This window comes from Arachis hypogaea, chromosome 5, assembly GCF_003086295.3.
Source record: "Arachis hypogaea cultivar Tifrunner chromosome 5, arahy.Tifrunner.gnm2.J5K5, whole genome shotgun sequence".
In the NCBI taxonomy this organism is placed as follows: Eukaryota; Viridiplantae; Streptophyta; class Magnoliopsida; order Fabales; family Fabaceae; genus Arachis; species Arachis hypogaea.
In genome coordinates, this window is record NC_092040.1 from 92,300,136 (window position 1) to 92,372,224 (window position 72,089).

The following is a 72,089-nucleotide window of genomic DNA, read 5'->3' on the forward strand; positions in this document are numbered from 1 at the left end:
CATTTTCATGAGATTTTGCGCTATAATTGTCATATATTATGAAAGAGAAACAATCTCATGATTTTGAGCATAGCTTTGATGCTTTTGATTGATTGATGATAGGTGAAAAAGCTTTGAAGAAGGTTGAAGAAAAGAAGATGGCAAGGGCAAAAAGGAAGACTCACGTTTGAGCTAAAGTTTGCCTCAAACTTAAGCTCAAACGTGAGGAGAAGCATCATTTCACCCAGAGAGGCCAAAAGCTTGCGCCAACGTTTGCCTCAAACTTGAGATCAAACGTTGGCTTGCAAAATTTCATCCTGGCGCCATCAAAAGCTTGCGCCAACGTTTGCCTCAAACTTGAGGTCAAACGTTGGCCACAAGCAGCAAGGAAAACCAACCCTGGAGCAAGCAAAAGCTTGCGCCAACATTTGCCTCAAGTTTGAGGTCAAACATTGGCGCCATATTAGCAAGGAAGAGCACTCTGTTTGAAGCCTTGGATAAGCCAACGTTTGCGCCAACGTTTGCCTCAAACGTTGGGCCAAACGTTGGCCAAAAGAGAAGCAATGGAGGAACCACGTTTGAGCTCACGTTTGACCTCAAACGTTGAGCCAAACATGGATGGCAGCACAAAGGGGCAATTTGCTAAAAAAGCTTGAGTCAAAGTTTGCCTCAAACTTTGACTCGAGTTTAAATGGTTCATAGCCCGGTTCACAAGTGGGTTTCTTCCCAACACCAAGAGCAATCAACAGAGGCTTTTGTCAACCCAATTCCATCAAGAGCAAGGGCCCAATTCAAGGCTTGAAGTCATTTGAAGAGAGTGTATAAATAGCTTAGAATTTAAGTTTTCCGGGAGCTTTTTTCGGGGAGATCTTTTTTTGGAGAATTTTTAGAGAGCTTTCCTTTTAGTTTTGCTGGGTAGTTTTGGAGAGCTTTTGGTTTTGAGTTATTTTGAGCTTCTGAGTCTTGGGGAAGGAGAATTGAATTCTCTTCCTCTTAGTTTTCTTGTTTTCAATTTCATTTACACTTGTCTTGAATCTTGGGTTGAGATTTGAAGAAATTCTGTTTCAATCTCACCTCACTGTTTGATTTACCGAACCATTTTGAGAAATTGAACTTTGGATTTACTTTTCTACATTGCTCTCTTCTTTAATTTTGTAATCGCTCTCTAAATTTGGATCTAGGAAGGCATTGAGATCTAGACTTAATTATCTAGTCTCTTGGGTCCTGAGATCTGCCAGTTTCCATTTTAATTTCTTTGATTGAATGCTTCTCCAAGTTTATTTTCATTTTCGTTTGAGATCCGGTTAATTTGAGTCCATCTCCTACTCTTTTGCTGTTTGATTTTACTTTTCTCTGTTTAATTTCTGCAAACCCAATTCCCAATTCCTTTTATAATTCAAGTAATTTACATTTCTTGCACTTTAAGTTTCAGTCATTTACATTTCTTGCAATCTAAGTTTCTGCAATTTATATTACTTGCACTTTAAGATTCAGCCTCTTTACCTCCTGTTCTCTTTAAATTACTGCAATTATCCCTCTCCCTTTTAAATTTCATGCAATTTAGCTTCTGCCGGATACAAATCACTCAAATAAACTCTTGTTTGCTTGACTAAATCAACCACTAAGTTAAAATTGCTCAATCCTTCAATCCCTGTGGGATCGACCTCACTCCCATGAGTTTTATTACTTGATGCGACTCGGTGCACTTGCCGGGGAGTTTTGTGTCGGATTGTTTTCCGCACATCAAGTTTTTGGCGCCGTTGTCGGGGATTGAAATAGATTGACAATGATTAAGTGAGGTGGTAGTTTAGATCAAGCACTTTTTCTTTATTTTTTGACTAACCTACTAACTGTTTGAAGATTTGCCTCTATCAACACGCTAACTATTTGAAGTTTTGTCTCAACTAACTACACTCAATTTTCAAAAGCACCACTGTGTATTCCTTGTATTGATTTGTATGTCACAGGAAAGAATAGAAACCAGAGGTAAGGCTATCATTGAATCCTAACCACTGCCCCTAAAATCTCTCAACCACTTCCAGGAGTCAAATCCTAACCTCTCTAAGATAAAGGGACGGTTATCCCCCTTAAAAGGTGGAACCACTCCAACGGTGGTCATGAGTTCACCACTATAAGTACACTGACGACTCTCAGGTATTGCTAAGTTCCAATACATTCTAAACCTGCTTAACCCCATGCTGACTTAGGCATCGGAGTGTCTTTGCAGGTACCACCCCCCATCTTCTCACATACATAACTCGGAGGCAGCTCCCAGACATAAACCAAGTCGGAGACCACCCTCCTCCAGCGCTTGGGCCTCACAAACAAGCCCAACCACCGTCCGATTCTAGGTAATCCCCGGAACATTGTTCATACCCTGGCCCAACGCTAAAGGCCCAGGATCCAATAAGACAAAAAGGCCCAATCCAAAGATAGGCCCCCGCTCGCGACCAACTTCCACCAAAGAGGTCGGTTTCTACACAAAATAAAGTCGGGATTCAGACTAGTTGGCAGATAGCACTTATTCAATTAAGTAACTGCCCCTAAAATCTCTCAACCCACTTCCAGGAGTCAAATCCTAACCTCTCTAAGATAAAGGGACGGTTATCCTCATTAAAAGGTGGAACCACTCCAACGGTGGTCATGGGTTCACCACTATAAGTACACTGACAACTTTCAGGTATTTCTAAGTTCCAATACATTCTAAACCTGCTTAACCCCATGCTGACTTAGGCATCGGAGTGTCTTTGCAAGTACCACCCCTCATCCTTTCACATACACAACTCGGAGGCGGCTCCCAGACGTTAACCAAGTCAGAGACCACCCTCCTCCAGCGCTTGGGCCTCACAAACAAGCCCAACCACCGTCCGGTTCTAGGTAAGCCCCGGAACATTGGCGCCGTTGCCGGGGATCCGAGAGATCATCAGTTGATGGCGGACAACTCACCCGAAGATGGCCACGCCACGACCGATTCAGAACAAGAAAATCTGAACACAAAAAACAATGAGGCGGACATGACTTTCCACTAGGAAGAGAATGACCAACACAAAGAGGGTACCTCTGGGGTAAAAAACCCAAAGGTAAATTCCTCTGAAGGGCATGAACCAGGAAAGGAAGGACTGCCCCATGCAGCTGAACTAATGGGATTGGAAATTCAAGACCTGCCCCATGTAGCTGAACAAAGTGTGCTTGGAAATTCAAGACCTGCCCACGGAGGCAGTAATTATGGGCCTAGTAAATGGACTCAGGGAAGGCTCCTTCTCCCAGTCCATATCAAAAAGTCACCTTACCTCCCTGAACGATGTACAGGAAAGAGTTGAAGAGTACATCAACATGAAGGAAAATGCTATACTACGAGAGCCGAATTGGTGGCCTGGACACTCTCACCTGTCGAAAGAAAAAGAGAGAGAATCCAATAAGAAAGAGGAGATTGGCATGAAAAAGTTGAGGAGATATCACTCTTACACTCCTCTGAAAGTTTCCCTAGTCGATGTGTATAGGAAAATTTGCCACACTAAAAGGCTGCCACCCCCTAGGTCCATCAAGAACAAAAAGGGGGGAAGTCGTAGCGACTACTGCGAATACCACAAGATGTATGACCATCCTACAAATGACTGTTACAACCTCAAAAACGTGATAGAAAAGCTGGCTAGAGAAGGTCGGCTCGACAGATATCTCGTAGAAAGGTCGGACAATCATGGGAAAAGGAAGCGAGATGACAGCGATCGAAGAAACCCACCACCACAGACCCCAGAGAGACATGTACACATGATCTCAGGAGGATTTGGAGGAGGAGGACTCACCAAGTCATCTCGCAAGAGACATCTAAAGCGGGTCTACCAAGTCGGGAACGAGACTCCCGATCTCCTAACCATCTCATTCACCAAAGAGGATGGGCAAGGTATCATTCCCGGGCATGATGACCCGGTGGTGATAACCATAATCTTGGCAAATGCCAATCTCCACAGAACCTTGGTGGACTGACAAACCCCATTTTGAGGGTTTATCTTGTGCTAATTTCAAAGGGGTTTATCAATGATTTCACACACTTTCTGCATGAAAATACGAGGAATTGCATTCTTTTCCTAGTTTTGCTTCATGAATGAAAACATGCTTATTCTGCACTAAAATAGATACATTTCTATTTTTCTCTTGATGCCATTCGATGCCGTGACTCGTGTGCTAAGTGGATTCAGGATATAGAGTAGGAATGGACAGGAAAAGAGAAGGAAGACGGGTGCAAAGGAAGGAAGCATGAGAATTGAGCTTTGGAGATTTCCGCATGGGCGCGTGCGCGCACCTGACGCGCCTGCGCGGATGAGAGCAACGTGGAGCCGAGACTAAGAGCCAAGCCACGAGCCGGCTTGAGTAGCGGCTAAGCCAGGATCCTCATGGACGCGCACGCGTACGTTCCGCCTCCGCGCACACTCCAAAATCGCATCCATGGCGCGCACGCGTACCTTGCGCGTACGCGCCGATGATCGAATATGATTTTTTTAGAAGTCACGTGACTCAGGCGTGGAGTTGGTTAGAGATCCTAACTTTTGAGGAGTGCTTTGGCGGGAAAAGGCTTAAGAGGACCAAGGGGGCAAGGGTAGAAGACACTTAGTTCATTTTTCTAGTTTTTGAGATATTTTTGGGGGAGAGAGGAGAGAGAACTCAAGTTCTTACTAGGTTTCTTCTTCATCAAAATTCTGGATTTTTACCCATTCCTTGGTGAGATCCATTGCAACTTTCATTTCACTTTGTTCATGTAATAGGTTTTCTCTTCCAATTTCAAGTTGTAGTTGTAATTGCTAAAATTCCTTGGATCTAGGATTCAACTCTATGATTTTTGGATTCCATTGATATTTTGAGATTTTGATCCTCATTGTTGCTCCTTGATAATTGTTGCTAATTCCTTGTGTTGCAATATCTTTACTTCTACTTTTCTCTTCATTTTACTATGACTTTCCTTTTTGCTCATTACATGTTTGATAAAATGTCAATACTAGCTATGGAGTAGAATTTTTACACTTGGCATAGGGTTTGGTCATTGGAATAAGTTGAATAGTTGTATCAATGGTTGATTTGGAGTTAGGGATTGCCAATTGACTTGGAGTGCACTAAAGCTAGATCCCCATGAGGTGAAGCTAGAACTTGTGACTCAAGTTGATCGTTTTCATTTGATTTTCCTCTACACTTGAGGGATAACTAAATGGAGCAAGACCTAATTGTTGTCAACATTGAGTGGACTATAATGATAAGATTTCTAATGCCAACCCTAAGTCAAGTCCTTTTGATAATTGATTGTTTGTTTCTCATTACTTGCTAAGACCTTCAAAGAACTCAAACAAGGCTTACTAAATCAATAAGATGCATACTTTGGCAATTCCAAGGGAGAACGACTCGGGAGACTAGTACTCTCGGATATAGATTGTAGATTTGTTTGATGATGGATTTTGCGTTGGTTTAGACTATACTACGATTGATCACTTGATAAATTCTATACCGACAAAAATTCATTTGTCATGGACCAAGGGAGCTCGATTGACATCCTCTTCAAGCCCGCATTCGACAAGTTAGGGTTGGATGAAAGGGAGCTAAAAGCTTATCCAGATACCCTGTATGGACTAGGAGACATGCCAATAAAGCCACTAGGATACATCACCCTCCACACGACCTTTGAAAAGGGGGAAAATTCCAAAACTCTTAGCATCGACTTTATAGTCGTCGATGTCGAGTCAGCGTATAATGCCTTAATTGGCAGGACTACCCTAAATCGGCTCAGAACAGTGGTATCAACCCCTCATCTTTGCATGAAATTCTCAATACATACGGGAATAGCGACGGTGCGGGGAGACCAGAAATTGGCAAGAAAGTGCTACAATGAAAGTTTGAACCTCCGAGGAAAAGGCAAGGAAGTCCACACCATAGAACTTGGGGGGGTAAAAGCTAAAGAAGAGTTACGGCCGCAACCGGGGGAAAAAACTGAAGAAGTTCAAATCGGAAAAGAGGATGGGAAAAATACCAACATAGGAGCCAGTCTAGATGGAGATTTAAGACAGAGGCTGATAAAGCTCCTGCGAGACAATTCTGACCTCTTCGCCTGGAAAGCTTCTGACATGCCAGGGATAGACCCTCAACTCATGTCCCACAAGCTTTAAGTACATCCCAGATCATGACCAGTATAACAGCACAGGCGTAAGCTCGGGCCAGAATGAGCTCAGGTGGTGAAGGAGCAAGTACAAGCTCTCTTGGAAGCCGACTTCATCAAAGAGGTCAAGTATCCAGTATGGCTAGCAAATGTAGTTCTGGTCAAAAAACATCACGGCAAGTGGAGGATGTGCGTTGATTACACTGACCTGAACAAGGCATGCCCCAAAGACCTAGATCCACTTTCCAGTATTGATACCTTGGTAGATGCGAGCTCAGGGTATCAGTACTTGTCGTTTATGGATGCTTAGTCGGGATACAACCAAATTCCGATGTATAATTCGGATGAAGAAAAAACCTCATTCATCACGCCTAGAGCAAACTACTGCTATGTGATAATGCCTTTTGGATTAAAAAATGCTGGGGCCACGTACCAAAGATTGATGAATAAAGTGTTTGCTCCCCACATCGGGAACTTAATGGAGGTCTACGTGGATGACATGCTGGTGAAAACCAAGGAGGAGACCGACCTCTTGACAGATCTCTCGCAAGTTTTCGACACCGTAAGGTTACATGGGATGAGACTAAATCTCACAAAATGTACCTTCCCGGTGGAGGCCAGAAAATTTCTAGGATTCATGCTAACACAAAGGGGGATCAAAGCAAATCCCGACAAGTGCAAAGCTATTCTAGAAATGAAAAGCCCGACTTGCCTAAGAGAGGTTCAACAATTGAACGGCCGACTCGCTGCCCTTTCCAGGTTCTTGGTGGGATCAGCACTAAGATCCCTTCCACTATTCTCCCTACTAAGAAAAGGATGCCAGTTCGAATGGACTCTGGAATGCGAAAAAGCATTCCAAGAGTTCAAAAGATTTTTGAGCCAGCCTCCAATTCTGACCCGACCCATAGTCGAGGAAGAACTCGTCTTATATCTGTCGGTAGCAGACAAAGCTGTGGCGCATCAGCTCTAATACGGGAAGATGAGGTCGGGCAGCATCCTATGTACTTCACCAGCAAAGTTTTACAAGGCCCTGAACTAAAGTATTAAAAACTTGAAAAGTTTGCATACTCCTTAGTAGTAGCCTCACGCCGATTACGGCCTTATTTCCAAGCACACACAATAAAGGTGCGAACGAACTAGCCCATGAAGCAGATCCTCTAGAAGACGAACATTGCAGGCAGAATGGTTCAATGGGCAATAGAGCTTTCCGAGTTTGACCTGAAATACGAAACTCGGACGGTAATAAAAGCCCATTGCCTCACCGACTTCATAGCAAAATACGCAGGAGATCAAGAGGAAAAATCCACTACATAGGAGTTATATGTAGATGGATCTTCCAACAAGGTTGGAAGCGGTGCAAGCATAATACTAGTCAGCAAAGAGGGAACGCAAATAGAAGTCTCCCTCAAGTTCGAGTTCCCAGCTTCCAACAATCAGGCAGAATATGAAGCCTTGATTGCAGGGTTAAAGCTGGCAGAAGAAGTTGGTGCAAGCAAAGTAATGGTATTCAGCGATTCTTAGGTGGTGACTTCCCAAATAAATGGAGAATATCAGGCCAAAGATCCCAACATGAAAAGGTACTTGGACAAAACCTTGGAGCATCTTAGGTGCTTTGAAGAGACTGAGGTCAAGCATATAACTCGGGACCTCAACAGCAGGGCAGACGCCCTCTCCAAGCTTGCAAGTACCAAACCAGGAGGGAACAACAGAAGCCTAATCCAAGAAACTCTCCCTGAACCCTCTGTGGTCAAAATAGAGGCTGTTCAAGATGTCGTTGAAGTCGCCGGGTTAGACCTCGGGTGGATAAAGCCCTTAGTCGAATACCTGAAATTCGACATCCTCCCCAAAGAGGAAAAAGAGGCGAAAAAGATCCGGAGGGAAGCACAAAACTACACACTGGTGAAAAATATCCTCTATAAAAGGGGAATATCAACACCACTACTAAAGTGCGTCCCGACCTCAAGAACAACCGAGGTGTTAGAGGAGGTTCACAATGGAATTTGCGAGAACCATCTTGGGGCTAGGTCGTTAGCCAGAAAAGTAATTCGAGCGGGGTTCTACTGGCCGACCTTACAAAAAGATTCCACAGAATTTGTGAAGAAGTGCCAACCATGCCAAATGCATTCAAACTTCCATGTAGCTCCCCCCGAGGAGCTCATTAGTATAACTTCCCCATGGCCTTTCGCAAAATGGGGGTTGGACTTGCTAGGACCATTCCCCCAAGCGCCGGGGGAAGTAAAGTATCTAATAGTGGGAGTGGATTATTTCATAAAGTAGATAGAAGCAGAACCATTGGCCACCATCACCGCTCAAAGAAGTCGAAAGTTCCTCTACAAGAACATTATCACCAGGTATGGAGTACCTCACTCTATCACTACCGATAATGGCACTCAGTTCACCGACTCAACCTTCAAAAACCTGGTATCCAGTATGAAGATCAAACATCAGTTTACATCGGTGGAACATCCACAAGCAAATGGACAAGCCGAGGCAGCAAACAAGGTCATACTGGCAGGGTTAAAGAAAAAGGTTGCAGGACGCAAAGGGGGCTTGGGCCGAGGAGCTCCAACAAGTGCTTTAAGCTTATCGGACCACACCTCAGTCTGTCACAGGGCAAACACCCTTCCAACTTTCTTATGGCATAGAAGCCATGATAACAGTCGAGATCAACGAGCAAAGTCCAAGGGTGAGCTTCTACGACGAGGTTGGAAATATACAGGGGCATAAAGAAGAACTTGAGCTACTCCCCGAAGTCCGAGAACAAGCCCAAATTAAAGAAGCAGCATTGAAACAAAGGATGACAAACAGATATAACAAAAAGGTCATTCGAAGAAGCTTCGCCCCAGACGATTTGGTTTTGATCAAAAACGACACAGGAGTCAACAAGTCTGGGGAAGGAAAGCTTGCCGCCAATTGGAAGGGACCATACAAAATTAAAAAGGTCTTAGGAAAATACTATTATAAAGTGACCGACTTAAACGGTACCGAGCTACCTAGGTCGTGGCATGCTTGTAACATGAAAATGTACTGTAGTTAAAAACGAACTCCACTCCCTGATGTACTATTTTCCCAACTTCATGGTTTTTTCCCAAAGAAAGGGTTTTCCTGAAGGGGGTTTTTAACGAGGCATCAAAGTGGGGACTAAGGGGCAACAAAATTGTCAAAACCCTTAGTAGCAAAAAAGTACCTTTACAAATAAATAAAGATCTTTTTCCATATCTCTTTGCAAATTCCTTTAAATATTTTCATTCTCTCCACGAAACGCGCCGACTTAACCTCGACAAAACGTGAAAATCCCATGAATTGACCTAGATGGTCGTCAGGATAAAACGACGAGGTACAAGTCAGTGCAAAGAGGTTATAAAAGCTGATCATGTAATAACTCACAGGCCAACCAACTTATGAGTCGGAGAACCCGAGAAGAAACGAAATGCGTCGCAAGAATAACCTAATTTACAAAAACTCAATAAAAAATAATTGAGTACGAGGAATATCAAAAAGAGATAAGAAAATCCATCGAAAAATCAAAGGTAAAAACTGTCCCCAAGTCTTAAGAAAAACTTAGACAAAGGACGGCCGGCCGAGGTAGAAAATTTTCCAAAAAAATAATGGGTTTTTTTTTTCAACGAAAAGAAAAAGATCAAAACAAGGTTTTTCAAAACCTAAAGAGAAATCATGTAGAGCAACATAAATATAACCTAAAACCCTTATCCAAAAAAGGGTATTTTTAATTTTGTTTACGACCACAAAGGGTCAAGAAGTGTTAGAAAACAACCACCACAATAAAACATAAAAATTGTTTAAAAAACGAGGGACCCACGGGCCGGGCCCCATATAGCCATCATAAATTAATTGGAAGAAGGAAGGTCACCACCATCAAGAGGAAGATCATCGCCAGGAGGAGCAATCGGAGCGCCATCAGGGCCGGGGGAGAAGTCAGAGCAGCACCAACAGGGGACGGGGCACGAGGATCAGAACCCTTCTCCGAAGCCTTCGAGGAACTCGGGACGTCTCCTAGTCGGGGAGGGGACTCTATTATCCTCTGACCCCGAGTTTTTAGCTCGAATTCAGACACAGGTCGGGGGGAAAAACAATAGCCCCATCAATCACGACCTTATCAGAATCCAAAGGAGAGAGATCCAGGTCGGCAGCAATAACCCCGACCTGTTCCTTAAAGATCCTCCACACCTCCTCGGCTCCCTCAGCGATGGAGTCCTCCAGTTCCACATAGGCATCCCGAGCTCTCACCAAATCCTTTTTCACCTCCACAAGGTCCTGGAACAAACTCGAATAGCTCTGTTCCGCTTTCTCCCTCAGACCCTCTGCCATGGCACACCGGTCCATCAATTTCTTCTCCTCCTCTCGGAGACTATCCCTCTCCTCCTTCAACCCGGTGACCTCCTTCTTCAACCTCTTCTCAGCTTCTTGATATAAAAGAATCCTCCCCTCTAGCCCCTCAACCCTCAGGGATGAGCCCAAAGAGTTGAGGGGAGTCTTCTCAAAAATATCCAAAAGCTTAGTGCACACCCCCGCCGCCCTAACACTCCCCTGAACCAGAAGATTAAGGTGGTTTCGAACGGAAGCATCATCCATACTTATACGAATATGGGGATAGATGTAATTTCGAATAAATTGAGGCGCATCAGACTTTGCCTCACCTTCAAAAGAAGAGCTAGACCCTGAAGTCTTGCGCTTCTTCAGCTCTGGCTCAGGGAAAGATCAATGAGGAGAGGAAGGAAGAGAAAAGGTGGAAGAGGATATGATAATAGGTCGGGAGGGGGTTCCCAGGTTGTGAGGGGGAGGAGGAGGAGGGCCAGCAGCCCTAGCGCGGGACCTCGCCTTGGCCTCCTGGACTCTCTAGTAAGATTCTCTGAAATTCTTCTTCGCCATCTCTGCAAGAACCATTGGATAAAAAAATCAGTAAACAAGTCGGAGATAAACAACTCAGACAATCACTCGACAAAAAACATAAACAAATAGGATGCTACCTAATTGGGCCTGGACAAAGGTCGGAGACCCCTAAAAAAACTTTTTCGTATCCAAATAGGGGGCCCTCCCCCATACTTCTCGGAAGAACCCCACAATGGCCACCTCCACCTCGTCCAAATCATCCAAATTATATTTTTCACAAGGAAAGGCCTCCAGCCAGTATAAGGGAAAGCGGGGAGAAAAATTTTGGTCCGAAAAAAAAGGGTGGTGACCCTCAACAGATCGCACTTTAAAAAAAAAATTTAAAATCATGAAAAGATTCATCAAAGAGGGTCAAAACTCTCCGGCCTTGTATAGCTCGGAAAGACACCCATTGTTGTTTGTTATTTTGCCCACTAAAGGGCTTGGTCATATGAAAGAGGAAAAAGAAAATCCTCAAAGAAGTTGGAAAATCCAGCGCATGGCTGATAAATTGATAAATTTTCAAAAAACCCTAAGAGTTAGGATGAACCTGGGTAGGGACTATCCGGCAATGAGATAGAACGGCTATCTCAAAGTCAGAAAAAGGAAGAAGAATTCCCAAACGGGTGAAAAAACTCTCATACATAAAAATAAAATGAGAGTCTTCCTCAAAATCTCTTCCAAAACAAACCCGGTCTTCCGGACCCCGGGGCTATCAGTTCATATCTCGACTCATCATCATCAGAAGCACAAATTCTATGGTGCGTACGAAGGTCGGTAATGTAGTCAGTATCCACAAGGGGTTCTTCTCCAAGAACAGTAACATCAACCCACTGAGCGAGGGACTCTACAGAAGACATCTTTTTTTAAAAAAAGGAAAGGATCCTGAAACCTACAAAGGGAAAAGGAAAAAGGATAAAAAACAGGGTCTCTAAGAGGCCTGGGATTAGATCCTTAACAAAACAGAATCACTAAGTCTACGACCAACACTCCTCTCAAAACAAAAACATGCAAATAAAAGTATTTGTAAAAGAGGATAGGAGAAAAAACTGACCTTTACTTTTGAAGGATCAAAGGTACAACAACAGTTGAACGAAGAAGCCTTCTTTCAATGCAGAGTGCGTAAGTAAGTTTTCATAAACGAAACAAGGGAAAAGGAGGATAAGTATTTATAAGCACGTTAGGAGTATAAAGGTAAAACGACACAACCATTTAAGAATTGCACCGTTATCAATGTAAACACCCACCCCCGTGCATGAATGCTCAAAACTCTAAGAGACGCGACGTTTGATTAGACACGACGGTTAAGGAAATTTGAATCACGTCGGTTCTTCAACAAGTCGGCTACGACCCCGAGTTTTATACTCGAACCCAACTCATGAAATGGCTTGGATTCGAGTAGGGGCAATGTTCATACCTGGCGCAACGCTAAAGGCCCAGGATCCAATAAGACAAAAAGGCCCAATCCGAAGATTGGCCCCTCTCGCAACCGACTTCCACCAAATAGGTCGGTTTGTACACAAAAGGAAGTTGGGAGTCAGACTAACTGGCAGATAGCACTTATTCAAATAAGTAACTGCCCCTAAAATCTCTCAACCCACTTCCAGGAGTCAAATCCTAACCTCTCTAAGATAAAGGGACGGTTATCCTCCTTAAAAGGTGGAACCACTCCAACGATGGTCATGAGTTCACCACTATAAGTACACTGACAACTCTCAGGTATTCCTAAGTTCTAATACATTCTAAACCTGCTTAACCCCATGCTGACTTAGGCATCGAAGTGTCTTTGCAGGTACCACCCCCCATCCTTTCACATACACAACTCGGAGGCGGCTCCCAGACGTAAACCAAGTCGGAGACCACCCTCTTCCAACGCTTGGGCCTCACAAACAAGCTCAACCACTGTCCGGTTCTAGGTAAGCCCCGGAACAATAATAATAATAATAATAATAATAATAATAATAATAATAATAATAATAATAATAATAATAATAATAATAATAATAATAATAATAAAGTGTTATTTGGATGAAACAAGTGTTTTCAATTTTTTAGGAGAATTTTTTTTTATTAGAAGATTTTTTCTAATAGCATCTAAAAATAAAAATATCGTTTTTTTTTTTAAAAATGTATCTAAACTGCTAAACACCCTCAAAATGTTCGAAAAGTATTTTTTTTCCCCTCTAAGAAACTAATCCAAGCAAACACTTACTAAAGTGCTTTGTTTAAACTTTTTTTTGTTTGAATCTACATGATAATTACTATACTCAAAATTTAAGTCCCATAAGAATATAGATGTTTTCTAACAAAATATTGAACTAAGACAAATGATTATTGGTTAGAAATTGAATTTTTTTTTCAATATTTGTGTACCTTTATTTATATAATAAAAATGATTTATAGTTTACATATATTATCAAGTAACCTAGACTATTCATGTGAGGTTAAGAATCTTTGGGGAGATCAATGGAAGCTAAGTGCATTATTTATAAAATTTAGAAAACATAAAATTCTAAAAATAAAAACAGAACCATGTCTATCTGCACAAAAAAGTCACTAAAATAAAGCAGAAACAAAATCCCAAGATGTTTCAATATACACAAATGTTATGAATGAAGAACAGAACCATGTCTATCTGCACAATCTTTTCATGTAGTAAACTAACACAATTCTGAAACATGAAGTAATCAAATCAAGTAAAAAACTAAAAAAAAGTTACTAGTAACCAGAAATGTCATGAATGAAGAACAAAATCATCTATATCTATTCCATTGACACCTTTGGATTATCATGATGGCCAGCATTCAAGGCACCACCTCCACTACTACTAGCCCCTTGAGAGACATTGGCTTGGCCGCGGCGATGGCCAGCAAAAGTAGAAATATTCTGTCTCATTGCACCACCACCTTGCCCTCCTGCTTCTATAGGAACATCATTGTATTGTCCATGACCAATGGAATTAGGAAATGCTACAGAGGGTACCATAGTACCATAGCTTCCATAAGGTTGCCACAACTGATTTTGGACCACCCTGCCACTCGACGTGCTTCCCCCGGCCGGGTTAGAAACAGCCATTCGACCAGGATCGGCTCTAGCAGCATTCAATGGAACACTTACCCTACATGGAAGCGTTGGTCCCCTATTTTGGAGATGCTTGCTTATTTCCAACTACAATGCAAGATAAAGAAAACTTGCTCAGTTCCAACAACTTTCTCTTTTGAACAAAATAATAAAAATAGAATCTGAAAAGTGTTAGTTTTAGTATGTATATTTATAACAAGATATGAGCATGGATGGTGATTTGGTTTTAATAGAAGATTCCTCACTTTATATCCATGAAAATTAATCCAATTCCCAAAACGTGCTATAAGATCATCAACTTGCTGAGGAGACTCAAAGTAAATGTATCCATGGCCTTTTTCCCTTTCTATGCTGCATAAAACGACTGGTCCATAATCACTAAAGAAATTTGCCAAAAAACCTGAGACAGAAAAATGCAAGTCATTCATCATCAACATTTAAAATTAAGATTTCAAATATCTTTCTATAATTTACTTCCACATAACTAAAGAAAAACAATGACATCAATACAATACCTAAAGGAGTAGGACAATGAAGTCGTTTTGCTTATAAACTAGTCCACTACATCAAGCTATCTTAAACATTTTAAATTCTTGATTATTTGTTTCATATTTACTAATCATGCCATTACTTGTAGTACAAGTAATTAAAAACTAGACTAACTAACAAAGAAAGAAAGCATGAACATATTAGGCACCCAAAACAATACTGAGTTAAAAGAATTTGAATTTTGATTAGAATAGTAACTGAAGAAGAAACAAACCTGGAGACACATTTCCAGGAATTCCATAAACATAAAGTGTGTTTTCCGGAAACGTATCATCAACATTCCTTTCCCCAAGGCATCTTTCAACCGTAACCTATAACCAACCACAAGAAAAGACTTATAACAAATGTAGCATAGGAAGAACAAGTCCCAATAAAGCCAAGAGCAATTTGCATTGTTTTACCTGACAACCATCAATAATATGATTCTCCACTATGACTCTATCAACCACAGAGACATCTTTAAAAGTTACAAACCCGACTCTGAGATTCCGGCGCGGGTTGCGGTCCTCCCTGACGGTACAACTCTTAACCTTGCCATATTTAGAAAAGTACATCCTAACTTCATCTGCAAAACTCAAATGATAAGCAAGAAATTAATGCATGCAATCCAAAATAGTCACCAAATTCAGAAAAAGAATATGAATAGAAGACAAAGCACTAACCATGTTCTGTGGCTGGTGATAAACCGCGTATATATATCTTGCTGCAAATTGTAGGGTTCAGTTAAATTAGAATAGAACCCAAGAACATTGACATTCATATCTAACTATACATTTCAAACAGAGTGAAGAAGAAGAAGGGAAATTACCCAGGAACAAAGTTGGGATTTTGGTCCATTGCTCTCAAATCTAAAGAAACGTAATTTCTTGCTCTTTCTTTTTTTTTCTTTTTCTTGGGGTTGAAGAAAACGTGAGCTCTCAAATTTTGGAGATAGAAGAAAATGTAAGCTTAGGAAGAAAACAAGAGTAACTACTAACTAACGGTTCATATAAATTTTGGCGCCATGCTTCTTTCTTCTTTGTTTTTCCCTTTTTTTTTTTTTAATGTTTTAGTTCCTCCTTAAATGCTTATAATTTTACACAATCTTTATCAAAGTTTCTATAGTTTAAAAAATAAAAATTTTAATAAAATCCTTATTAAACTTTAAAAGCTTCTAATTGAATAATTTGTAGTTTGGAAATTTTGTGACCAAATTCTTGTATTATTTGTGTTTTTTGGTATATTCTCAACAAATTTTGTATTAGACATAGAGCCCGTTTGGGAAGGTTTAAAAGTAACTTTTTTGAACTTTTGGCTTATGAAAAGTAGTAGTATTAATGTCTCGTGCAATTTTCAAAACAAAATTGCAGCTTTCTAAAAAGTTATTTAGGAGTTTATAGAGAAGTTAAAAAAAATGACTTCTCTCATAATACAATTACTTTTTATCACATTTCTATAAAATAAGTATTTTTAGAACAAAAAATCTAAACATAAAATAACTTATTTACAGACTACTTTTAATATAGTCATTTATTGTTTAAGTTATTTTTTTAAAAGTAACTTAATTAAACTGTTTACCCAAATGGTACCATATTAGTCTCTAAAAAAAGAAATTGCCAAATTTGTTCTCAATTTTGAAATATTAAGTATATTAGTCCTTAGCAAAATAGAAACAAAACTTGGATCTTTCAAAGCATAAAATTATCAAAACATAAGTTTTATACTTAATTTCACAAATTAAATGATAATTTAATTGATATAGTATTTTAAATATTTTTTAAATTACATATTGTATAAATATAATTGGTCATTATATATTATATAACTATCTGTTACTTCTAATTCTGAAAAAAAAAATCAAGTTTTAACTCTTATACTACTTTGGAGGACTATACTTTATATTAATTTTTTTTTAATATCAAAAGTCCTGGTAATGATTTTTTAGATGCTAATGAGTCAAATGGTGATTTTTAATAAATTTTTAGAAATCGTTTAATGTTCCGTTTTACATTCATAAGTTTATTAAAATTGTAGATTTTTTGGAATTTGAACTAAAACACAAAAGTTGAATTTCTATTCTTATTTGTTTTGATTTTTTTATATTTTATTTGAATCCAAATGGGATATTTTCTTATTGATATTTATATTTTAAAATTAATACAATTAACTTAAAGTAATAAATGTCAATAATCTATATCAATACTAAATCGAATCAACTAAATTCAATTTACATGTATATTCTACAGAAATAGTAAATCGAATCACTAATGATATACTTATAAACATAGAGTTGATTAAAAACCTTAAAGAATAAGGATTTGATTAGTATGTTAGTATGCTCAAGGATAATTTGTTATGGCAGCATATCCTCCACTCCCATACTATATGCATGCACTAAAAATCAACTATCAGTCATTCATATATAATACATGTTAAAATACAAAATACACATTAAAAATAAATTAAATAATACTTGTATTTATATGTACATACATAATACCTAATTTAGTAGTTGATTTTTTAAGTGCATATAATATTTTTTTAATCCCTCTTAAGCGTCACTCACACCAGCAACAGTCCTATCACCCAAAACGCATGTCTTATTTCAGCCTTATTTATTTCATGCTTCATTGGTTCAGCGCATTTTACTTCTACCTACACAGCGGGATAAAGGAAACTTGCTCAATTGATAAGAATTTCATGCATTAATAAAACAGAATACAATAGGTTAAAGGAAAAATGTTGAGTATTTTAGTAATTTTCGATGCCTCTCTCACATTAGCTCAAACAACAATCTTTCGGTATTTTTTTTATAGGTATCTACAATTCTAAAAGGAAAAATTTAGGAGGCCAACAACTTTATTAAATTTTGATTAGCATGTAACTAACAAAGAAAAATGAGTCATTGGATAAAATCTTACATTAATCTCACCATTAAAATCATCATTGATGGCTATTTGATTTCTACAAATCACAAAAGTTGCCGACCCCTAACACTCCTCATTTTAAAAATGTTAAGATATAATTGCCTACAACTTGAAGATCTATTGTGATCATCAAGTTTTTATTACTGCATCAAAATGCTCCATTAAATTCTACCCTTTAACTGGAATATCGATGTCCAACTTCTAAATCGAAACATTTTAAACAAGTCCCAAAAGGCATCCGCATTCAGCATGCATGGTAGCTTTTCAAACTCCTTTTTTAACACCCAACAAAATTTTAACAAGAAACTGGGAAATTTCATTTTACCAGTCTCTTATGTTTGGACGCTTTTTTTTTTTTTAATTTATATGGTTGTGCTTTTATTCTCCCCGGGAATGTTTATTAGTTTCCACCCTTTCACGTGCATGGTAACATCACATCCACAACAACATTAACCTAGCAACCATACATATAAATGGACACTAATTAATACAGAATGCTAGCATACATTCTTAAATTTACACTACTAATTACCAAAATTGTCATTGAGAAGATTATAATACAACAATGAGCAAGAGTGCACTCCACCTATGTGTGATGAAAATTGTGGGAGGTGTCAATTAGCCCATGAAAACCCTAAAACGTATTCTGTGGATTAACCCTTCTCCTTTCTCGCTTGTAGTATGGAGTTTCATCAATAGTTCTCCTCACATATTCTACAAAAGGTTGCGGCGTCCGAGGAGACATTTCCTTTACAATGGCAGGGCTGCTTCTTTCCGGTGTGGTAGGTGCTGCTGTGGCGCTGCTTGTGGTAGCCAGGGCACTGGTTCGCTGAGATCTCACTCGTCCATCCAAGAAGCCAAAGATCCAAAATATGAGAGTTGACAGCAGAAGTGTCCCCAGTATGATTGCAATGAGGGCTTTATCAAAGGTTCCATTGGACGGCGCTGTTTCCTCAGGTTCATAGTTTACACCTATTTCTACTCTCTGGCCTGTAAAACAGATGAAAGAAAAATTAAACTTGTGATCATGCTCAGTCCTTGCATGTTTTGATAAGAAATTCAGAAATTCTTGATAGGAATCAAATTCTATCAGCTTTCGAGATTAGCTAACCAGTAGCTGGAAGTGTAACGATGATTTTGTCCTGGAATCTCTTGTTTTTCAGCACTTTCACCTGGAAACAGAGACAAGAAAAGGGGACCAGTTCAGCAATCAGTTGCTAATTTTACAGGTGATAATTTTTTAGCATTTAACAGCAGCACAGAGAAAAGAAACACAAGGCTCATTTGGGGCAGCTCAGTGCAAAAGGCTTCCATCAAGTGGAATCAATAAATGTATGCAGCATTATTAACCTTAACGATGTGCCAAGCCACCAATTACCTTGGGAAAACCAATTGTGTACATCTACACTTAACAAATAATTTCAAATTCAGGTTTACTTTGAACCAGAGTAAAACCACTTGCCTCATATTGTGCCAGGCCTCGAATGCCAAAATCTTCTTTATGAATTGGACTAACCATAACCAAATCTTGGTGATGCCATTGAATTTCAACATCTACAATATGGTAGAAGGCAGAGGTCAAATATTTTGAAGATAGTAACAAATATGCAAAAACTGGAAATTGGCAATGACATTCTTTTACTCAAATGCTAAAGCAAGGTATGTAATTTACCAGTATTTCCCAAGATGGTTATACTACTTCTGTTAGAGACTGGAGACAGATTCAGTTGCATTGAATTCTGAGGGAACACAAAAGTTAACATTTTTAGCATCACAAACTAAACTTGTATAGTTTGTTCCACCACTCATATTTGAGGCATCATGAGATCGAGGGAATTCAACAGGAGAAAAAATAAAATCAACACTTCTGTCATGCAAATACTCAAGCAATGAGATGGAAAAATACAATCCAATTTTGCTGTTAGTATGCCATACCTTGCCCATCTCCTTTACAGAAAACCCTCCAATAAAAAGTGCTGAAGCAGATCCCGAAATACCATTATGTTGTCTAAGGGAAGCATATATGGAGAGAGATATGTCTCGTCTCGAGCCTTCTAACTTGGGTACCGAGTGCACCAAATGCTCTGGTGAGTAAGGGAAGAAAAGACAGTATGTGTTGCCAGAGTCCAAATCCAGCCATGGCTTCACGTACCTTCAGTTAATTCGAAAAGAAAACATACATATAAAATAATGAACAGAGTGTTGAAGGAATTAAAAGATCTTAGAGAAAAATGAGAAGAGATCGAAATACCCCACGTATGGTGGATCTACTCTACAATCAAACGAAACTCCATTGTTTCCTCCAGGTGAACCAGCACTAATGCTGTAGGTATTAATAATTTAATATCAATTATTCAGTCATGAAAATAGCTAGTTCCTTTCAAACAAAATGCATGTCTAGGATTGTAATTCACAAACCTTAGCTTCACGGGGAAGTTGTATCCTTTTGTAGGGTATGGAACATTAGTTAACATCTCTTTCGGAGCATCAACAGAAATGGTATCTCCTTTTAATACTGTAATTGTTGTTTGCAGTTTTGATCTTGCATACTGGAAAGACACTGTTCATAATAACAAATTTCAACCATAAATTTGTATAAGAGTTTCTAAAGCAAAATCTCTAGGCAATGACAATTGCACAGTTAAGTTCATTTTCTGTACTTAAAAATTAATATTTCAGCACCTTGGGCTGAACCTTCCCCAATAGCTTTGACCATCCCAGATATTGGGTCAACCGATACGACACTTCCATTTGTGGTAAACCACTGTCCAGAAACAGTATCGCTCAAACCTAAAATATGAAATCAGAATGACATTATCGTTCATGAAAAAATAGAAAGGAGAAGATTGAAGGGTCGAACCCAAACTCCTTCAAGAAATTGAAAATAACTCTGCCATGCTGACAGCTTTAGAGCAAGAACTGACACAATATCTAATACAGATATATCACATGGATATAGCCTGGGACAAATACTAAAAAATAAAGAATAAAAGTAATAAGACAAGTAGGTCCCTGTAGAATTTTGTGATGGACATATAAATCCCTAAAGAAAAAAGTACTAAGTCCTTGAAAGCTTTTTGTTATGGACTTATAGTTTCTAGAGGGAAAAAAGTACAAAACACGTTCTTGAAAAATCGCACCACTGGATTTATAAGTCCACGATGAAAAGACAAAACATGTCCAAGTTGCAATTCTTCAAGGACTTGGTATTTTTTCTCTCAAGAACTTGGAAGTCCATCACAATTTTCTCAAGAACTTGGTACTTTTTCTTCTTCAAGGACTTATAATTCCATCACAAAAGTCTTCAAGGACCTATTTATCCTATTACTCGAAAAAAAAGGATGATAAAGCAACCAAATGTTAAGTAAAAGTACTGTCTATATAGTATGTGTTAAGTGACTTTAAGTGTCCAATAAGTTTAAATGTTTGATTTGTATGAGCCTATTTGAGTATGATATCGCAATACACATGCACTTGTCCTATTCCCCAAGCACACAGATACATACAAGGATACTAAAGAATTGAGATATCCAATTCTCATATTTATTTATTTTTACATTGTTTTACAAATAGGAGTAATGAAAAAACAGTGACTATATTATCATTATCTGTCTTCTATCGTATTCATCTTGCAAAAGGAAGTCTATGTGCTTCCTAGCTGAGAAACAACTTTGACTAGAATCCTACGTTAAGTTGCAGCTGCATGCATAATTCTTCACCTCATGTTTATAGAGAAGTTCATAATTCATACTTATCTATAGTGTAAATATTACTTCCATGAAGAACAAATATTCTTATTACTGTTAAGTCGGTTTTTTCATGAAAGTGAAAGCATTCCGGCAAATCAAAATAACAAACCTTTTACGCTGAAGTTAAGAGGGCTTCCAATGTGAATGACTGGATTTTGAGGATGTATATGAGCACCAACTTTAATCTGTTGGGGAAAAAAGCCTATTTAGATAATGCAACAGGACAGAGAAAGAGGAGAGAAATATCTGATCTAGTGATATTAAATTGACTCTTAAGGTATTATTTCTCTTAAGTTGACAAAAACGAAATAGAGATGACGTAGATCTACAGAATTAACTGGTCCTAAAAGGTAAAATGACCTTGAACACAATTACCAGCATATTTTAAGAGCATCAGCATGATATGATTTATGTATTGTCATAATAATACAGGCTTCCAAAATATTTAGCATAATGCATAAAGAGATCTAGACATAGGGGTGTTCATGGATTGGATCCGATCCGCATATCCGCGGTATTTATACGACTCCGATCCAAAAATTGTGGATATCGATCCGATCTGCAAGGCTATCGGATCGGATCCGATCCACACACAAATAAGATCGGATTGCGGATTTCATGTAGGTATCTGTATATCCGCAGATCCACAAAAGTAAATAAATAAATAAGTAAATATTCTTTTTATATTTTATTTCAACTAATAATTATCATATATGTTGTATTATTTTATTTTTGTTATTTAAGAAATGTATGTTTAATAATATTTTAAGAGTAAACATGTTTAAAAGAGTAAAAAATAGTATTTTATTGATATTCTTTTAATAAAATAAACTTTTTAAAATATTTATGTGTTTTGCGGATATATTAGAAATCCGATCCGCATATTAGAGATCCGATCCACAAATGTGCAGATCGGATCGGATCCAAGCTTAGAAATCGCATATATTGGATCCGATCCAATGATTTTAGTGCGAATCGAATCGAGATTTTGGCCATATCCGAGCTGATCCGCATTGTGGAGCTGTAACTTGATTTTTCTAAACTGCATTTTTTAAAAACAAGCAAATACTTACAAGCACATAATCTGATTTTTGTGGAGCTTCACCAATTGATACACGCACAAGAGCTTTACCTTGTCGAATTGCCTTCATGAGTCAGCCAGGACAATATTTCAATTAGTTTATTTAGCTGAGCAAAGCAATTCAGTGGATGTAAAAAAAAAATACTAAAGTACCAGACATCAGTCTGCACCATAAACAAATATAATATGGTCTTATGTCATCCCCACATGGATGAGCTAGCTTCAATTTGATCACCAAAATAAAAGGGTACCAGAAATCAAAGAATATGCAAGCTGACCATTCTTGCACTGCTTTTGCTCAAGATTCTATAAACCGTGAAAAGTTATTTCTGATGGAAACCATCAATACCTTGACATGTACAGTCCCTTTTCCATCAGCTGTTCTGTTTGTGTGAAGAATATCAGGGTAGTTACTTTCAACATAAAAAGGCACTGCATTGTATGCTTCATAAAAAGGATTTCCTGTTGAAACATAGGAGGACACAACAGCCAATGAGAATTCAGTCTGAAGTTTCTAACTGTGATTCATCATTGAGGGGTATTGATACCTAAATAATCATAAAAGCTAGTTGGAAGATCAAATTCTGCACCAACAGCAAGGTTAACAACACTGAGAAGAACCTCCTTAGTGGCTATTCTTATCTGACTGACCTGATCATAAAATAGAAATATTAAGATGTTAGAATTTCCGAACCAATAAAAATGTCAAAAATGCAAACGACATGGTCAATAAATAGATCTTGCTGTTTTGACAAGATAGAATGGTGCCTAGAAGTGAATCCCAAAAGACATTGACCATAACATTACCACAATAAGGCCAACTGATATTTCAAAAGCTTTTCTCTAACACAATGTAGGCCTCTGTACACAACTAATGAAAACAAACTAAGTGGGGAAGAAGTTAAAATCATTTTGTATTATAAGTTCCATAGTGTGATGTCAAAAGTTAATAATTCTAGCAAAAACCAGAATGGATCAAAGATGGAAAATGTCGGTTTATACTCTCGAAGGAGTAAAGACCTCCCCTCAATAAAGAAGTAAGTGAAAGATAAAATTCCGTACCTCAGCAACCTTTACACAAGAAGCTATCTCTGTTCTTCCTGTGTTACGATCTTTAGCTTGAATGCAGACAAGATTATTACTTGCAGTTGTTTTAATTCTGTCCCCATCAATGGATATGTCATCCTTTTGCAAAGAACTTTTCTCCAAACTTTTCAATAAAGAATAAATAATGGCTCCTTTACGATTATGACTATCAAACTGCGAATAAGATTCTGATGATGAAGGCAATAGGCTTGTAGTTTCATAATGGGGAGGAAGAATCCAGGTTATTGGGACCCCCAAAGCCAAGGGAAGATCAGGAACCACTGTCACTGATAAAGATGAACTGTAAAACCTTGACTGCGGCTTTGAACGAGAAGTTGAGAGTTCACACGAAAATGACACAGCAACACTGGTCTTGCCTGCAGACCTGAACAAAATATGAACTTATTATATATTTCTCTACAGTACTTTTCAAATTCTTTACAATGATTCATAAAGCTATTCGAAGTATGTTTCATATACACTTTTACACTGCTTCTTACAAGGAATTAATTTCAGCAGTGTAACGTGATATAATGAAACAATAAAACCAACTCAAGGGGTTGAGGATGTGTGCACAAAATATGTTGGAAGCATAACAGAGTATTATTCAGATTTGGATAACATAATATGATGTAGTACAGGGACTTGATAGCAATTATAAGATACAAAAAATTAAATCATTTATGTCCATTTTAAATATTTTTACACAAACTATATGAACAGAAACGGTGCACAACATATACCTTCCATACAAGACATTAATAAAGCCAAGGTCATTCTCATCCCCGGAACCACTAACTTGACTTTCTTCGGAAGCACTAAGCAAGCTTTCTGCCATTTTGAAACTCAATATCTAAATAAACAAAGCAAAGTCATTATTCTCTTTGAAGAACCCGATAAATATATGGAAAATAAGGGCAGTGAAATTTGTAAGATATAATCATTCATGTACCTCCTCCTATCAATTTAAGCTTTTGGAATAAGCGGCTTCATGATATGATATCAAGGCTTTTGTGATTAAAAGGCTTAGAGTTCAATCCTTATTACCCCAGAAAGAAAGAATTTAAGCATAAGTTGAAAAAAAATATTCATGACACGATATCAAAGCTTTTCTGATTACGTTTAGAGTTCAATCCTTATTAGTCCAAAAAGAAAGAATTTAAGCATAAGGCAGAAGAGGGGAACAAAAAAGAGAAAGAAAACCTATACAATATACAAAATTTATGCTTCAAGCCCAAAAAAAGCTTTTGCATGAGGGACGCATTACATAACCATTCAAGTATCTATTAGCTTAAGCTTTTGAAATAAGTGATCTCATAACATGGTATCAAGGCTTTTATGACCTTGATCTTTATTATCCCAAAAGAAAAAAATTTTAGCATAAGACAAATAAAAAGAAGAAGAAAAAACCATTCATGCAAACCCAAAGCCAAGCTTTTTGGTTAAGTGCTTTCATGACATGGTTTCAAAGCCCCAATGATTAAAAGATCTGGAGTCCGATCCTTGTTATCCCCCAAAAGAAACAAATTGGACATAAGGCACAATAAAAAAAAAAGAAAAGAAAAAGCTCTATGCACACTCATGCTTCAAGCCCAAAAAAGTCCTGCGTGAAGAGGTGTGTTAGATATTTAACCATTCATGCTCCTCTTCTTATCAGCTTAAACTTTTGGGACAAGTTGTGCTACAACAGGATTGTTCCCATTATCGAAAATGTTTTCATCACAGATAAGTCCTTGGAAGATCATGCTCATGCAATTTATTTTCATTAATACTTGAAAAAGCTACAGTAACTTGTTGGCATTATTTCAGCTTCAGGTGTGTCTTAAGGTTTCTGCTTGGATAACTTAACTGTAAATGTAATAGCTCGGCTATCAACTTTGGTAACTGTTTTTCTTAAGGTTGAGATTGGGATCTGTAAAGTATGGCTATATCATTGAAATAAAATTGTGGTGCTTTGGTATCATGATAGGCAGATGGTGTGACATGGTTGAGCATTAGCAACTCCACTGCCAGAACCATAGATTCTGTATAGATTGAAAACCTCTGATTTGTTGTAGTCTTTGACACTTTTTGTATTTCAAGATACAGTTATACTACTAAAAGGGATATTGTATATAGTGCATGCTTCCAGCATGTGCAATGTGGTCCTTAAATACATAGGAATGCTCAAATATAAAAAGCAATGGGAAGTCCCAATTTGAATTTTAACATCTTCATTTTCAGTAATGTTTTTATTAGAGCACAATATATCCTTCCAATTCCATTGTATTTTTCTTGATAGGCATAAATTTTAGGGCACTATGATCTTTATATTCCCAGGTGTTACAAACTTTAGTATACATCACGTGATTATGTAACTTACGTTGCACTTGTTAACTGCTCCCTAATGCATTTGTTAGCTATATAGGAAAGAAAAGGAATTTTGTGTTGAAATGGGAAGATAGATTTGAAGATAAAACCAAACCTTTTCATCTTCAATAGTCCAGTGGTAATTTTTGCACAGCTCATAAAATGAAAACAAGTTTCCCTGACAATACCAAAAAGAACAGCCATTAAGATATAGATTAAAAAGGAATGGAAACTTTTCTCTTTCATTTTAATTGTTATTTTAACCATCACCTCGGGAAATAATGGATAAATTGGCAATTTGCGGCCAACCCCAAGTTGTTCACTCTGCACATGCAATTTGACAGTAGATGGAACTCCCACCCTTAAACTGCTCTGTGCTTCACAAATAACATTGTTCCCGTTCACAAGCACACTGGCAATAATTGTCTGACAATAGTAATGTCGTAGCTTAGATTAAGATCTTCCACAAACCAGATATACTTAAATATAGGATGCATAAAGTACATGTTAAAAGAAATGAGTATACATCAGGTTTATTTGAACCAGACAATTTTAATGATTTGCATGTGTTTCTTTTTTTTATTTTCCATTAGGAATGGCAAAGAAGCACATGAGCAGAAGAAAGATATACACTCAAAATCATAAAATGTTAAGAGATCTATGATTATGTTTTTGTAAAACAACGAAATGAACTGAATAATTAAAGCCATAGCAGATAACTACAATATTTTCCTTTTTTTCTCATTCCTAAAATGTCTGCAGTGCCCCAACAGTAATTGTTCCATGCTTGCAAGGGAAATTTATAGCTTTCGATATAAAAGAATAACAAAAAAAGCTTTTCATGAAATAAGAAATCCATTATGACAAGGAGAATAAACTAATAATCCTCCTAATGTAAAAGCAAAACACAAACAAAGAGAACATCAGCAATGCAAAGCTGCGTAGATCCTCAACATACCAATACAACAACAAAACAAAGCCTTATCCCACTAGGTGGGGTCGGCTATCCTCAACATACCAATAAAGGAAAGAAAAGTTTTCCTCTGAACAGTCCATATAACATGTATAATGTATGAGCAAAAGGAAACAGGACAATCCTCATTTGCCCAATATTCCAAAAAGCCATTCTTTTACTACTCTGACTAACACCCAATCAAGTGAAAATCCATACACCATTGTGCGCATAGCCAAAGCTTAGGTAGTGTTGAAAACATACTTTCATGGTTTTACCTACTATTAGGCAGATGATGGCGTATATTATTATATATCAACAGCATGCCAGTCCTAATGACATGATCATTACAAATGCAGCAACAGAAACTACTGTGTTCAGCCAAAGTACAGAATTTGTCTTGTCTAGACGTAAAAAAGTAAGGTTTGCAATACATAATCAGCTAAACTATGCATAAACATGAATCTCTGCATTTTGCACAACAAAAGTTAAAATTCGAGATAACATCAAGAAGTTATGAGTCTGAGTGTATTTCACATCTTACAGTGTTCCCAACAGATATTGCCAAGAGCCTTCCAGAATATCTATCAATACTTGCAATTTTATCATTTTCAATCAAATACTCAACGTTAACACCAAGAGTTGGGCCTCCTTTCATAGCCAGCTGAGCAAACAAATTAAATAAAATAGCGTCACCACAAAACCAACAAAAATAAAACACAAAACAAAGACTTCATAAAAAAGAAAAATAAAAATTCACACTACAGTACATACCACATATGACGCACCAGGAAGCAGGAAGATATCACGAGGGTGTATTACTGGTGGTGCATATACTTCCACCTTAATAGCTTGACTCTGTATTATATGTCCAGAATGTTGAACAGCACTGACCTGGTTTCAATGAATTAAAAGAATAACTTTTGACTTTTCAGGAGTCTAATAGTCTGCATAAAAATTGGATTGGTGAAGTTCAAGATTTTAAGGTTTGACAATAGACTTACATGAAGGGTTGTAATTCCAAGATTTCTCCCCCTTATTTTAAAACTTGGTGCATTAACATGTCCACCTACAAGACTTGAGAAATTGTCGGAATCCAGCAGCTCAAGTATACCATCCTCAACATGTACATGAAGAGTCATGTAAACAAACTGCAGTATATTTTCCAAATCATTATTAACTTGTGAATCAAAATAGAAAAAACTCACTATAATCTGTTCCTATAGGTGAATAGAAGACAATCACGTCCAAGAGGACCAATAAAATCAGTAAGATAATAATCATGTAGATCATATTCAAGTCAGTTCATATTACATCAATGTCCCACACAATCAAACCATCGTAGCCAAAGCAAAAGAAAATGCAAAACAATTCAAACCTGAGAAGCAAGAAAACTCCTTCCATCATTAGTACCAGCCAATAAGTCAATAGTTTGCAAACCTCCCTCCTACAGATATCAGGATAACATCAATTCTAGGTTTGATAGATATCAGTAATTCAGTATATTACATTTTAAAGTGACAACACAATATCATAAAACAGCATGCAAGCTCAATATCCACATAGTAGAAGTTTTCATCAGAAAATTCATGAGAAAATGTTCCCTCCTTTAAACCAATGAAAAGGAATTCACATTGAGTGCAAAAACCAAGATCAACAAGTGGTGCAAGCATTTATCCTTTCCTTTCCTTGTATTTTTTCATGCCAAAGTAGACAGATTGTAATACAGATTTCCTCAGCTCTAATCAGTCAAGAAAGTACAGCACTTAATTTTATGACATGTAAAATAGATTCCATACAATTCTGTAAGAAATAAAGAAAACCCCAAAACTGGTGACATTGTTAAGAACTAGATATAGATGATAATCAATTCGGTTGAATATGGATTAAATTCTTATAAGCTTTGAATATCATTCAGGATGGACCAGGCTAAGGTGTTATTCAGCTACCTTCCAGAGTAGTTACCCGTTTCTGTGGGAACATTTGCTAAGTGTCCATTTTAAGAAAATCTCATGACCCAGTTAGGGCTGAAACTAGAAAGACTTCGAAAAAAATTACCATCAAGCTAATCTCCTCTCCTGATGCGATCTTAATCCATTCTATATCTGCTACTTGGACCTGTAATGGTTAATAATAACAAGCGTCAAACACTAAATAACAGCTGATTATTGTACAATGAGACCAAGTTACATCACAGTAAAGAATACAAAGGAACGAAAATTTCATATCCTATTGACACTAATTGGTAATAACTTTTTAAGTCATGATACAACAAAAACGTATCCTTATCCCACAAGGTGTTACAACAACATGGATCAAGGGAGCTTACAAGGGCAGATGCTCTTGGTGGAGGAGTTAGCCCAATGTCATACAAAGTCAGATTAGCTATCCCTAATCCTTTTGGAGAGAGAATTAGTTGAAAGCATTCTAGTCCTGATGGTGGCTGGGTGACTTCCACAACTTGAGAATCATTTGTAACAGCTTCCAAGAAACAGCTCCCACCAGTAATTGACAAATTTACCTGGAAGCAAACATATAAGATAGTTAAACAGCCCTTAAATAATAAGTCCAACACACTAAAAGTTTATTCAGTAGTGATTGACAACTTCCAAAAGTTACCCATGCTCTTCTTACATAATATGTTTTATTCACCTCTCCCAGTTCCCATGTAATTATATTATATATTGGGCCATGAGGAATCCATCAGTATATCATCTATTTTATAAATATTTTTTGGTAGACTTTTTAATTTTTGGGTAGATATTTGTGTTGTCAATTAATTGTAATTGTTAAAATTCATGTCTACCACTAATCCTTTTTTTTTTTTTTACAAGGCAATTTCACATAATATGAACAGTGAAATTGTCCAAGGTGGTTGACTACTGTAAATTCTTGAAGGTGAAATAATTCTACCATAATGTGTTAGTGTTCAACAAAGAATTAGTAAATATATCGAGTTACCTTTGCCTTAGGATTGAAATATATCAGGTTAAAATTCATGTCTACCACTAATCCCCTTTTTTTTACAAGGCAATTTCACATAATATGAACAGTGAAATTATCCAAGGTGGTTGACTACTGTAAATTCTTGAAGGTGAAATAATTCTACCATAATGTGTTAGTGTTCAACAAAGAATTAGTAAATATATTGAGTTACCTTTGACTTAGGATTGAAATATATCAAGTTGAACTCTGGATCAACTCTTAGGGTAGAAACTAGCTGCATCGTTGAACAAAGATATCTTTTCAACACATAATACAAACAATTGAGATATAGGTGATACAAAATCCCATCACAACTAACAGAAATGCAGCAAGACGTAGTAGACCAGAAAGCGAAATCGTATTTAATCAAGAAAAGAAAAAAAGATCAGCTCCATATTGAAGTGACTATTACAGTAGATAGTACCTGTAACCGAATTGCATCTGTTAGCAAATTTTCTCTTTCACGAAAGAGGTGAGATGTATTGTATTCCAAGCTGCCAATGAAGCCAGTAACAGTAGCACGAACAATGCACTAACAGACACAGCATTTAATGTCATGTAAGTTATCCATGAATTAGTTCAAGACTTCAAGGTAAGTAAAAATGATCAAAGATGGATTAGAAACAAGGGAAAAGATTCAAATGGATGTTACACAGTCAATGCATAATAAAGTCTCTGTTGAAATTTATTAAAAGTACTGCACTACTCATGCAAGAAAATCTTTAAGCATAACTCTCAGTCTAAACAACATCCCTATAACATACCAAATAGTAGCAACAACAATTACTCTTTTTCTTGGGTAGAGAAAGAAATTTATTGAAAAAGAAAAGAACTAATTTATAGATCACAAGGTATAAAAATTAAAATATTGATACACTAACTTGACATGTGCTAACTACAAAGTGTTAGTGGGACATACGTGAACAAAAACAATGCCAAAGGCATGCTGAAATAAAATGGTAATGCCAAAGGCATGCTGAAATAAAATGGTTTTTTAGGACAGCAAGTTTCAACAAACAATCAAGTTATTAAAATACAAAAAGTTGCCAAATATAGAAACAGGAGAGACAGTAAATAAAATGACACATTTAACAGAAATATTTTAGTACCAATCCTGATTCATTTTGCAAGACCAAGAATCTCTCCCAGTTGTTGGACTTCACAATATCAAAAGCATAATCCCAATATGCTAGTCCCTCACAACTGCTAAGCTCCCACCTCAAACTGAGAGAAGATGAGTTTGCAAAAGGTTCTCCAGAATCACTAATACCAGCAGCAGATACCCGAATAGTGCGTCCATTTGCCACAGTAACAGGGGAATTTCGAAGTTGCCCCGAACTACGGTCAGCTTGAGCTGCGGCTCTAATAATTACGCGTTCATTCACTGTAAAGCATAACTCAGATTATCACCATGTTGTTCTGTCGACGAGAAAAAACTCACATTGTACAAAAGATGTCAACCTGGTTCGTCAGCAATGACTACAATATGAGAAGGAATGCTACAAGTAACCGACAGCCAAACTTCAGCTACTGAAGGAAGAGGATGGTCATCTCCCACCAAGTTCCCACGTTTGAAAAGAAGTTTCTGAGTCATTTAAAAGAAGAAAAGGTATTATTTGCTAACTCTTACATCCTCTTAAATTTTAAATACATTAAGGAACTTTCAACCATTAAAAAAGGCTGCAACTTACAAAGGTTCCCAGTGTTTGACATGAAACTCCATACAAACTGTTATAGCTACCAGATAACCTATGCACAAGAACTCCATTTTCAACCAGAGCATTATCCTGACGTATAACATTCACAGTTTCAATAAAATCAACACCTTTGTCCCACTGTTCAGGCCCACCAACAAGTAATATGTCTAAACTTGTCCCAGGGACAAGGTATAACTCCTCTAACGTATGAGATTGCTTATTACTTTTTGTTTGAGCCAAGTCAAGCCAGTAACCACCAAATTTGTTTCCATCACTAGCCTGTTGCACAATAAGGGGTACATATGCCGCAACACGAAATGATGCTTTTAAGACAACAGGACCATGACTATATTCATTATATTCTTTAGAAAGTATGGCATGGATCACAGCATGACCAGGATTCAAAGCATATAAATGTGTCCAAGAGCAAGGAAAACCATCAGCTGATGAATGGAACTGAGTATTTGTCGCTGTTTCCAAATATGATAAGTCCCGAGTTGAATTGACAATTACAAAAGACTCGCTTCCAGCTTTCCATTTAATCAAAGAATTAAAGACATTGCATCTATAAAAGAAGGCACCTGCACAGGAAAAACGAACATAAGCACAAAAGGTCAAGCAGTAAAATGAAAGGAAACCTAATATTATTTAATACGGTGTCACCGTTTGCTGCTTTCATTGTCACAGCAGCTTGAAGGTGTGATCCAACAACAGTTTCTACTGGAAAATTGTGAAGCACAACCATAGAAGATGGGATGGAGACTTCAACGAGGACCTATAAGAAGATAAAAACTACAAAATAAAAATAGTTTCCAATTTACACATGGATAACAGACAAATTGCACAGAGAAAGTACAATAGGAAACACCTGTCACAAAATATTTAAGTAAGAAAACGTCCCACTATCAACAACAATAATAAGCAAGCATCATGCCACTAACTGGGGCTGGCTAAATAGATTACAGGACACCATACTGTGCTGTCATCAATCTTTTTTATAATCAAATCATTAAATTTGATATCTGTTTTAATAGTTTTAATTATCGTAAGTTGATAGATGCTACTATCTTTTTCCACTGTAGGCAATAACGCATACCTAATTGCTACTATCTAACGAGCATCACTATAACATCTAACTGATATGCTAAAAGCATGAGAAATGCAAATCTGCTATTAGATTAGGCCACAAAGAACCAAACGTTACCAATTTGGTAAATAATGTGAAAAGTAATCGACCTTAATGTCATTACCTCATCATAATTTAGTGAATCATATATAGAAAACACTTTAATGGTAGCTTTACCAGGCTTTTTTGCCTGAACAATACCAAATGCTGATACAGATACAGTAGATGTGTCTGAAGACAACCATTTGTAGTCACTCACTGCTTTTGCACAACCTACACCATATAGGCATATAGGGATCAAAATTCAGTAAAAGATATCAGAAATAAGCTATATATCTCAAACTGATAGGACAGAAAAAACTTCCAACCTCCTATGGCCTTCAACTCCACATCTTGATAAACACCAGGGGCCCAAGGCAATAAGATGGTTCTATTTTCATTTTCCAAAGTGAACATCACTTGATCACAAATCATAATCTCTTGCACAACTGTTATAATCTGTAAGGTTTAACAAACAGCATGATTTGGAAAAACTTAAAATAATATTGCCCAGTCTACAAAGCAACACACACCCTCTCACCACCCCTAAACAAAGAAGAGCATGACAACAGAGCATCCCATGGTCCATCAAGAAAAAAGAGGTCACAAATAATTAAAGACAAAGGAATTAAAGAAAAATATATGCTTCTGCAGAAAATTTCGAAGAAAAAAGGATCACCTCCTTTTTGTTGTCGGTCCCAGCAGGATAGGTCAAAGAAGCTGTAAATTTTCCAAGTCCAGGGGAATAAGCTTTAAGGATTTTAGAATTCCGCCAGCCATGTTTGACAGCAATATCATTTGAAACCAAAAATGTTTTAAAGTATTTGTGGTCATCATAAACCTTAATATCATCATTCTGCAATACAATGAAAAATGTTGTTAGGAGAAAACTCACAAGCAAAATACAAAACAAATTCAAAAAAGAGAAGAAGAAATTGAGTAATATAGATATATAATTAATAAAACAGATGAAACAAGGCCCGCATTGAAAGTAGAAAACATCATACAATGCAAACAACACAAAACTGTACAACAATAACCAGTTTTCAATAAGTTTCCTTATCATTTGAATATAAAAGACACAAATTGCAAACAACATTGAAAAGATTATGAGAGACTTCCTTTGGTGTCGAGCTTTGGAAGCAGGATCACTTGGTGAATCAGGAAGTTTGTTGCCATGATGCCATCCTAAAAAGAAGTCTTGGGCCTCGGCAATATTGTGTCTAGGAACATTATTTTGGTGTCAAAATGGCTATGGCGTTTTCCCTTAGAACCTCAATCTCTTTGGCATCAACTTATCGAAATTATATGGTGTGGACAGGAATGGATGGGATGCTAATTTTGATACTCATGCTACTCATTCTAGCCCTTAGAAATTCATTTCTCAAGGTTACACTACTTTCAAACCCTTGCCCTCCTTTATTGTAGGTGACGGGCTCATTTCTACTTTTGGGAAGACCATTGGAAAGAGATACCTCTTTAAACCTAGCTTTTCCTCATCTCTGTCATCTTTCCTTGCATGATTCTCCTATTTGGTTCTTTTACATTACATATGTTTCCTCTTTCTCTCGGGACTTCCATTTCTTTTGTAACCCTAATGATAGGGAATCCTCTAAACCTTTGACTCTCCTAGGTCTCTTTGATGATTTTTCTTTGTCTTCCAACCTTGACAAAAGGATAAGGTCTCTTGACTCCTCTGGTAGTTTTAGTTGTACATCCTTCTTCCAATTTTTTACTCACTCCTCTAACACAGCTTCTTTCCATGTAGATAAACTCAATTGGAAGTCCAAAGTTCCCTCTAAAGTCAACTTTTTTACATCGACAATTGTGCTTAAGAAAAATTAATACCAATGACTTGCTGCAGGTTTGAAGACCACATAAGACTATCTCCCCCTAATGTGTGTGTTATGTCCGGGAAAATTCAAAGTCAAATTCACATCCTTTTTTTTTTTGCATTACCCAATTGTTGTATTCTTATGGAACAACTTTAGCATCTTTGATGAATATCGGGTGTCCGTATAATCCTAGAGCAATTTCTATTGACTAGTTTGTTGGATTTGGTTGCAGAAAAGAGGCAAAGGTTTTGTGGCAATGTTCATTTTTTTTTTTCCACCATTTGGACTTTTTGGTTGCAGCATAATGCACACCTCTTCAATGAGAGATTTTCTGACAAACATGTTTTATGGAATAAAATTAGACACCTAGCTTCTAGTTGGTGTAAAGCTCATGATCTTTATAGGGGACTTTCCCTCTCAGACATGTTGAGACACCAGAAAACTATGCTTTATAGATAACTTTTGTGTTTTATGCTTCTGCGTTTCTATAAGAGAACCCTTATCCGCCAAATTGTTTTATCGTTCTCATCATCTTAATGAACTTCTTTTTTAACCCAATTTTGCCCGAGTTGACATGGGAAGCAATTTACCTTTGTAGGAAACATTTTCCAAAGCAAAAGTAACAACAGTAGTCTGTTTTAAAGATATTGTCTGAGCCAACAGATTGACTTGACAACTAGTTGGATGACATAACATCTACCAAACGGACGGTAGTTCAATTTATTTTCTAGCATGAATATTTTTTTTAAGTTTTTCTCACCATAACGTTAGAATATAAAAGTATACACTTGTACTGATGCCAATTAAATACATTAATGGAATCTTGTCGTTGAAAAATGAATAAGAGAAAGAAAAGAATGCAACCTACCTCGGTGATATAAATCTCTTGTGCATCATGAGCATGTGCAAAAACCTTTATCTGGATAAGATACTGATGGCCAGACACTACATACCAACGAGCCGTTTGAGGTATGGAGTCGATTTCTTCCACACGATCACCAGTACTAGATAAAGGTGCTAGAAATAAACTTAACGAAGCTGGTAGGACGACGTTTAGTGAAGAAACTTGTACATGACCAGCAACCCTTATGTCTTCAACAATGATAGCTGTCATTCCCAAGTTCCATGCATATGCTAATCCTGTCTTTGAGTCAACCTGAGCAACCGAACCATTTGAGACAGACCAGTGATGATGTGGTGACGGTAAAGCAACCACTACAAAAGACAAATAAAATATTAGTAAGACTTTCAATAAAATGCTGACCAACAGCATAACAGGAAGCATATATAGAGCCAATTAATATGAAGAATAGCACAAGTGTTAGAGGCACGTATTTAGGGCCTATAAACACATAACCATTCATCATTCAGTATTCAATGTTACTAAAAATTATCCTAACACAGAAAATATAAGATTCCTCAACTAGACATGATCAGTTATATTCCTAGCAGCTAGTTCTGCAGTTTACATAATCACAGGAAAAAAAGATTTAAAACTAAGACAGCCACAGCTTTAAATGAAAAGTAACAAAACCTTGAGGAACATTTCCCCGAGTGACTTTAAGTGTATAGGGAATGACTGCACCAACAAGGACAAAAACTGGTGAGGGAGGATCAAGTGACATAGCTTCAGCTACAGTGAGAACAATCTCATCAGACAAATTCTTCAACTGTGGCTCAAGCAAAAGCACAGAGACAAGCTCATGGCCAATCTCAACTCCCCTTACTACATATAGATCTGAAAATACACCCTGCAAAACAGGGCAAGGAAAAAGGGTTGGAACGAGTGTTAGCTGTGCATTGGCTAAACACATTTGAACCTGCTAATCACAGACTTACATTTTCTTCAAGCATTATTTGTATATCCAAGTCACCACAGAGTCCTCCACAATCACTAAGGGGAGAATCCTTTAGAGGAACATTAACAAGGTGGTGAGGCAATCCACTGACTTCAGGCATAAGGTTCCACATAAACTGTAAGCCAACTAATGAGGAAAACACATTTTCTGCAGTAAAATAGTGGACTTCAATAAATATTTTCAATCTGATCAAAACACAAGGAGAGAAAATTAAAATAAGAGTTTTGAGTATAACTAAGATAATATACATATATTTGTCAGATAATCCCAAGAAATATACAGCATAAACAAGAATTCACAATGACCTTCACTGTCAAAGGCACGGATGCGTAGTGTAGCAAGTCCATCCAAATCAAGCTTAATAGAATTATGGAATATCTGGATCCTGGATATATTATCAATGAAGACTTTGCATCGAACTACAACCCCAGTATTTACATCAGCAGCATAAACGGCAGTCTCCTTCCGACCACTATAAGGGGCAATTGATCGCAGCCTTGCACTAGTTGAGCACTTGCTGCTAGAGTTGTACTCCGGCAGTACAGATAGTATATCATGATGATCCCATGACCTAACAACGTATTACAAAACATTTAACAAACGATGCTCACGAAAGGACAATTGGAGAACTCAAGGAAGATAGAGACTTGGAGAATGAGAGCATATTTCTCATTGACATGAATGAATGAATCATCTTACAGTTATTAGGTACAAAGCTGCTGTATATGCATGATTGTTTTAATTTTTAACTTAACCCCACTAACAATGCATAGCAATAAGCCACTAACTAACTAACTAACTTTGCAACTCACACTGATCGCATTGTTATCAGGCTTGTATGTTCTTGTTGGTGTATGCATGTGTTTCATTTTTTTTTCTTTTTCTTTTTTTTTTGGTATCAAAAGGAAAAAAAATGTAAATAACTGAACTTATAACAGAAATGTATCATGCATGCAGCTCAACCAACTCCATGCAGCTTCTTTCAATTTATTTTCACAAATTCAAATTCAAAGTCGAAATTGTATATAATACTATAATATTACATAAAAAATACATGAATTGTGCATATATAATACGCAAAAAAAAAAAGAAGAAAAAAATGGAGGTTTGAGTTATTATTCACCATTTGAAGCAACCATCACTTCCTTGAAGCCTGTACTCGACAGGGTAAGTCATTTTGGGAGGCAAAAGAAGGTTAACATCTGCAATGTGCGGTCCAGAAGAACCACCATACGGCAACGTTTCATGCACAAATGCGATCAGCACCACAACACAGCTCAGCAACAAAAAAGAAGCGAAGTTTGCCATCATCTCCCACATGAACTAGCTAGTTTCGATCATGAACTACTACACCACTGGATTTTGCATTTCGTTGACGAATATGGTAAGAATCTGAGTCAAAGTGAAGCGAATTGAATTGAAGTGAGTATGGAACTGTGAGAGTGAAGTGATTTTGATTTTGGGGGATTTCGAGGGTTTAGGGTTTTGGGGAGAAAACCACGTGCAGGTGCACGTGCAAAGTTAAAGTGCAAGCGTTTTAGTGGGTCGCACGAGTCGATAGTGACAGCTGGCAGGTTCTTATTGGTCTAACCGGTCGGAAGCAACTTTGTCTAGCCCTGAAAATTAAAAAGGGCATTAAAAAAAGTTGCACAAATTTTGAATCTTATACAGTTTAGGTATACGCTATACACTACACTCGGTTCTCATTTTTATAGTTCTGATATACTTAAGGATCAAGGTTTGCAGAGAACTTTATTACTTTTTAATAAAGTTCATTTAGGTAATATAAAAAATTATATTTTTTTTTGGTTTCCCAGAGCTCCATTTAAGGGTTTGTCGCTGGCCAATGGGTTGCTGCATGCACAAAGCAGAATTCAAACCCCCGACACTTGCTTAAGCGGACTAGTGAGCTAACCACTAGACCAACCCAACTTGGTTATATAAAAAATTATATTTATCTATATGTATATGTCAATAACTGAATATGTGTCCTTGCGATTTTCGTCAACTTTTTTCCGTATTGATATGGTTATAGAATTTAGTCAAATAAATAAAGCCCAAACTTTTTTTTGGTATGGAATAAAGCCCAATCTTTATGCACAAACTTACTTAGCTGGGCTTCTTGATATGTGTTTTGGTCAAGAACTCTTTCGTTACGTCATATATTTTGATAATGGGAAGTAGATCACTCTTGGGCTTGGGTTTGAGTAAATCTTCATTTCTGGACCACAATTAAAGTGTAATAGAAGGTCGAATTAGTCCAAAAACAATTCCAGATGTTTTTGTTTTTCTCTCAACGTCTCTCTAAGTCACTGTTTAGAGCCACCACCATGAAAGGTGAATCTGTCCGAGGAAGACATTCAAGGTCGCATGATCACTTAACCCAAAAAAAAAAAACAGGTCGCATGATCCAAGAAGAGAGGATGATCAGCTGATTACAGCAGGAAAAAAAAAAAGTGAGAAAGAACAATGAAAGGAGGAGTTTCTCATGAGATTTTTCGATGGTCCCAAACATAGTTGTCAGAATCGAACCGGTAATTGAACCAATTAAATTATTGGATTATTGGATTACTGATTCAACCGGTAAGTTATTAGTTGAATCGGTTAATCCGGTCCTATATAAATAAAAAAAATAATTAAAATTTTAAATTTAAAATACATATTTTCACTAACATTTTAAGAATATCAAACTATTTCAAAACAATATGAAATAAGAATAATAAGTATTTTGTTATTTTTACTCCATCATAAATATTTTTATTTTATTTTTATATTAAAATAATTATTATTTTTAAATGTATTAACTTATTAATTAGTTTATATCTATTATACTATTATATACTACAAGTATTTATTCAAAAATAAAAATAATAGATATTATATAATTATGAAAAAAATTAAGTGAGTTTATAATTATTGTTAAATAAAAATACAATTAATTTAAGAATGACCGAGTTTATAACTAAATTTAAAATAAATTAAATAGAAATAAATTTTTTTATAAAAGAGATTTATAAATAATATAATTTGCATATAAATTTACAAAGAGCATAACAGCCTAGTGGTTGTGAATGGCACCTCCGTTTATGAGAATAGGAGTATGAATCTTGCCTCAAACATTTTGAACAAATTTTCAATTCCAATTTTCAAGTGATTCGGTCAGACCGATCTTCACTGAATTTGACCGATTTTTAACGGTGCTCCCCAACAAGTCCTTCAGTGTGGCTTGCAGCTATAAAAGGAGGTTGTATGCTAGTAATGGAGTTTGACAAAGATGACTCTTTCTCAGAGTCAGAAGAAAAAGACTCATACAAGGACCAAATCATAGATTGTGAGCAAAACATGGAGGATGGTCAAACCAAACAAAGAAGTCAAAGATTAACGAAGAAATCACAAGGCTAATATATCATAATTGAGAATATATATATATGGGATCTTTAATGTAGTGATAAATGATACGGGACTGGAGGAGTTGAGGAATCTCTAGTGGAAAACTTTGATTGTCAAGCTTCTCGAGAGGAAAATCTCCTTGCCAGTGCTCACTAAAACATCTGAAGCAATGTAGAGCAAACAAGAGAGCATTTAAGTGATTGATATTGGGAATGATTATTTCACTGTTAAATTCTATTCTCAAGAAGACATGGACTATGCATTAACTGAAGGACCCTAGAGAATCTTCATTCATTATCTAGCTATAAAGCTATGGAAGCCAAACTTTAACCCTGTTAAAGCTACAATAGACAACATAACAGCTTGGGTAAGTTTTCTAGGCTTGGCTATAGAGTATTATGAAGAATAAATTCTGAAGAAAATAGGAAATATTTTGAGAAGAACAATGAAAATTGATACAAACACAGCACAAAAGAGTAGAAGAAAGTTTGCAAGGCTATGTGTGGAGTTGCACCTGACTTTCCCTCTAATGTCACAATATGCTATTAATGGGGAAGGTTATAAAATTGAAAATGAAGGGCTCTATAACATATGCTTCCAATGTGGAATAGTAGGCCATGAGAAAATAAATTGTTTACAGAAAGTTTTAACGGAGAAAAGTCAAAGAGGAGAAGAAGTGGCAGCTGAAGGAGAGGAAAGCCATGGAAGACAAGAGTGGCCTCATAGTTCACGTGAGGAGGGCAAAAATGGAAACACAAATATGAGAAGGGTAAGAAAGTAAACGTAGAAGAAGACAGTGTGTACAAACCATAGATGGTCATACAAAGAACGAATCGTTGAGGGAAAAAGGGAAAAGTTACAGGTGAAGCTAGTGGAGGTGCAGATGGAGCAACTAGAAGGAATCGGAACATGGAATGACGTACTAAGTTTGTTATTTTAAGTGAGGTAGGGGAATCTCCTATTATTGAAGAAGGTCCTAATGTGAATAAGTAGCCATCAGATAAAGCTGATCGCAATAAAAATCTCACACAACTTATCCCCAATGCTTCCATAAAGAGTAACATAAAAGACCCATTACAAGGAACCTTGATAGTTATTTCCACCCAAGCCCAACAAACCCAGCCCTTGAACAGATCCTCTAATGCCAACATTAAAGTTATCAACCAAGCCCAAAAAACACAGTTCTCTAATAGATCTACTTCGGCCAAACCAAGCTCTAATAACCCAACCCAAAACCAAGTTCTTCTTACCATTTCTAAATCTAACATGGGCATCAATCAAGCCCACAAGAGCGACTCCACACCCGTTTTAATCCAGAAACCAAGGCAGAAGTACAACTCTAACCCGACACAACTGAATAACCACCCAGACCCAACATTCAACATTAGGGATAACCCTTTTATCAACAACGTTGGTCCTAACATTTCTTCTAACTCTTTGCCCAAATTCTAACCTTCAAACTTTTATCTTTCCTCTAACATGGACGATGAAATCATTCTTGAAATAGTGAAACTAGATGAGGCCATGGACAAACAACAACAACAACCAAACCCAAAGCCTCTTGATCTAAATTTCATCAATATTGAAGTATTCATTGAAGCATGACACATTATGAAGAATAGAGAATGACTTCTAACTGACCATATGCAACTCTGGTGCAAAAAGAAGAGGAGAATATTTTGATAAATGAAGAAGCAGTAGTTGACATGCATGAGGACGAAGAAGCCATGCAGATGGCAGTTTAGGTAACCCCTTCTTTGCTCTCCATTTTTCTATGAGTATTCTGGTTTGGAACTGTAGAAGGACAGTGAGTAAAGTGTTTAGCCGTACTCTATTGAAAATTATGAGAGTCAACAGATCTAATATTGTTATTCTATTAGAGACAAGATGTGGTGGTTATAAGGCGAGAATAGTGATCAGAAGATTAGGCTTTCCGTTGTTTCACATAGAGGAGGTAGTTGGATATACAGGAAGTATCTGAATTTTTTAGAGAGATTAGGACATTTCCATAAACATAGTGCATTCTAAAATGCAATATATTCACGTGAAGGTTCAGAGGAGACTTGAAGATAAATGGTTTTTAACAGCGATGTATGCTTGTCTTCAAGAGACTATTAGAAGGACTTTGTTGGAAGAATTGAAAAGAGTCAAAATTGCTATATCAAAAGAGTGACTTGTAGTGGGTGACTTCAACGAGATAGCAGGCCCATCAGAGAAAAAAAGTGGAGGCAAATTAGACATTGGAGCCTGTAAGAGATTTAACAAGTGGATAGAAGATTGTTCGTTAATTGACCTGGGTGCTATTGGAATGCATTTCACCTGGAGAGGCCCTAAATGGAATGACCTCGAAAAAATTTTCAAGATGTTAGATCGTACTTTAGCCAATATGGATTGGAAAATCAAGTTCTAAGAAGCAAGGGTGGATGTCCTCTCAAGGCTAAACTCTGACCACCATCCACTCATTGATATCATGGATCCCCACATTAGCAAAATCAAGGACAAACCATTTAGATATGAAGCAATGTGAGATTTGCATCTGGGATTCAAGGAGGTCATCAAAATCTAATGAAACAATAATTTGAGTATGAACAACTCTTTTAACCTCTTGACAAAAAAGCTTACTAAGTGGAATAAGGAGATTTTTGGACACATAGAAAAGCAAAACAGGAAGCTTATAAACAGAATTGATGGGATTCAAATATTAGCAAGCTATGGGCGAAATCCATTTCTGGAGGACCTAGAGATAAAGTTAAGAAAGGAGTTGAAAGATAATCTTAATAAAGCGGAAATCATGTGGATGCAGAAAGCTATAGACCAGTGGATGGTAGAAGAGGATAGGAATACCAAGTATTATCATGCTCGCACAATAACCCGGAGAAAAAGAAATAAGGTGATCAAGCTAAAAGACCATAATGGGGAGTGTATTTAAGACTCAAACAAGCTAGTGGAGCATGTGATAAATTTTTTAAAGGCTTTGTACAAAGAAGGAAAATCAAGCAGCCCATCTATTAAAGGCGACTGTTAGCCTAAAAGATAATATTAAAAATAAGTTGTATCTTCTGCCTAATACTGAGAATATTTGAGATGCTATTTTTAATATCGGGTCCTTTAAAGTCCTTGGACCGGATGATTTTTCTCCTGGTTTTTATAAAAAAAAATAATGGGATGTGGTGGGAAAAGTTTAATTAGACTAGTAAGGCAGTTTTGGATGAACCTGGCGCTTATTAAGGACTCTAATGCAACTTTGATTACTCTTATTCATAAAGTCAAGGTCTCGGAATCAATCATGAGGTTTAGACCCATCTTCCTTTGTAATATTGGCTACAAATGTCTCTCCAAAATCTTTGTTGATAGATTGAAACCAACGTTAAAGGACAAAAATGCACCATTCCAATCCAGTTTTATGCTAAGGAGGATAATGCATGATAATATATTGATAGCAAAAGAACTGTCGCATTCAATGAAAAAGATAAAAGGAAAAATAGGGTTCATGGAAGTAAAGTATGATTTTGAGAAGGCTTATGATCAGCATAGGTGAAAATTTTTGAAAGATTGTTTACTGGAATTCGGGATTGAAAAACAATTTACAAAACCTAATTATGACTTGTGTCACATCATTGAAATACAATGTGATATCGAATGGAGGAAAGACCGAAGAATTCCAATCTTCAAGAGGCCTTAGAAAAGGCGATCTATTGTTTCCTCACCTATTGTGATAGCGATGGACAAATTGTCTTGCGTTATTGAAGAGAGAGTGGAGAAAAGAGAATGAAAAGCTATGAGAGTTGGAAGAGAAGGCCCAATCATTTGACACCTATTATTTATGAACGACTTATTAATTTTTGGAGAACTAACAAAAGAGTAAACGGACAAAATTAATGATAGCATGGAAGTGTTTTGCACGGCATTAGTTTAAAGGTTAGCAATGCAAAAACCGCTATCATCTTTTTTAACAATGTAAAGAAAGAAGTTCGAAATGAAATATTGGAGGACTGCCATTTTCAGAAAAAACCTTTTATGGGGAGATATCTTTGAGCCATGATAAGCAACTAAAGAAGAGGAAAGGAAAAATTCAAAAATGTCTTACAGCGCATGGAAAGTAAACTAAAAAGATGAAAATCTCAGTACCTATCGCTTGCAGGAAGAATCACTTTAGCAAAGTCGGTGCTTAACCCAATAGCAAATTTTGAATGCAACATAAGAGGATACCGAAGAAAATTTCTGAACAAATTGAGAAGATATAGAAAACTTATATGGGGAGACATACAGGGACAAAGGAGAATTCACCACATTAGATAGGAGATGATGTGCTCTCTGAAGAAAAAAAGAGGATTAGAAATGAGGATGATGCAGATTATGAATGATTATTTCCTCATGAAACTGACTTGGAGAATCACAAATGAACCACACTCTCTTTGGGCTCAGGTTATGCTTCATAAATATATTTATGGGAGCCAAGAAGATAGTAAAGTCGTATATAGATCAACGGATTTTTCTTTACGGAAAGAGTTAATCAAGATGCGCCAGAAGTTTAAAGCATTGTGTAGTAGAATTATAGGCAATGGCAAAAGAACTCAATTCTAACTTAATCTTTGAGTCTCGAATGTGGAAAGACTAAAAAAAGCCGTTATCAATCCAATTCCCATGAATTTGAAGGAATGACACGGTTTCAGTATACGTGGATGAAAAATGGATGATGGAATTTTGAAAGTATGAAGGAACTGTTGCCAAAATCAATTTTAGATAAATTAGAGTCATTCTTTCACCGATAAAGAATATAGAGAGTAAATGCCTTTTTCAATTCCTAACCATTTGCCCGATGGACAACATAACAGCTTGGGTAAGTTTTCTAGGCTTGGCTATAGAGTATTATGAAGAAGAAGTTCTGAAGAAAATAGGAAACATCCTGAGAAGAACAATGAAAGTTGATACAAACACAGCACAAAAGAGTAGAAGAAAGTTTGCAAGGCTATGTGTCGAGTTGGACCTGACTTTCCCTCTAATGTCACAATATGCTATTAATAGGGAAGGTTATAAAATTGAAAATGAAGGGCTCTATAACATATGCTTCCAATGTGTGTAAAACCCGGTTAATTAACGGTTAATTAACCCATAAATGAGAATTTATTCTAGAAAGCCTAAAATGTGATTTTTATGGCTAAATGTGATAGAGGAGATTGAGACGAGAATTTTGGTACAAATTTTGTAGAATTCGGGCCAAGATTGGACCGAACGGGCCAAACCGGGCCAATTAGACCCAAAGTGGGCCCTTGGCCCAACATAACTTAACCAAAACCCTAGTTTTCAGCACTCTCTCTCCTCATTTGTTACACACACAAGCTGAAATTTGAGAGAAAGGGAGGAAGAACACTCTCTCAAGTTCTCTCCCTTGCTTAATCTTCAAACCACCATAACTTTTGATCTAGAGCTCCGATTGCCGCTCCGTTTGCGGCCACGCGTTCACCGCGGAGAGCTCTACAAAACCCATACCATCAATCTTGAGGTAAGCCACACTTTGCTGTTCGAAATTCCAGCCCTTATTTTCGAGTTTCATGGGTGAAATGTTGAGATTTTGGGTTCTTTGATGTTATAGGACCCAACTCTCTTGAAGGAGAAGGTTAATCTTGTCTCCTTAGACTTTGGGTGTGGTAAGATTCTCAACCCTAGTGTATTTTGTTGTTTTATGATGCTTGGGTTTTGAGATGTTGTGTATGGGTATGATGGTTGTGGCTTAGGTTGTGTGTGTGTGGATATTGGAGCTTGATTTGGTGATTTTGAAAAGCTTGGAAAGGGTTTGGTGGTGAAAAATCTGTTCTTGGAGGTGTTGAGGCCTTGAGAGCTTGTGGATAAGTGGTTTGGAAGTGCTCCGGTGGAGCTTGGGAAAATCGGCTAAGGTATGGTTTCGGTTTCCCGTATCTAATATGTAATGTGGTAGGAAATACTTAGGCTAGAGGCCCTAAGATAGGCATTGAATGGTTGGTGTTGTTGAATTGTTGATATATATGATGTGGTCATATATGTGATGATGATTAATGATGCCTTGGTGGTATGATGTATGAGAAATATGCATGTTGTGATATATGCTTGATGATTGGTTATGGTTGAATTGTGGGTTGAACCATGTTTATGGTGAGTATGATATTGATTGTGTACAATGATGATTTATTGGAATTGGTGTTGTTGAGAATTGGCATGAGTAAGAGTATATGATATGTCAATATATTTGAGTTTGAGCCATTTGGGTGAAGTGGGTTAGAATGTTGAGATAGTGATTTTGTAAAATGTGGTAAAGTCTCAATGTGTGAGTTGAGGAGGCTTGATGTTGAATTTGACATATATTGATTGATTTCAAAGAAAAGGGATGAAAATGACATGTTTTGATTGATTTTGAAAAGAGTTGGAAATGGCTTGTTTTGAAAATGGCACTTTGTGGTTTTTATGAAAAATATGGTTTTTGGGTATACTTTGGTGGGACATAACTTGGACTACGGATCTCTGTTTTGTGCCAAATCTATTTAGAAATGAAATTGGATCCGGGATGTCCATGCCGTTCGAAGAACGGGTGAAAAATAATTTAAAATGAGAAAGTTATGTCCGTTGGAAGATTGGGGTTTAAATTGGTGAATTCTGCAGCTTTTAACTTAGAAAATTTTTAGCAGAATAACCCCTTGCGCGTGGGCGCACTTGGCGCGTGCGCGCCGTTCTTCCCGAAAATGCCATACACGCGTACGCGTGATGTGCGCGGGCGCGCCGATGGTGCTGCACCCAATGCCCAGCCATTTTCCAGAGAGTTATGCCAGAACTGTGCCAGTGTTGTGCCTGGGGCACGAGAACACACACGCGTACGTGTGGTTGACCCTTGCACGTCGATTGGCAAATGTTTAATCCACGCGTTAGCGTGCATGACGCTTGCGCGTCGATGAAGTTTTGAGGCCATTCACGCGTGCGCGTGGAGTGCGCGTACGCGTGGACCTGTTTTCATCCCAAAGTTGATTTTTGAGTTTTAAAGGCCAAATTTCATACTTCTAAGCCTCCGATCTCACCACTTATATCTTAAATCATTATGATGTGTCTAGCTATGATAAGAAAGGCTAGTGAATGAGGTAACTTGCGAGTGAAGCAAGGGAAAAATGAATGATCAATGAGGATCAAAGATGATTATGTGAGATGTGGAGGATGGTGGTGGAAGTGCTTGTTATGCCATGGGCCGAAAGGCTGTAATTTTCTATGAATTGGCTGGTTCTGGATTGAACCGTGAGCCGGAATAGCTGTGTATGCTATGGATATTGGCTGGTTCTGGATTGAACCGTGAGCCGGAATAGCTGTGTATGCTATGAATATTGGCTGGTTATGGATTTAACCGTGAGCCGGAATGGCTGATATGGATGTTGATCCATGGATGAGAATTCATGCATGTTTATGCTGAATTATTGATAATTGTGATTTGCACTTCCACTATCGGAGATACGAGTTTCCCTGGGTAGTAGCAGTGGCTAGCCACCACGTGCTCCAGGTTGAGACTTGATACTCTTTTGACCCTATGTCATAAGTGTGGCCGGGCACTGTGAAAGACCCGGATGAGCTCGCCCCCGTAAATATTCACCAGTGAAGGTGATGGATATAGATCATGATTATGATCAAGTTTATGATGAGTATAACTCGAGTTGGAGATGCATGACAGAGGGACAGTCCAATGGTTAGCTACCAGGACTTGTCGGGTTGGCTCTATAACCGACAGATGATATCATCAGCCACTAGGGACAGGCATTCATCATATGCATACTATGTGAATTGTTTGAGATTGCCTATTTGACTGCATATTACTCGCTAATTGTCTAAATGCCTTAACTGCTCCTATTTGTATATTCCTTGCTTGATATAACTGTGCTTGCTACTTTATACTTCTGCTGGTGGTTGGGAGGTCTGAAGGAATTGGAAAGGGAAGTATTAGTTAGACTGAAGAATCTTTAGTCAGTTGCCTTGTATGGTTTAGCTTGTTTATAAGCTTTAATATTATTTGGAGGGAGTTCTATGATTGCCTTCGGCTTTCCTCCATTATTATGTATTATATATGTGGAAGCTGTTACCATGCTGGGGACCTCTGGTTCTCACCCATGCGGATTTTGTGGTTTTCAAATGCAGGACGTGTGGTTTCCCGTTGAGGCATGCTGGAGACTTCTAGATTTTGCGAAGATCCTTTGTTCTCGGGGCTATGTTTTGGTTTATATGTTTTGTTTAGATACTTTTATCTCCATTAAATAATACAAGCTATGATGACTCCTCTTATGGAAGATTTTGGAGAATAGGTTTTATGTATTTGTATCCCTTTGGGTTTCCTTTGGGGTTTTCCTTATTTTATCATATGTATATATTGTTATGCTCGGACCGGTTATCTTCGCAGCCGGATCTTGAGTCTTGATATTCCTGTTTTTGACACTCCTTTGTATATATATAATTCTCGCGTTGGTTATCCTTGTTCGTTACGTTATCGGTCGGAGTGTTGTGCTTTCGAGTTGGTTTTTTGTTTACCCCTTTTTCTACAAAGGCTCCTAGTTATAATCAATTATTCATACTACTATACGTACTAAATTTTTATTTTTAGAGGTCGTAATACCTTACCATCTCTGAATTATGACTTAAGCATAAGTCTCTGTATGGTAGGGTGTTACATTATGGTATCAGAGCAGTTCATTCCTGTAGAGCCTGAGGGATGGACTGACTATGCTTCTGTGCATTCTCTGTGTGTGTGTTATGTGCTATTAGTATATCTACTTGATATAATTGGCATAAATGTTCATGAGCATGCATTTGGGACTTTGAAGTACTAGACTTCCGATATTGAGACTGATCAACTTAATATCGATTGTTTGGTATGTATAGGAACCAGATGGCGCCTCGTGGACGCGGTAGAGGTAGTGCGAGAGGTCGTATGAATGCTCGTGCGCCGGAAAATAACCCTAATGACCCGGTGAACTTTATGACTGCGTTGGAGAACATGGCTGCTGTTATGCAAGCCACTGCTGAGGCTCTTGGTCAATAGATGAACAACCATGGTAATGATGGAGGTGGAATTCAGGGCCCGATGACACTGGCAAACTTTTTGAAGGTTAATCCACCTAAGTTCAAGGGGACTACAAGCCCGACTGAGGCTGATACATGGTTTCAGGCTTTAGAGCGAGCACTGCAAGCACAAGTGGTACCTGAAGGACAGCGTGTTGAGTTTGCTACCTATATGCGCGCAGGTGAAGCGTCGCATTGGTGGCAAGGTATCCGACGTCTTCTACAGCAGGGTGATGACTATATCACCTGGAATGTTTTTCAAGAAGAGTTCTATAAGAAGTACTTTCCGACTTCTGCTAGGACAGCTAAGGAACTTGAATTGTTACAGCTGAAACAGGGTACTATGTCCATATCAGAGTATACTGACAAGTTTGAGGAGCTATTCAGGTTCTCTCGTATGTGCCAAGGGACTCCGGTGGAATATGAGGAATGGAAGTGTGTTAAGTATGAAGGAGGACTCCGGAGCGATATTTTTAGTTCAGTGGGACCAATGGAGATTAGGACTTTCTCCGAGTTGGTAAACAAGTGTAAGGTTGCTGAAGAGTGTGTGAAGAGGGTAACCGCTGAGAAAGGGAGTCAAAAGGGATCATTCCCACAGAACCGAGGGAAGAGCTTTGCACCTAGAGGTCCGTCTTTCAAGAGAGGAAGCTCTTTTAGGAGGCCCAACAACAACAACAACTCCCAAGGGAAGAAGTTTGGGAAGCAGCCTCAGAATGATCAAGCTTGTACTAGATGTGGGAGTCACCATCCGGGAGCACCATGCAAGGCCGGATGGGGTTTGTGCTACACTTGTGGAAAGGCAGGGCATAAAGCTGTAAATTGTCCTGAGAAGCAGAAACAAGGTGCTGGAAAGGCACAACAGACTGGTCGGGTGTTCACCACTTCAGCTGTAGGAGCTGAGGGATCCAAGACACTTATTCGAGGTAACTGTGAAATGGCTGGACAAACTTTAAATGCTTTATTTGATTCGGGAGCATCGCATTCATTCATTGCATTTGAGAAAGCCCATGAGTTAGGACTGAAAATTGTAACTTTAGGTTATGATCTAAGAGTGTACAATGCTACCCATGAAGCCATGGTAACTAGGCTAGGATGCCCGGAAGTTTCCTTTAGGTTCAAGCAGCGTGATTTTGTTCATAATTTAGTCTGCTTGCCGATGATCGGTCTTGATCTTATCTTGGGATTGGACTGGTTATCTAAGAACCATGTTCTGCTAGATTGTTCTACAAAGTCGGTGTACTTTATGCCGGAAGATACTGAAGGGCCGGTCGTGGTGAATAATTATTACTTGAATTCGATGATGGTGAACTGTTCCAGAACCGAATGTCAGGGTATCATGTTGTTAACCGCGGGTGTCTCGGGTGATGATCAAAGGTTGGAACAGATTTCGGTTGTGTGTGAGTTTCCGGAAGTGTTTCCTGAGGATATTGATGAGTTTCCACCTAACCGAGAGGTTGAGTTTGCTATTGAATTGGTGCCCGGGGCGGGACCAATCTCAAGTGCTCCTTATAGGATGTCACCGTTAGAGATGAACGAGCTAAAGTCTCAGTTAGAGGATTTGTTGGGAAAGAATTTTATACGACCAAGTGTCTCTCCGTGGGGTGCTCCAGTGTTACTGGTGAAGAACAAGGATGGGAGTATGCGGCTCTGTGTGGATTACAGGCAACTGAACAAGGTTACAATAAAGAATAAGTACCCATTGCCGAGAATTGATGATCTCATGGATCAGTTACAAGGAGCTGGAGTTTTCTCCAAGATCGATTTACGATCCGGTTATCACCAGATAAGGGTGAGGGGTGAGGATATCCCTAAGACCGCTTTTAGGACTCGTTATGGTCATTACGAGTACACTGTAATGTCTTTCGGGTTGACAAACGCTCCAGCAGTGTTCATGGATTACATGAATAGAGTTTTCCGTCCGTTTCTGGATAAATTTGTTGTTGTCTTCATTGATGACATACTGATTTATTCCAAGACTGAAGAAGAGCATGCGGAACACTTGAGGACCGTGTTGCAGATTCTAAAGGAGAAGAAACTCTATGCAAAACTGTCTAAGTGTGAGTTTTGGAAGAGTGAGGTGAAGTTTTTGGGTCACGTGGTGAGTAAGAAGGGAATAGCTGTAGATCCAACTAAGGTGGAGGCTGTGATGGATTGGAAGCAACCAACCACCGTGACGGAGATAAGGAGTTTTCTGGGTTTAGCTGGCTATTACCGAAGGTTCATCAAGGGCTTTTCACAGATAGCTTTGCCAATGACAAAGTTAACCCGCAAAGACACTCCGTTTGTTTGGACTCCTGAGTGCGAGGAGAGCTTTCAGACATTGAAGAAAAAGTTGACCACTGCACCTGTGTTAGTGTTACCTGAGCCGAACGAGCCATTTGAGGTGTATTGTGATGCCTCGTTGAAGGGTCTAGGGTGCGTGCTGATGCAGCATCGTAATGTGGTGGCGTATGCCTCACGACAGTTGAGACCTCATGAAGTTAGTTACCCTACGCACGATTTGGAACTCGCTGCGGTTGTGTTTGCCTTGAAGGTGTGGAGGCATTATCTCTATGGGGTTAAGTTCCAAGTTTTCTCTGATCATAAGAGCTTGAAGTACCTCTTTGATCAGAAAGAGCTTAATATGAGGCAGAGAAGGTGGATGGAATTGTTGAAGGACTACGACTTTGAGTTGCATTACCATCCGGGAAAAGCGAATGTAGTGGCGGATGCTTTAAATCGAAAGTCATTATATGCGGCTTGGATGATGCTTCAAGAGGAGAAGTTGCTCAAGGGATTTGAGAGTCTAAAAATTGGTGCTCGAGAAGTATCCGGAACTTTGTGTTTGAGCCGATTAGAGATCTCAAGTGATTTTAAGTCCGAACTCCTAAAGGCTCATCAAAATGATGAAGCGTTATGGAAGGTGTTACCGGCTATTGAGCAAGGAAAACGGTGGAGAGTGTCGGAAGAAAAAGATGGGTTATGGAGATTCAAAGGTAGGATCATTGTGTCGGATGTTGGCACTTTGAGACAAGATATTCTAAAGGAGGCACACAAAAGCGGATTCTCCATTCACCCGGGAAGTACTAAGATGTACCATGATTTAAAGGCGATGTTTTGGTGGCCGGGTATGAAGAATGATGTGGCGGAATATGTTTCAAAGTGCTTAACTTGTCAAAAGGTGAAGATTGAACATCAAAGACCTTCCGGGATGTTGCAACCTTTAGAGATTCCACAATGGAAGTGGGAAAGTATTGCAATGGACTTTGTGTCTGGATTGCCAAGGACTAGGGCTGGTTTTGATGCTATTTGGGTGATTGTGGACCGACTAACGAAGTCAGCTCACTTTTTGCCCATTCGGATGACTTACACCCTTGAGGAGCTAGCACGGTTATACATAAAGGAGATTGTGAGACTTCATGGTGTACCTGCTACTATAATCTCTGATAGAGATCCTCGTTTCACTTCAAGGTTTTGGGGTGCATTTCAGAAAGCTTTTGGAACCCGATTAAGCTTGAGCACGGCTTACCATCCTCAAACCGATGGTCAATCCGAGAGGACGATCCAAACACTAGAGGATATGTTGAGAGCTTGTGTATTGGACCAACCGGTGAGTTGGGATCGGTATATGCCATTAGTGGAGTTTGCATACAATAATAGTTATCATGCGATCATCGGAATGGCTCCGTATGAGGCCTTGTATGGGAGGAAATGTCAATCTCCACTATGTTGGTATGAAGCTGGAGAGAAAAGCTTGTTGGGGCCGGAAATGATAGCTAAGACTACTGAACAAGTCAAGAAAATCCGTGACAGGATGCTTACGGCGCAGAGTCGTCAAAAGAGTTACGCCGATCAGAGGCGAAAGCCCTTAGAATTTGAGGAAGGAGATCATGTTTTCCTTAAGGTTACTCCGACTACAGGAGTAGGTAGGGCGATTAAGGCAAAGAAGTTGAATCCTCGATACATTGGTCCATTTCAGATCCTGGAAAAGATTGGGCCGGTGGCGTATCGGATGGCTCTACCACCTCATCTTTCGAATCTGCACGACGTGTTTCACGTGTCGCAGCTTCGGAAGTACACTCCTGATGCTAGCCATGTGTTGAAACCTGAGTCGGTTCAGCTGAGGAAAGATTTGACGCTTCCAGTGGCTCCAGTCAGAATTGATGATACTAGTATCAAACGGTTGCGTGGAAAAAAGGTTTCATTGGTCAAAGTGGCTTGGAGTCGAGGCGGTGTTGAGGAACACACTTGGGAACTTGAGTCGGAGATGCGAACGGATTACCCGCATTTATTCTCAGGTAATTGCATTTGAATTTTGTGGGCAAAATTCTCAATTAGGTGGGTAGAATGTAAAACCCGGTTAATTAACGGTTAATTAACCCATAAATGAGAATTTATTCTAGAAAGCCTAAAATGTGATTTTTATGGCTAAATGTGATAGAGGAGATTGAGACGAGAATTTTGGTACCAATTTTGTAGAATTCGGGCCAAGATTGGACCGAACGGGCCAAACCGGGCCAATTGGACCCAAAGTGGGCCCTTGGCCCAACATAACTTAACCAAAACCCTAGTTTTCAGCACTCTCTCTCCTCATTTGTTACACACACAAGCTGAAATTTGAGAGAAAGGGAGGAAGAACACTCTCTCAAGTTCTCTCCCTTGCTTAATCTTCAAACCACCATAACTTTTGATCTAGAGCTCCGATTGCCACTCCGTTTGCGGCCACGCGTTCACCGCGGAGAGCTCTACAAAACCCATACCATCAATCTTGAGGTAAGCCACACTTTGCTGTTCGAAATTCCAGCCCTTATTTTTGAGTTTCATGGGTGAAATGTTGAGATTTTGGGTTCTTTGATGTTATAGGACCCAACTCTCTTGAAGGAGAAGGTTAATCTTGTCTCCTTAGACTTTGGGTGTGGTAAGATTCTCAACCCTAGTGTATTTTGTTGTTTTATGATGCTTGGGTTTTGAGATGTTGTGTATGGGTATGATGGTTGTGGCTTAGGTTGTGTGTGTGTGGATATTGAAGCTTGATTTGGTGATTTTGAAAAGCTTGGAAAGGGTTTGGTGGTGAAAAATCTGTTCTTGGAGGTGTTGAGGCCTTGAGAGCTTGTGGATAAGTGGTTTGGAAGTGCTCCGGTGGAGCTTGGGAAAATCGGCTAAGGTATGGTTTCGGTTTCCCGTATCTAATATGTAATGTGGTAGGAAATACTTAGGCTAGAGGCCCTAAGATAGGCATTGAATGGTTGGTGTTGTTGAATTGTTGATATATATGATGTGGTCATATATGTGATGATAATTAATGATGCCTTGGTGGTATGATGTATGAGAAATATGCATGTTGTGATATATGCTTGATGATTGGTTATGGTTGAATTGTGGGTTGAACCATGTTTATGGTGAGTATGATATTGATTGTGTACAATGATGATTTATTGGAATTGGTGTTGTTGAGAATTGGCATGAGTAAGAGTATATGATATGTCAATATATTTGAGTTTGAGCCATTTGGGTGAAGTGGGTTAGAATGTTGAGATAGTGATTTTGTAAAATGTGGTAAAGTCTCAATGTGTGAGTTGAGGAGGCTTGATGTTGAATTTGACATATATTGATTGATTTCAAAGAAAAGGGATGAAAATGACATGTTTTGATTGATTTTGAAAAGAGTTGGAAATGGCTTGTTTTGAAAATGGCACTTTGTGGTTTTTATGAAAAATATGGTTTTTGGGTATACTTTGGTGGGACATAACTTGGACTACGGATCTCTGTTTTGTGCCAAATCTATTTAGAAATGAAATTGGATCCGGGATGTCCATGCCGTTCGAAGAACGGGTGAAAAATAATTTAAAATGAGAAAGTTATGTCCGTTGGAAGATTGGGGTTTAAATTGGTGAATTCTGCAGCTTTTAACTTAGAAAATTTTTAGCAGAATAACCCCTTGCGCGTGGGCGCACTTGGCGCGTGCGCGCCGTTCTTCCCGAAAATGCCATACACGCGTACGCGTGATGTGCGCGGGCGCGCCGATGGTGCTGCACCCAATGCCCAGCCATTTTCCAGAGAGTTATGCCAGAACTGTGCCAGTGTTGTGCCTGGGGCACGAGAACACCCACGCGTACGCGTGGTTGACCCTTGCGCGTCGATTGGCAAATGTTTAATCCACGCGTTAGCGTGCATGACGCTTGCGCGTCGATGAAGTTTTGAGGCCATTCACGCGTGCGCGTGGAGTGCGCGTACGCGTGGACCTGTTTTCATCCCAAAGTTGATTTTTGAGTTTTAAAGGCCAAATTTCATACTTCTAAGCCTCCGATCTCACCACTTATATCTTAAATCATTATGATGTGTCTAGCTATGATAAGAAAGGCTAGTGAATGAGGTAACTTGCGAGTGAAGCAAGGGAAAAATGAATGATCAATGAGGATCAAAGATGATTATGTGAGATGTGGAGGATGGTGGTGGAAGTGCTTGTTATGCCATGGGCCGAAAGGCTGTAATTGTCTATGAATTGGCTGGTTCTGGATTGAACCGTGAGCCGGAATAGCTGTGTATGCTATGGATATTGGCTGGTTCTGGATTGAACCGTGAGCCGGAATAGCTGTGTTGCTATGAATATTGGCTGGTTATGGATTTAACCGTGAGCCAGAATGGCTGATATGGATGTTGATCCACGGATGAGAATTCATGCATGTTTATGCTGAATTATTGATAATTGTGATTTGCACTTCCACTATCGGAGATACGAGTTTCCCTGGGTAGTAGCAGTGGCTAGCCACCACGTGCTCCAGGTTGAGACTTGATACTCTTTTGACCCTATGTCATAAGTGTGGCCGGGCACTGTGAAAGACCCGGATGAGCTCGCCCCCGTAAATATTCACCAGTGAAGGTGATGGATATAGATCATGATTATGATCAAGTTTATGATGAGTATAACTCGAGTTGGAGATGCATGACAGAGGGACAGTCCAATGGTTAGCTACCAGGACTTGTCGGGTTGGCTCTATAACCGACAGATGATATCATCAGCCACTAGGGACAGGCATTCATCATATGCATACTATGTGAATTGTTTGAGATTGCCTATTTGACTGCATATTACTCGCTAATTGTCTAAATGCCATAACTGCTCCTATTTGTATATTCCTTGCTTGATATAACTGTGCTTGCTACTTTATACTTCTGCTGGTGGTTGGGAGGTCTGAAGGAATTGGAAAGGGAAGTATTAGTTAGACTGAAGAATCTTTAGTCAGTTGCCTTGTATGGTTTAGCTTGTTTATAAGCTTTGATATTATTTGGAGGGAGTTCTAGGATTGCCTTCGGCTTTCCTCCATTATTATGTATTATATATGTGGAAGGTGTTACCATGCTGGGGACCTCTGGTTCTCACCCATGCAGATTTTGTGGTTTTCAGATGCAGGACGTGTGGTTTCCCGTTGAGGCATGCTGGAGACTTCTAGATTTTGCGAAGATCCTTTGTTCTCGAGGCTATGTTTTGGTTTATATGTTTTGTTTAGATACTTTTATCTCCATTAAATAATACAAACTGTGATGACTCCTCTTATGGGAGATTTTGGAGAATAGGTTTTATGTATTTGTGTCCCTTTGGGTTTCCTTTGGGGTTTTCCTTATTTTATCATATGTATATATTGTTATGCTCGGACCGGTTATCTTCGCAGCCGGATCTTGAGTCTTGATATTCCTATTTTTGACACTCCTTTGTATATATATAATTCTCGTGTTGGTTATCTTTGTTCGTTACGTTATCGATCGGAGTGTTGCGCTTTCGAGTTGGTTTTTTGTTTACCCCTTTTTCTACAAAGGCTCCTAGTTATAATCAATTATTCATACTACTATACGTACTAAATTTTTATTTTTAGAGGTCGTAATACCTTGCCATCTCTGAATTATGACTTAAGCATAAGTCTCTGTATGGTAGGGTGTTACAATGTGGAATAGTAGGCCATGAGAAAATAAATTGTTTACAAAAAGTTTTAACGGAGAATAGTCAAAAAGGAGAAGAAGTGGCAGCTGAAGGAGAGGGAAGCCACGGAAGACAAGAGAGGCCTCATAGTTCGTGTGAGGAGGGCAAAAATGAAAACACAAATATGAGAAGGGTAAGAAAGTAAACGTAGAAGAAGACCGTGTGTACAAACCATAGATAGTCATACAAAGGACGAATCGTTGAGGGAAAAAGGAAAAAGTTGCAGGTGAAGCTAGTGGAGGTGCAGATGAAGCAACTAGAAGGAATCAGAACATGGAATATCGTACTAGGTTTGTTATTTTGAGTGAAGTAGGGGAATCCCCTATTATTGAAGAAGGTCCTAATGTGAATAAGCAGCCATCAGATAAAGCTGATCGCAATAAAAATGTCACACAACTCATCCCCAATACTTCCACAAAGAGTAACAAAAAGGGCCCATTACAAGGAACCTTGATAGTTGTTTCCACCCAAGCCCAACAAACCCAGTCCTTGAACAGATCCTCTAATGCCAACATTAAAGTTATCAACCAAGCCCAAAAAACACAGTCCTCTAATAGATCTACTTCGGCAAAACCAAGCTCTAATAACCCAACCCAAAACCAAGTTCTTCTTACCATTTCTAAATCTAACATGGGCATCAATCAAGCCCACAAGAGCGACTCCACACCCGTTTTAATCCAAAAACCAAGGCTGAAGTACAACTCTAATCCGACACAACTGAATAACCACCCTGACCCAACATTCAACACCCTTTTATCAACAACGTTGGTCCTAACATTTCTTCTATCTCTTTGCCCAAAATCTAACCTTCAAACTTTTATCTTTCTTCTAACATGGACGATGAAACCATTCTTGAAATAGTGAAACCAGATGAGGCCATGGACAAACAACAACAACCAAACCCAAAGCCCCTTAATCTAAATTTCATCAATATTGAAGTATTGATTGAAGCATGAGACATTATTAACAATAGAGAATGACTTCTAACTGACCATATGCAACTCTGGTGCAAAAAGAAGAGGAGAATATTTTGATAAATGAAGAAGCAGTAGTTGACATGCATGAGGACGAAGAAGCCATGCAGATGGCAGTTTAGGTAACCCCTTCTTTGCTCTCCATTTTTCTATGAGTATTCTGGTTTGGAACTGTAGAAGGACAGTGAGTAACGTGTTTAGCCATACTCTTTTGAAAATTATGAGAGTCAACAGACCTAATATTGTTATTCTATTAGAGACAAGATGTGGTGGTTATAAGGCGAGAATAGTGATCAGAAGATTAGGCTTTCCGTTGTTTCACATAAAGGAGGTAGTTGGATATACTGGAAGTATCTGAATTTTTTAGAGAGATTAGGACATTTCCATAAACATAGTGCATTCTAAAATGCAATATGTTCACGTGAAGGTTCAGAGGAGACTTGAAGATGATTGGTTTTTAACAGCGATGTATGCTAGTCTTCAAGTGACTATTAGAAGGACTTTGTTGGAAGAATTGAAAAGAGTCAAAATTGCTATATCAAAAGAGTGACTTGTAGTGGGTGACTTCAACGAGGTAGCAGACCCATCAGAAAAAAAAAGTGGAGACAAATTAGACATTAGAGCCTGTAAGAGGTTTAAAAAGTGGATAGAAGATTGTTCGTTAATTGACATGGAAGCTATTGGAATGCATTTCACCTGGAGAGGCCCTAAATGGAATGACCTCGACAAAATTTTCAAGATGTTAGATCGTACTTTGGCCAATATGGATTGGAGAATCAAGTTCTAAGAAGCAAGGGTGGATGTCCTCTCAAGGCTAAACTCTGACCACCATCCACTCCTTGTTATCATAGATCCCCATATTAGCAAAATCAAGGACAAACCATTTAGATATGAAGCAATGTGAGATTTTCATCTGGGGTACAAGGAGGTCATCAAAATCTAATGAAACAATAATTTGAGTATGAACAACTCGATTAACCTCTTGACAAAAAAGCTTACTAAGTGGAATAAGGAGATTTTTGGACACATAGAAAAGCAAAACAGGAAGCTTATAAACAGAATTGATGGGATTCAAATATTAGCAAGCTATGGGCGAAATCCTTTTCTGGAGGACCTAGAGATAAAGTTAAGAAAGGAGTTGAAGGATAATCTTAATAAAGCGAAAATCATGTGGATGCAGAAAGCTATAGACCAGTGGATGGCAGAAGAGGATAGGAATACCAAGTATTATCATGCTCGCACAATAATTCGAAGAAAAAGAAATAAGGTGATCAAACTAAAAGACCATAATGGGGAGTGTATTTAAGACTCAAACAAGCTAGTGGAGCATGTGATAAATTTTTTAAAGGCTTTGTACAAAGAAGAAAAATCAAGTAGCCCATCTATTAAAGGCGACTGTTAGCCTAAAAGATGATATTAAAAATAAGTTGAATCTTCTGCCTAGTGCTGAGAATATTTGAGATGCTATTTTTAATATCGCGTCCTTTAAAGCCCTTGGACCGGATGATTTTTCTGCTGTTTTTTATAAAAAAAAAATAATGGGATGTGGTGGGAAAAGTTTAATTAGACTAGTAAGGCAGTTTTGGATGAACCTGGCGCTTATTAAGGACTCTAATGAAACTTTGATTACTCTTATTCCTAAAGTCAAGGTCTCGGAATCAATCATGCGGTTTAGATCCATCTTCCTTTGTAATGTTAGCTACAAATGTCTTTCCAAAATCTTTGTTGATATATTGAAACCAACGTTAAAGGACAGAAATGCACCATTCCAATCCAGTTTTGTGCTAAGGAGGATAATGCATGATAATATATTGATAGCAAAAGAACTGTCGCGTTCAATGAAAAAGATAAAAGGAAAAATAGGGTTCATGGAAGTAAAGTATGATTTTGAGAAGGCTTATGATCAGCATAGGTGAAAATTTTTGAAAGATTGTTTACTGGAATTCGGGATTGAAAAACAATTTACAAAACCTAATTATGACTTGTGTCACATCATTGAAATACAATGTGATATCGAATGGAGGAAAGACCGAAGAATTCCAATCTTCAAGAGGCCTTAGAAAAGGCGATCTATTGTTTCCTCACCTATTGTGATAGCGATGGACAAATTGTCTTGCGTTATTGAAGAGAGAGTGGAGAAAAGAGAATGAAAAGCTATGAGAGTTGGAAGAGAAGGCCCAATCATTTGACACCTATTATTTATGAACGACTTATTAATTTTTGGAGAACTAACAAAAGAGTAAATGGACAAAATTAATGATTGCATGGAAGTGTTTTGCACGGCATTAGTTTGAAGGTTAGCAATGCAAAAACCGCTATCATCTTTTTTAATAATGTAAAGAAAGAAGCTCGAAATGAAATATTGGAGGACTGCCATTTTCAGGAGAAACCTTTTCTGGGGAGATATCTTTGAGCCATGATAAGCAACTAAAGAAGAGGAAAGGAAACATTCAAAAATGTCTTACAGCGCATGGAAAGTAAACTAAAAAGATGAAAAATCCAGTACCTATCGCTTGCAGGAAGAATCACTTTAGCAAAGTCGGTGCTTAACCCAATAGCAAATTTTGAATGCAACATAATAGGGTGCCGAAGAAAATTTGTGAACAAATTGAGATGATATAGAAAATTTTTATATGGGGAGACATACAGGGACAGAGGAGAATTCACCACATTAGATAGAAGAGGATGTGTTCTCTAAAGAAAAAAAGAGGATTAGGAATGAGGATGATGCAGATTATGAATGATTATTTCCTCATGAAACTGACTTGGAGAATCACGAATGAACCACACTTTCTTTGGGCTCAGGTTATGCTTCATAAATATATTTATGGGAACCAAGAGGATAGTAAAGTGGTATATAGATCAACGGATTTTTCTTTACGGAAAGAGTTAATCAAGATGCGCCAGAGGTTTAAAGAATTGTGTAGTAGAATTATAGGCAATGGCAAAAGAACTCAATTCTAACTTAATCTTTGAGTCCCGAATGTGGAAAGACTAAAAAGAGTTGTTATCAATCCAATTCCCATGAATTTGAAGGAATGACACGGTTTCAGTATACATGGATGAAAAATGGATCATGGAATTTTGAAAGTATGAAGGAACTGTTGCCAAAATCAATTTTAGATAAAATTAGAGTCATTCTTTCACCGATAAAGAATATAGAGAGTAAATGTCTTTTTCGGTCCCTAACCATTTGTCCGATGGACTTTCCACCCCCTAAAAAATCTAAAAACCCAAATCGGTCCATATCTATTTTGAAATGTGTACATTCCAGTCCCTATTAACTCTGAGTAAATGCCTTTCCGGTCCTTGGTAATGTCCTTTTCGGACCCTAACCAGAGACTGGAACGTACATATATCAAAGTAGATAGGGACCGGTTTGGGTTTTTAGATTTTTTTAGGGGTGAAAAGTCCATCGGACAAATGATTAGGGACCGAAAAGGACATTTACTCGAATATAGAGGATAAGTTTAGCTGGAGCTTAACCTCAAATGGAGAATTTTCTATCTCTTCCACTTACAAGAAGCTAGTTGGCTGGAATACAAAAGAAAATAACAATTTCTAGAAGGCCATATAGAAGTGGAAGGATCTTGAACGAGTAAAAGTTTTTATATGGTAGGTGGCGCATGGAAGAATTCTAACAGCGAGTAGGAAAGCAAAGATAATGGAAACTAGTCCAAGTTACTAGTTCCATACGAGTATTCACGATACTATTTTATATGCTCTAAGAAATTGTCCAAGAGTAGCACAAATATGGATAAATTTTTGTTAATCTAGCAATGGTAACAATATTTTTTTAAAGGGGTGGCAAAGCGGAATGGCGTCTCGCCAAAGCCCGTCTAAATATAGGACGGGTCAGCCTGTCCTACAAAAGGACGGACTGGTGGGTTGGCGGGCTGGCCAGCCTTTTTTTTTTAATATTTTTTAACCAGATTTTTTTATGATAAAATTCAATTTAACATACTAAATACTAACAATTATTTTATTTTATAATAAAATTATTTTATCGAATTAGTTTTTTAATATATAGAGTAATATCTTAAATTAATTATTAATCCATAAAAATTTTATAATTAACTATAATAACTTTGTTGATTGAAATTAACAATAATAAAAATAACATAACAAATAATAAGTCTCAAAGTCTCAAACATAAGTGCATAACAAAAATAAATATATAATCCACACATAAATCCTACTATAATTAAAATAAAACACATAACATAATCCATAAATCAACAAGATACCCAAAAAAATCTTAAATCAACACATATAAATCAATTATCAACTTCCAAATCAATAAAATTTGTATATGATCTAGAAGTTGAAACACCGCCTTGCCTAGCACCTTGAGGATTCACATCTTCACCTTCACGTTCACCTACAATTAGAAGAATATCCAAATTTAGAACAAGATATAAATGCTTAAATATTATATAAATATTAAATTAGTAACTAACAATCTAATTATGATCAACAAAGCCTTTATTCCAATTGCAAGTACAAATCACAGTTTCAACATTTTTTGGCAACATTCGACTTCTATATTTGTTAATGACATGAGCTCCAATACTAAAGGCAGATTCTGATGCAACAACCGTAGTAATTGAAATACTCAATAAGTCACGTGCCATGACTGATAACTTCGGATAACGACTCTCATATAATTTTCGTCATTCCAAAACATCTAAATCTTCAAAGCAATCCTTTGACAAAAATGGCTCTTCCAAGTATGTATCAAGCGGATTCTTTGCACTAGAGACCTCAGTTTGATGGTTACGTTTCATCAGTTTCTATCAAAATAGAAATAATCACATCTTATTAGGATAAAATAATGACAATTAATAATATAAGAGAATTAAAATATGTTAAACATTACTTAGGCCAACAATCGCAAGTCGCTTCTTGCTTGCACTTTCAGAGGTATGGGCCATGGATGAAAATTGAATACTAGGTCCTTGTACTTCAACGGTTGGAAGAGAATTCTTGTCATATTTTTTAAAAAGCTTGTATAATTTCTTTTTCACATGTTCCGCCTTTTTTTTTGCAGTCTCAGCATCAATCTCTTCATACATAAGCTCTAAAATAGAAATCTTAAGCCTAGGATAAAGAATAGCACCAAATACAAGAATGACACTTTACTTTTTTCAATACTTCTTAAATTTGTTCATCATCTTTCCTCTCATACTCCTTAGAAGCTCATCTTCACTTCTCAAACTTCCCATTAAAACACATTGAATATAATAGACTTGTAAAAAATACAAATTCGAAATAGGGTAAGATGTGCCAGAAATCAAATCAGTAATTTCATAAAAGGAGTATAAAAATTCACATATCCTTTCAGCTCTCCCCCATTCATCAACCGAAGGACAATACTTATAAGTAAGATCGTTTGCATTCAAATATTCAAAGGCCTTCCGATACTTGATAGCACTTTCAAGCATAATGTACGTAGAATTCCATCAAGTTGTAACATCTAGATGCAACCCACTTGTAAAATTCAAACCATGAATCGCAGAAACACATTCTTTAAACCTTATCATTCTACTTTTCGATCCCCATACATATTTAAAACTTTTTCTAATCGTATCCAATGCATCATGAGCAATTTTTAATCCATCTTGCACAATAAGATTCAAGATATGAGTAGAACAATGAATATGAAAGAACTCCCCATCACACAACAACCAATCAAGCATATTTAATGTACTTTTCAAATGATATTGACATGTATCATTAGCAGATGCATTATCTAGTATAAGAGTCATAACCTTCTTTTCAATTTTCCACTCATTTAAAAGCTCAAAAATCTTGGAAGACAATTCAAATCCCATGTGAGGAGGAGGTATATGACAAAAACTCAAAATTTTACTTTGCAATTTTCAATTTAAATCAATAAAGTGAGCAGTTAAGTATAAATAACCGTCTGTAGTGATGGATGTCCACAAATCAAAAGTCAATCAAATTCCATTAGGAATGGCTACTAAACTACTTTTAAACTTTTCTTTTTTCCTTGAGTAAATTTTCAGCACATCCTCCTTAAGAGTATTTCTAGTAATCAGGTCTAGAGTTAGACTGATGTATTTTACCCAATTCTTAAATTCTTGTTATCAATAATAGAAAGGAAAACATCACAATCAATCACAAAGGCAGCAAACATCTCACGCGATACAAGATTATCGATCTTGAGAGCCCCCATTTTATTTTGCATTTCTATCAAAGTTTGACCAATATCCTCAAAGTCTATTTTCACGCACCTGTCTAAATGACGCTTAAGTGACGATGTTCCATATTGTTTACCACCAGCCTTAATCTTCTATTTGCATCCATCACATTGAGCACGATCTGTACCATCATCACTAGGTCCAAGTTTTGTGAAATATCTCCACACATCAGATGTTGTTGCCTTCGTCTTTTTCTTTTTAATATCTTCTGCCGTTTCAGATCTTTCCATATTTTTAGGATTTTGTGTTATATTTCCACCATCAACTTTCACAGAGACAGAGTTATCCATAGCAAAACCCATCACTCAACTTAAATAACACAAACACATAACAATATTTAAATAAGTAATAAATCAATAAAAAAATATTAAAATTGCAAAATTTCAAAAGTATGAAAGAAGTCAAGCATCAGAACTGAACCATCAAAAAATTCATATCAACATAAATTAGAAGTTAAGAATAAACAATCAATAGTATATTCAATCAAGTTACCAAGCCACCAAGCTAGTTTCAATATTTGACTTCGTTCATAAATTAGAACTTATAAGTTAGTTGTCAATTTGCTAGCTTTTGAAATATAGCTACCTATAGCTATACCTATATTAGTTAGCATTTTAAAAATAGAAAAAAAAGTTGTCTATGTCTTGAAACAAACAGTAATATAGAAGAATGCTTAATCTCTGAACTCGTTCGCATATTAAGACGTTCGCATATTAAGAATGCTTAGAATAATGCTTAATCTCTACTTAATTCATAAATTAGAACTTAGAATGCTTCATCCAGGATAATTTATTGTTCCTCCTTAAGTAAAATAAATTTGAGAAAATGCAGAGAACTCAAACCAGAGGAATCGATTGGTTTTTCTATTTTCACTTTCATCTGTTATGTTTGATTAGGAAAGCACATGCACCTGCCCTATCCTATTCTAATCACCTATTTGGAGCATGAATTCTTTTATTAAAATCTTCATTATATTGGTAATTGAATAATTTACTTAATTTGTTTCAATTTTTTCTACTAATTTTGCAAAACTAATATAGCTGTCCACAACTACAAACGCATGAATATATGATAGAGCCATATTAAGAAAGAATAGCAATCACAGTTCCTTATTTTAACAAAAAAAAGAAAATAAAAATCTTAACTTACTGAATAACAGCTGTCGAGAAGTATAGGAGGAGAGAGGAGCACGCCGAAAATCCGCCGAACACAGAATCACCGAGGCCCGAGAGGTAAAGGAGGAGAGATGAGCAGAGGGCAGAGTAGATGCAAGACCAAACAGCGCCGCTGGGACTTTGATTTGGTGAGGACTGACGAGAATCGAGATGAGACAGAGACCGGCGACGGAGAGACCGACGGGCGACGACGATGAGTTGCTGAAGGTTGAAGCTGAGGGTCAAGGACTCAGGGTCTCAGGATCAGGGACGGGTATGGGTTACTGGGTTAGGGCCGGCTGTTGTTGCCTTGTTGGTGGGAAGGAAAATGGAAATCTATTTACATTATATGTAAATTTACAAAAATACCCTTTAAAAAAATAAGATGGCAACCCGCTCCACCTCACCTTGGCCCGTGATTTTGGCGGATTTTTAAAATTTGGCAGGTTCAAAATCTTGTTCCAACCCGCCTTTTTTGGCGGTTCGACACGTACTGACTTACAAGATTGGCTAGAATTTAATTTATACAATAATATGGAAAAGTCTACTGAAGATAAATAGAAGGATGAATTTATGGTTACCTGTTGATGGATGTGGAGTTGGAGAAATAAAAAACTTTTTAATCATCTTTTATGAGGCTGAAGAATGCGAACCTAGTCATAAAGAGCTCAGTAAAAAATTATGAAGAGGTTTTAAAGAGAAATCTGAAATCAAGAGGAAGAATAAATAAAGAACTAACTATCAATAAGTGGAAACCACCTCCACTAAAGTGGGTCAAATTAAATACGGATTGATCCATTTGCAATGAAGGGTTAAGATCCGGGTGTGAGAAACTCATTATAACTCATAAAGAAGAATAGGTAAGAGCTTCACAGCAAAATTAGGAAGCTGTTCAGTTATCCGTATTAAATTTTGGACGTGTATCATAGTTTAAAAGTTGCTTGGGAACTAGGTATAAAAAGAATGATCGCTGAGATTGATTTGATTGGAGTAGGTGAATGGCTGAACAAAAATTAAAAAATTTCATAAGCCATAATTTTTTTTATTAAAAATAGTTGGGAGTTTCACAAAAGACCATGGGATATCAAGTTTCAATACACTCCAAGAAAAGAAAACCTATGTGTAGATTGATTGGCAAAGTTTAACTATGAGAAGCAATATGGTGTTTTATTCATGGATATTTCACATCCAACCCTCCTTAGCCTAATGACTCAAGATATAAAGAGAAATATAACTCCTATAAGCAGTAGTTGCTAGTCCTTTTGTGTTGGGTTTTTTGCCCGTTGGTATACTGAAAAAAAAATATCATTTTTAGAATTAAAATTAGATATGTCTAATAGTTAGCTTAATAGTTAAGTGTTGAGGAGATTCGAATCCCGTCTTACAATAATCCATTAACCAAGATAAATCCTTATATAAAACTCTAATAATAAACTATCGTAATATCTATAAAAGAATTATTTTAAAAAAAAATAATATAGTCAATTCTAAATTTAATAATTAAATAATATTGTTGAAAAAATTTTTATAAATATATTATTAGTTTAATTTTTTTATAGCTAATTTCATCAACATCCAAATTTTTTATTATAAACAATAATGATTTATTCTTTTAGTTTTTAATACGTGGGACATGCATGCCACATAACAGTAAAAATTATTTTATTGATCAATGTTCTAGGAAATAATAATAATAATAATAATAATAATAATAATAATAATAATAATAATAATAATAATAATAATAATAATAATAATTGAGCTAAAGTGAAAGGAAGGAAGTGTTGTGAACTTGTGATAGTGTGATTGGCATATGTATCTGAAAATGCAAAACAATCATATGCGGCTTTCTGGTCCCCTCTATTGCCCTGATTCTTGTGCCACTCTGCCACACCCTCATCAAAGTCATCAATTACATTAACATTAACATTAATATAAATGTCCTCTGTTACAAATATGCTAAACATTTTGAACGTATAATAAGTTATCTACAAAATAATATTAGTTCTTCTAAAGGTTTTACACTTTAATAAGCTGTTTTCTCTTTTTGGAAAACATCGTTTTATTTTCGTATATAATATAAGAAGATTTTCACCTTGGATGTAATGCTTACTAGTTAAAGATTTTAGCTAAGTATGCTTATAATAATTAGTACAAATATTTTTTTTGGTTAACTGGTTATTAGTTATTACTTAAATTCTTTTACATAGTACCTTTTCTTTCTTTCTTTCCTTTCTTTTTTCCAAGGGTCATAGTACTTTTTACATTAATCTAATTGAGTTTGTGTACACAATAAAAATGCAAGTGTTTTATGTTTTGTTTTAATGGGATATAATATAGTGAATGAAAGACAAAATAAAAGTCTCTGATGAGTGACGATCAAGAAGCTGTGTTGGCCCATCATCATGCTGAAATGGACGAGGACAGAGGACAGTGGAAAGGGGCAATCCCGTCATTTCACGTAGTTTTTATTTTGGAAAGTAATGCCTTAAGATAGATATTAAAAAAAGTTTTGATGTGAAGTTAATAGTTAAGAATAATTAAATAATTAAATAGATTTAATTAAATTATGATTTAATCATTTTTAACTATTAATTTCACTTAAAAATAAATGTATGTGAGTATCTATTTATTCTTAATTATAAATTAAGATATTTTAGTTTTTAATAAATTTTAATTATCAAGATAATTATTAATAAAAATTAATTTTTCATATATTTGGTATAGTTTTTTTATATTTAGTTAGAGATCACAGATTTGAATCTTTTTATTTTTTTAAAAAATAATATTTTAAACATTGTAAAAAACTAAAAATTGAATTGTTTATGTATTTTTAAATAATAATAAAAAATAATTTAACTAAATTTATTACTCTTCTAACATAGAAATATATAATGAAAATAATTTACATCTAATAATATAAAAGATTAAAAATTTATTTAACTATTAAAAATTAAAAAAATTGATTAAAAGTGTGTTAAAAGTTGATTGAGGTATTGATCTGTATTTTGTAATTGTGGGACACGACAGCCGCCATTGCCCGCATTTCGCGGGCTATAAAACATTGTGTCCTCTCGTCGTTGTTTTGGCGCCAACTCTCAAATTTTTGCAAAATCTCACGGGCACTTCGGGCAGAACGGGCACCAAAACGATGTGACTACCGTAACACTTCACAAAACCGCGTCACAACCAAACAAGCCACGCTGGAATCCAAAATAATAATAAGGATTTAACTATGTTATATTTTAAAAATAGATAAATTATATTTGTTGTCTTTAAAATTTGTAAAAAATTTTAAAAATATTTTTAAGTTTTATTTTATTTTAAAAGTTATTAAATATATTTTTGATAGCTAATTTTGAAAAAATTTAAGACTCATTCAACAATAATGTATGATAATTATATTTGATTTGTTTGTGTTAATAATGGTTATTTTTGTAAAATTATTGCTAAATTGGTTCTAAGTTTTTTGAAAAATTAGCCGTTAAGAATATATTTGATGTAAGTCAAAAACTTTTAGGACAAAATTAAAATAAAATAAAACTTAAAGTTATTTTTAAAACTTTTAACAAATTTTAAAGACAATAAATATACTTTACCATTTAAAAATACATGTTAAAATTATAAATTAATTTTTTTATTAAAAATACAAAAAATTTAAATTTTTAATGTATTTATTTTATAATTATTAAAATTTTTTTAAAATATTTTACTAATAATAATTTTATTATGCATTTTTAGAACACATATTAGTTAAACTGTAGTAGTAGTAGTAATAATAATAATAATAATAATAATAATAATAATAATAATAATAATAATTAGTTAAAAAAGTAAGAGAAAAGTTGATGTTAGAGATGTAAAATATTTTCATATATATTAAATATACACAAATTTACCCCAAAAAATTATTTTAGTATCATTACCTAATATTTTAAGTTGTATGTGTTAAATATTTTATGAAAATGAAAAATAAAAATATTTTTTAAGTATAAATTAAACAATTTTAAGGGTATCGATTACATGATCTTTATTAACAATGATATTCAAACAAATTATTTTTAAAAGGTAAAAAAACATTAGTCAAATCTATCTTGAGAGGGAATTTTTTTAAATAAATAAGATAAATTATTTATTTAATACTATATATTCTTTTAGTTATATATATATAATTTTTTATTATTTATCTTATTTGCAGTGACCGCCAAATATGTGCATTTTTATTACTGATTTTATTAGTATTAACAATGAGATAAGTAATAAAATTAAAAAATATAAATATTTATAAAAATTATTTATTAATAATAATATTTTTTTTCTCAATCCACCTTGAGAGTTGAGAGAGATAGAAAAGGTATTAGGACTTAAGAGGTGTAAGTATGAGAATCACTGTTGGGGTTTGAATGTCCAAATTTAGAATCTTTTGATAAGCTTAGGATTCCTTAGAGGCCCATGTTGACATGTCTCTCTATTTTACCCTTCTTCCCTTTCCTTCTTTCTATACATTGGATTCCTCCTTCTTTATCCAATTCACAGTTATTAATACTACCATACCCCCCTATACCCATTTTCTATATTTTATATTATTTTCTTTTCCATACAAATCCAGCTAGCCTCCAATTAAATGCTCTATACATGCATGGTACTCTAAACTTTTTCTTTATATTATTATTGCTTAGTATTTTTCCACTCATTGCATGCCATGGACCTTTTTGTATTTCAAATTTCAAAAATCCATACCAAAATTGAGAAAATGTTAGACTGCTAGATTTTCTTGAGTTTTGATATTTGTGTTAAAGTAGTTTGTAACTGAAAAAATGAATGAATGTCAAAAATTATCAGACAAGCTATATCCTCTTTTTTTTTCTTTTAAATTTCTCCTAAATAAACCATCTCTAATTTTGATGCATTATTGGTTCTCATGTAAAACATGTTACTCTTTATAAGTTTAATTTATTTGTCCAAAAGGACCCCCTAGCTATTGTGTGAGTATAAGAATGTTTGTTAGCTAAGCTAGTTATATATATTATTATTATAAATATTATTATTGTACACTTTCATTTTTTATTAATTAAAGTTTTAGTAGCTTGCTATATTCAATACTAATTATCCTATCCTACCAAGACTAAAACATGTTTTTAAGTGATTTACACTTGGGTAGCTTTTGCAGATTAAATTGTGTTTGATAATAATTTTAATATTTTAGGGAAGGATAATTTTTTTTTTAGTGTCTTGTCTCTATTATTTTTATCTCCGTTATTTTTTGGGAAGGCATAAAAAAATTGATATTTCTATACATATTTTAACAATAAAAAAAGATTTATGAATTTATTGTAAACTCAAATTTGTGCCTCGGAGACAATTTTCAAATATCAATTCACAATAACATTTATAAGTCATTTACCAAATTAGCCCTCTTTTAAATATTTAGAAATAATCTCTTGAACTAATCAACTAGGGAAAATAATATGACTTTCATTAACTAGGTTATCAAGTAAAGAAAAAGTATTAGAGATTAGCATTAGAATTTAAAATTTAAAATTAAAAACATATTAATATTAATTAAAATTTAATTTTCTAATTGAAGTAATAAGTAAAACCTAATTAGCATACATGGTTGAATTGAAAACTTGAAATTGAAGCAAGTATAGTAGTAGTTTATATATATGAAAATGCAATGCATGCATGCATATGAATATGGATCCTATATATAGAATTGAGGACCATCCTAGAATCTATAGTGACAAGTCACATCAATTGTTGGCACATACTAGATTATTGGTGAGCTCAGAATCCTGTCACACACACTCTCACTCTGCTAATCGGTTACCACTAAATGTCAAAAACACTCTTCAAGGTTTCTGTGTACTTTCAACATTAATTAATTTCAACCCCATATATACCACCATATTCATATCTTACTCTCCCCTTCTTATTGACATCACATTCCTTATTTGTGTAATATTGCTTTCTGCCACTATGAGTCTATGTGATTTAATGAGGAGGACATTTATATATGAAAAAATTAGGCTACATATATAGGCTTATTATATTCCTTGATGCTATCCATGCACTAAAAATATTGAGTAATGGTTTCTCTTATTTTAGTCTTGTTATATTAAATTAATACAAAATATATTAAAAATTCTAACTCATCCTCTTAATTATTCTTTTCATTTTTAAATAAATAAAATTTTAATTTTTTTTTACCTTTTGAATATTTTCTAAAATATATAACTTATATATATATATACTTAAATTTTTATCTATTTAAGTATTAGAAAAATAATTTAAGAGTCTGTTACTGGCTAATAAATTATGGCGTGTACAAAATGAAATTCAAACTCTTAACACTTATTTAAATGTACGAGTGAATTGACCACTCGACCAATTCAAGTTGGTTATTAGTATTTAAATTGTCACATTAATAGTTAATGGAGTAAAATAATAACAATAACCAAAATACATAATTTTTAAAATTTCATTGAATTAAAATAAAAAAATTATAGAACTAAAACAAAAAGGAGTAGTGCATTTTACTGAGATAAAAATTAAAAATTATTCGAACCTACATAATGTTACCACCGGTTGGGATTCAAAGAAAGATATTGGATATGTGCTTCAGTGCTTGTTTTGTTTATTATGTATCCAAAATGGGATATTAAAATATATATTATAATAAAAATATATATAATTAAAGTTATTGGATGTGCCATCATTCCATGTATTCTCATTTCAGCCAATTCCTAATATTATTATTTTCAAATTTTCTATTTTAAAAATTGTATGAACGTCTACAAATAAGGGATATAATTATAATTTTTAATTTTTTGTTCATAATACTTGTAACAGTTTAGACCACCCGTTAGCACAATATTGTCTGCTTTGGCATACAAGGCTCACGATTTTGCTTTTGATGATAGGGATGATGGCCAAAGCTCCCCCACACTCACTCGTCAAAACGCGTCATACTAGGAAGAGGTATCCACACCCTTATAAGGCATGTTTCGTTTCCCTCTCCAACCGATGTGGGA

The 72,089-nt window shown here is 36.6% G+C and overlaps 3 protein-coding genes and 1 long non-coding RNA gene across 4 annotated transcripts; 1 reads left to right on the plus strand and 3 right to left on the minus strand.

The window, feature by feature from the left end:
* The first annotated feature begins 5,489 nt into the window (after positions 1-5,489).
* LOC140173241 (uncharacterized) lies at positions 5,490-6,425 on the plus strand. The gene is made up of 2 exons (XM_072196031.1): positions 5,490-6,074; positions 6,189-6,425. The coding sequence occupies exons 1-2, from the start codon at positions 5,490-5,492 to the stop codon at positions 6,423-6,425; spliced, it is 822 nt and encodes a 273-aa protein (XP_072052132.1).
* A 7,166-nt stretch (positions 6,426-13,591) lies between these two features.
* Positions 13,592-15,596, minus strand: LOC112801934 (heterogeneous nuclear ribonucleoprotein 1). Its single transcript, XM_025844888.3, has 6 exons — positions 15,444-15,596; positions 15,298-15,338; positions 15,037-15,200; positions 14,850-14,946; positions 14,332-14,486; positions 13,592-14,173 (listed from the first exon to the last, which is right to left on the minus strand). The coding sequence occupies exons 1-6, from the start codon at positions 15,470-15,472 to the stop codon at positions 13,769-13,771; spliced, it is 891 nt and encodes a 296-aa protein (XP_025700673.1). The 5' UTR covers positions 15,473-15,596; the 3' UTR covers positions 13,592-13,768.
* Positions 15,597-17,990: 2,394 nt separating this feature from the next.
* On the minus strand, positions 17,991-37,986 carry LOC112801932 (nuclear pore complex protein GP210). Its single transcript, XM_025844884.3, has 36 exons — positions 37,423-37,986; positions 36,605-36,870; positions 36,280-36,446; positions 35,975-36,191; positions 35,309-35,655; positions 33,285-33,461; positions 32,935-33,064; positions 32,691-32,839; positions 32,104-32,215; positions 31,435-32,021; positions 31,205-31,328; positions 30,853-31,127; positions 30,168-30,275; positions 29,916-29,978; positions 29,088-29,279; positions 28,817-28,876; positions 28,137-28,205; positions 27,763-27,909; positions 27,533-27,652; positions 27,303-27,422; positions 26,077-26,232; positions 25,922-25,984; positions 24,201-24,310; positions 23,434-23,842; positions 22,920-23,022; positions 22,721-22,833; positions 22,364-22,435; positions 21,400-21,475; positions 20,224-20,331; positions 19,960-20,101; positions 19,793-19,864; positions 19,477-19,693; positions 19,214-19,280; positions 19,004-19,095; positions 18,653-18,713; positions 17,991-18,531 (listed from the first exon to the last, which is right to left on the minus strand). The coding sequence occupies exons 1-36, from the start codon at positions 37,617-37,619 to the stop codon at positions 18,176-18,178; spliced, it is 5,844 nt and encodes a 1,947-aa protein (XP_025700669.1). The 5' UTR covers positions 37,620-37,986; the 3' UTR covers positions 17,991-18,175.
* Positions 37,987-61,874: 23,888 nt separating this feature from the next.
* Positions 61,875-66,170, minus strand: LOC112801935 (uncharacterized). The gene is made up of 3 exons (XR_011881688.1): positions 65,051-66,170; positions 62,557-64,210; positions 61,875-62,470 (listed from the first exon to the last, which is right to left on the minus strand). It is a non-coding gene; the product is annotated as an uncharacterized lncRNA (long non-coding RNA).
* Positions 66,171-72,089: the final 5,919 nt, after the last annotated feature.

Excerpts from the sequence above, each read along its gene's own strand:
- LOC112801932 (XM_025844884.3), bottom strand. The coding sequence starts at position 37,619 with ATGTGGGAGATGATGGCAAACTTCGCTTCTTTTTTGTTGCTGAGCTGT. Across the intron at positions 33,065-33,284 it reads GGACCGACAACAAAAAGGAG|ATTATAACAGTTGTGCAAGA; the intron begins GTGATCCTTTTT and ends TAAACCTTACAG. Across the intron at positions 18,532-18,652 it reads CGTTACACTTCCAGCTACTG|GCCAGAGAGTAGAAATAGGT; the intron begins GTTAGCTAATCT and ends TCTGTTTTACAG.
- LOC140173241 (XM_072196031.1), top strand. The coding sequence starts at position 5,490 with ATGGACCAAGGGAGCTCGATTGACATCCTCTTCAAGCCCGCATTCGAC. Across the intron at positions 6,075-6,188 it reads CTGACCTCTTCGCCTGGAAA|GTGGTGAAGGAGCAAGTACA; the intron begins GCTTCTGACATG and ends GAATGAGCTCAG.
- LOC112801934 (XM_025844888.3), bottom strand. The coding sequence starts at position 15,472 with ATGGACCAAAATCCCAACTTTGTTCCTGG. Across the intron at positions 15,339-15,443 it reads AATCCCAACTTTGTTCCTGG|CAAGATATATATACGCGGTT; the intron begins GTAATTTCCCTT and ends TACAATTTGCAG. Across the intron at positions 14,947-15,036 it reads ATATTATTGATGGTTGTCAG|GTTACGGTTGAAAGATGCCT; the intron begins GTAAAACAATGC and ends GGTTGGTTATAG.